This window comes from Polypterus senegalus, chromosome 13 (assembly GCF_016835505.1).
Source record: "Polypterus senegalus isolate Bchr_013 chromosome 13, ASM1683550v1, whole genome shotgun sequence".
Classification (NCBI taxonomy): domain Eukaryota; kingdom Metazoa; phylum Chordata; class Cladistia; order Polypteriformes; family Polypteridae; genus Polypterus; species Polypterus senegalus.
This window is the reverse complement of record NC_053166.1, coordinates 91842590-91914678: the sequence shown is the minus strand read 5'-3', so window position 1 is coordinate 91914678 and position 72089 is coordinate 91842590. Positions and strand designations below refer to the sequence as shown.

Sequence of the window (72089 nt, the reverse complement as noted above, 5' to 3'; positions counted from 1 at the left end):
GGGTAAAACGTCTGCTGAAGTGTCAGATTCTTCTTTAACTCTTCTGCTTTCTGTATCTTGTGCATTGCATTCAGGTCTTTCAGGTTATCTTGATGTTTTCTCTCATAGTACTGTCTTAGATTAAATTCTGTAATTACAGCCACATTAGCTCCACAAATGAAACACACGGGTTTACCGGCAATGTCAGTAAACATATACTCAGCCTCCCATCAGTTTTTAAAGGCTCTATGTTCAGAATGAACTTTTCTCTCCAGCATCGCGTGAGCTAGCTTCGCAATAACTTGCAGCATCATAAGCTAGACTTGATTAACACGGTAAGTGTTCGGCAAGGCAGCTGAAGCGCTGCATTATGGGATCTGTAGCTTATTGTGTTACCAGCGCTTCATATCCCCGGGCCATTAATAACAATAATATATAAAATGATCTCGGGCCGGATATAATTACACGCCAGGCCGGATGTGGCCTGCGGGCCTTGAGTTTGACACATATGGACTAAATAGAACTTGAAAAGATAAATTTTTTCAAATGTGATTGCGCAATTCAGGTCGAGTTGACACGCACTACAGTACATCGAGCCCGTATGCTATTGTGGTTTTGCCTGCGTGCCTCAATAAGTCATCCTCCCCTCGCTCTTACTTTTTTACCGTTCATCTAATGAATACACTGAGTATGGCTTTACCAAAACAATCATTGATCGCAAATAAAGTATCCATTATTCATAAAGCTTCAATTGGTGATCTGTCTTTCTGTGTTGGAGAATTAGTGATGAGTCAGTGAGTCAGTCAGTGAGTCAGTCAGTTAGTCAGTCAGTCAGTGAGGGCTTTGCCTTTTATTAGTATAGATTTTAAATCAACAATCACAAAAAAAACTAGAAAATGAAAATACATTTAAATTCCATAAGATTTTATAAAAGATAAACAGGCCTCAAAAGAAAAATGTATTGAGTGCAATAATAAATTAACAAGACAACCACAGCTGTAGTACCACATAACAGACCAAAGTTTCAGATTTGGTTAGTCTCTTTCTAAAACCCTTAAAAACAAAACATATTGTAGAAAACAAAAACAGCAGCCTGTCAAATTGGATTCCACTCTGCCCAAATTGAACATGACATTCCAAACACATGTTGCTGCTTATGCTCTCCTAAAGAGCTAACTACTTTTTGTTTTGGTTCAGTCCCCCATTCTTCTGCCCCTGAACCGCTGTGTCACTTCTTACCCCTACCTCTGGATTTGTTCTTTTGCCTTCTCACCTATATTTTTATTTTAATGGATACATTTCTCAGCCTTCTGTCCTCCAATCAAGAGATATTTTTGGTTATGTTCAAATGCTGCCAAACCTCTTTTGTTTAAATAGATGAAAATCACCCACACTGACTATGTAAAAGTCAAGCAAGCTCTTATAAACTTTACATAGTTCTTCCATTTAGCTATCTTTTTTGGGCTAGTGGTAGAGCTTTTTCCACCATATTCTTTTTTATATTATTTATCTCACTCTTGCTGTCAAATATTTAGAAACTCAGTGGCATGCTTATTTAAATATATCTTTTCTTTTTATATATCTGCTGGTAATGACACTATTTTTTTCTCATATTTTATATCCTAAGGCATGCTTTTCTCTAATTTAGAAATATAATATTAAGTTGGTTTTGTACTCTTTTGGTGTTAGGATTTTTCTCCAAAGGACATGGCCAGTAAGAGTAAGAATTCTTCCAAGATGCCTTAAGAAAAGTTAGTTAATTTGTTATTATAAAGGAGAATTCGTCTCTGCAATGGTTTACCCTTAGACTAGTCTCTTAAAGCACCCTATTTGCACTATACAGTTAATTTAAAATTGTGTAGCATGAATCATAACTAACGTGAAGTGCGATTTGTGATGTCATCAAACCAAACTTCACTGGGCGAATTTCAGAATAATGTTATGAAACTTTTTTAAAACTTGTCAGGATCTAATCAATAACATTTTAAAATAAGTATTTAAATTGAGGAAGTGGATTCTGTTGCCTTATTTTTTAAATTATTTTTATTTTATATTTTTATATTAGTTATCTTTCCTACTAATAAAGTTTTACTCTGTTGGCCATTCACTCTTTCTCATGGGCGGGGGTTGATTTAATGTGAACTTAGTTTTGTATAATGTGACTTGCTTTTATGGAATATTATTTGCTTTTAATAAATTCAATAAAATGCTTAAAAAAACAAACAAAAAACTATCTAATTTAGTGAATCAGGACTTTGTTTCTCTCAATTCAGATTTTGGTATTGCATATTGTTTTGCAATATCTTTGGCTCACTATGAATTTTTTTATGAATATAGATTTATAATTGCCCCTGTCTGTAGCAAGAATAAATCATTAGTGCCTATGCTTATGAGTAGATTTAGCAAGGGTTTACCGGGACAATAGTCCATGGCTCCCAGAAAAGCGTTTATCACAATGAATTTTCTGGGTTTGTCAGTGATCTTGTCCGCAGAGTTATTTATTCCTCATGCAGCTGGCTTAGACAAACTTCTTTTCTTCCTATCACCCCATGATTGTTTGCGAGGCTACAAAATCACTCCTGATTAGCTCTATTCACACTTTCACATTTTTCCTTCTAGAAAGTGTTGTTGATGGGTAAATGCTCTTCTGGTTAACCTAAATGATGGCAGAATAGCAAAAGGACTGCCTATGTTGTATTCTCCATCCATCTTCTAACCTGCTGAATCCGAATACAGGGTCATGGGGGTCTGCTGGAGCCAATCCCAGCCAACACAGGGCACAAGGCAGGAACCAATCCTGGGCAGGGTGCCAACCCACCGATATTGTATTCTTTTGTGTTTAAATTCTAAATATAACTATCCTTGAATGAGTTTCAACAGCTTTCCCACTGATGAAACATACATGTAGCAAAAATAATGGATCAAAAATTAAAAGAGATAATTAGAAATCCAAATTTTCTGTATACCTTTGCAGCACTTATGTTTGTAGCCAGGCACATTCAGTCTAATTAGAACACAAAGTTTAGATTCTTCCTTACGATTGATGTTGTGCCTTTTTTCCCCAAAACACCTTTAATAATAATAATAATAATAATAATAATAATAATAATAATAATAATAATAATAATAATAATAATAATAATACATTTTATTTATATAGCTCCTTTGCCATGCTCAAGGCACTTATTTAAACAGCAGGGTATATGTAGCATTGTATAAAAATATTTTCTGCATAAAACTTTAAACAGATAAATACAGGATATACAAAGCATTAAGTAAAATTAAAGAAAAAAACAGTAAAATACTATGTTCAATACTAAAAGAAAACCTGAACAAATAACAGAATTTGTGATATTACACACACACACACAATTATGCTGCGTTTCTGGACAGAGAGGTAAACTGAAAGAAAGGACAGAATGTTAGGTTAAGTTAAAAGCCTTCCTGAACAAAAGTACTGTGTGGACAAATTTCTCAGCATTTGAAAAATGAGACGAATGAGTGAACATGGGATATGTTATGGAGGCGGAAGTTTTAAAGTTTTGTAATATGGTTCATGTGTGTGGAGTAACAATGCGAGGAATCAAAAATGACACCAAGAGTGCTTGCAGTAGAAGAAGGTCTGATGAGATCACCGTCAAGAGTGACTGGAAAGGGACTTATTTTCTTACGGTAAGTTGCTCTTTAGTGCCAATTAGCTTAGTTTGATTTTGTTGCAATTTAATTTTAAAGAGTTCTGCCTCATCCAGATATATATATTGCCAAACAGGCAAATATACTGCATTTCTGCATATAATGTCACCATCTAAATATGTAAAGTTATTCCTGAATGTATAAAGTCAAAGTCTGAATATATGAAGTCATTCCTGGATATATAAACTCATATAAAAATATTTGGAGTGAACATTATGCATGAACCCATTGTCTTTTGACCACATTTATTTATTTTTATATGGGCACATTATTGGTCAAACCTAACAAGACCACTCATGTCTATTCAGAAGCCCCGACCTGTTGTAGCTTATAACACAGCTTATAACTACTCAAAAAACTAAAACAACAAAAAAAAAACTATATAACTATGTTTAGTGATTTTGATTGTGTTATTTGTGGCCTTTAAATCTGTGTTTTTGTTTGTTTCATGTTTTTATGCCATTTATTTGTGATGATGTTTGTTTTGTTTATTATATACATTTTTCTTGTGTTCATTTGTTCCTGGTTATGTCCCTTGTGTTTTGTGGATGGCTCGCCAAAGGGCAGGGACACCTGCCAATCACTACCAGCAATGGCCCACCACCCTATTTAAAGGTGAAACTCCCATGGTTCCTGGCAGTTTATTGAACGAGCTGGAGCGGAGTGTGTTTTGGTGAGTTACTGTGTTTTTGCTTTGTATTGGGCCATTGTAACTGATTTTTTGAACCTCTGCTCCATCTTGGCTTCGATTTTTTGGATACTGTTTTGGGACTCTGTTTTTGTTGTTTACCCTTGCCTTTCAGTCAAATCTTTGTGATCTTTGGAGCTTTGTGCCTGCACAGGCTTTTGTGAAAATAAACCTACTATTTTTTATCAAGATTTGTCTTGGTCCTTTGGTATTATAGTTGGGGTATTTTGATAGTGATTCCCCCTCTAGTGGGCAACATTGTAAGTGTTTTTGCAGGTATGCTTTTTGAACTGAGCCACCTCAAGACATCCTGTTACTCAGTATTACAGTTTTTCTCGATTGGTTTGGCTCATTTCTTGAAACCGAGATGACATTCTCAAAATAACATGGACAGATCTCCAAACCACCTTGCAAATGTTCACAACAGAATGGCATTTCTCATTGATTTCATCAAATTGCAAATGCCTTAGTACATGTCTCAAGTGTCTCAGTGCATCTTTGCAAATGGTTAAGTACAAGTAGCCTGCAGTTAGCACAATAAGCCCACATTTAGCACATTTTCCAAATAAATAGATCTTGCTGATCTAAACTGATTAGTTGATTCTCAGTCTAATGGTTGTTCTCTCCAAAACATGTCAGCATGATTTCATCGTGTAAGTCATCATATGCACAATAGTCTGTTCAATTGTCAAAATTAGTCAAGAACATAATACCATGAACACCATATATGAATTTCTTGGAACATTTGATAAATTCATGACAGTAATTGACAATCAGGTGAAATTAGAACTTGACCAACGAAGGAGGAGTTTCCCACATCTCAGATGACCAACCAAACAGTTTGTTTAGTTACCTGACAGGTGCTGTCTATTGTTGTGAATGCTGCCAAACGTGTATATATAGAGCTTGGCTAGGGCCAGTACCATTTGAACATGGAGGTACCTCACCAAGTAAATCAAGAAGGGCAACCTCCTGCTCGAGGAAGAAGAAGAGGAGGAGGAGGAAGAGGAAGAAGAAGAAGAGGCGGAGGAGGAGGAGTGAGGATGCGTGGTGGTGGAATAGGGGGAAGAGGCCGAGGAGCACGAAGACACCATGCTGTCCCGGATGAGATTCGGGCCACAATTGTAGACCATGTGGTTAACCATCGCCTGACAATGGCAGAGGCTGGCGCCGAGTGCAGCCTAATGTGCCTCGCTCTACTGTCTCCTCCATCATCCAAACCTTTCGAGGGAAAACAGGTATGTACTCAGTCAATGATGGAGTCATTACAGTATACAGTACTGTGCATACTGTAAAGCAAGACATGTATAAACTCTTCATTCCGTGTGTGTGTGTGTAGGCCTACAGTACTGTAATATATTACCTCAATGTGATGTTGCAATATGATGTTACAGTACAGTAACTCATTCTGTAACAAATACGGCATACATTACGAATTGTCATACAGTGTTGTCCTTTGACTTCTACGTCTAGGATTGGACGACAACCTCACATGGGTGGCAGAAGAAAACTTCTCAATGAACAACAAGAACAAGAGATCTGTAACATGGTGATTGCAAATAATGCTCTCACTTTGAGACAGATCCGTGATGCAATCCTTCAAGACAATGCCATATTCCAAAATGTCAACTCTATCAGCATCTCCACAATAGACCGGGTATTGAAGAAGCATCAGATGACCATGAAGCAGATTTACAGGGTACCATTTGAGAGGAATTCTGACAGAGTGAAAGAGCTGGTACCAGTATGTGCATGTAAGTCAGTTATTGGTTGTCTATTATAGTAACATTACAGTAAGCAGTGGTTCCCAATTTGTTTGGTTTTCAGTATCCTCTTTACCTTTAGAATCCAGCTTTATCTGACTACAGCATTTTGCCTAAAACTGCAACAGTGTTTCTCCCTCTTTGTGTCAAATACTCCCTGCAGTGCCTCTGCATAGGCCTGTACCCCAGGTTTGGAACCACTGGAGTAGTGGCCAGTAGCAGGCTATATTGAACTTGTGGAGGAGAACATAGAACAATCCCATGTAATTTTCTATTTCTGTTGTGTATGACTCCTCTATATGACTGATTTGATTTTTTACTCTATTGTAGAGAATAATGGCATTGGAAGGGAATGAAACATCTCACATCCTTGTATTTGTCGATGAGGCTGGGTTCAACCTGGCCAAGGGGCAGACGTGGCGTAACATCATTGGTCAGCGGCCACGGTGGATGTCCCAGGCCAGCGAGGGGACAATTTAACAATGGGTGCTGCCATATCTGAGAATGGTGTGGCCACACACATCCCCAGTTTAGGCCCATATAACACTCAAAGCTCCTCATTTTCTTGGACCGTCTTTATACACATCTGGTCCCAGAAAATGAGAGAGGTCTCGAAGGGCCTCACCTACCACACTATGTGATCGTGTGGGACAATGTAAATTTCCACCGTGGGCGCTCATCAGGGCCTGGTTCACCACCCATCCAAGGATGCTCATGGAGCTACTACCACCATACTCTCCTTTCCTTAATCCCATTGAGGAATTTTTTTCCGCTTGGAGGTGGAAAGTCTATGAACATCAGGCTCAAGACCAGAGATCCCTGCTCCATGCAATGGATGCTGCATGTGAGGACATTACAGGGGATCAGTGTAGGGGATGGTTGAGACATTCGCCGTTTCTTCCTCGCTGCATCGCAAGGGAAAATATCCGCTGCGATGTGGATGAGAATCTATGGCCAAACAGAGAGCAGCGTGGATGGCCAGGAGGATGAGGATGGTGGCCAGGAGAGGGACGGTGACGACAACAACCAGTGAAAGTTACCTTAGTTGTGAAACTTTATTTACTGTAAGCCCTACTGTAGGCTAGATATAATTTTTCTTGTTTTTTGTTTGTGTTTATATTTCGTACATGTACAGAATACTGTATACATTTTTATGTACTCTAATGTATGGAAGTTACTTTATGTGTGTCAATAAAAATGATTACAATTTCCTTGGAAGTAGGAGTGCAGTGTGTCTGATGTCAAACTTTGGAGGCTGCTCTTACTGTAAAATCCTTTTTTCAGTTTTATACATAATTGTATTCTGTTGGCTAGACCTCTGCCATAGTGACAAAACATCTAGGCATTTTGACTTGCAGTGCTTACACGATGCCAAAGGGACGATGCATTTTGGGGGCACTAACTATTTAAATGGGAAAGGAATTTAGTTTTGACACATGGGTAAACTATTTTGGGAGAGATACGAGCTTTTGCAGGTGATCCATGGTGTTGTGCTAAACCATCCAGGTTATTTTGGAAAAACGCACTAAGTGAATGCAAATGAGCCAACGCAATTGAGAAAGATCTTTGACATTTTGATGGTACTGACTCTTTATATGGGAAAGGAATCTATTTTGAAGCATGTATGAACAGTTTTGGGAAAGATATGACCTTTTGCTAGTGAGCTGTAATGTTGCGCAGAACTGTAAGACTGTTTGGCCAAATGATCTTATAGTTTTAAGAATGTAATTTCTGTTTCAAGAAATGAGCCAAACCAATCGAGAAAAACTGTAATGTGAGCACTGTGGTAGCTTGTAGGTTTGATTCCTAGTCTGGTCAGGTGGTGCAAAAAATTGGCAATGTCTGAATTGCATGGATTGTTGGGGTGTGAGTGATTGGGATTAACTGTGGATGATAACCGGTGTGTGTGTGCCTGTGTGTGTCTGTGTGCATGTGTGACTTCACTCTGTGATGGTCTGTTGTCCTGCCCAGGGATTGCTTTGCACTTAATGTTTGTTGGGGTAGGAGGTAAGTTCCCTGAAGTCTTGCTTAGGATAAAGTGAGTTTAGAAAACAAGTAGATATAACAATTTCTTGAAAAAAACTTTCAAGATTTGGAAAATTGAAGGACAGATATCATTATCAGCATCAGGAATTAACAAGAACAAATATATATGTGTCAGTTATTGTACATAGCTATAAGAATAGCAGAAATAAAAAATAAAAATAGTAACTGTGGATTGGGGCGGCATGGTGGCACAGTGGGTAGCGCTGCTGCCTCGCAGTTTGGAGACCCAGGTTTGCTTCCTGGGTCCTCCCTGTGTGGAGTTTGCATGTTCTCCCTGTGTCTGCGTGGTTTCCTCCCACAGTCCAAAGAAATGCAGGTTAGGTGCACTGGCGATTCTAAATTGTCCCTAGTGTGTGCTTGGTGTGTGTGTGCACCCTGCGGTGGGTTGGCATCCTGCCCAGGGTTTGTTTCCTGCCTTATGCCCTGTGTTGGCTGGGGTTGGCTCCAGCGGACCCCCGTGACCCTGTAGTTAGGATATAGCGGGTTGGATAATGGATGGATTTAATTGTGGATTGCATTGAGTGGTTAGCACTGCTGCCATACAGTTTCAGAATCCTTGGTTCAAATCCCAGCCTTGTATAGAATTTCCAGGTGACACAGCTTAGGCTATGTATCAAGTCTAAAGTCAACCCAAAACCAGCATGGTTGTCTGCCCCTTTCCCCCTGGAACTGCACTGTGCATGAAATTATTGTTCTGGGCACATCCCGTTCAAACCTTTTACTATGATAATGAGAGAATGGAGGAAAACTAGTATTACACCATTTAATTAAAAACTAGTGGAAATCAGTTGTTAATTCATGAATCCAATATAGTTTCAATGACTATACTATTAGCACAATTTGCAAAGTACGTAATGGTTATCAAAAGATATGAAAGAATCATAAAGATGTGCATGGCAGACAAATTTTGTGCATCCATTTCCCAGTCCTCTCTCCTGTTTCTGGCAGGTAGGGAGCCACACTCGGCAGAAAAGGAAGAAAGGTGATAATTCGCCTTAGTGCACCTGATAATTGCCACCTACAAATGGGCCACTTGTGGGGGTGTTACTGTGCCCTACTATGGAATGATGATCCACCAGCAAGTAACCAACCTCGTGCTCAACCTCATCTACCAGTTGATATTTGATTAATTACCAGCTCTTTGCCTCATAAATGGCATGGGCAGCAGGAGAGTTGACAAGTGTGATTACTCTATGGCACATTTAGGTATGAATGTATGTAGATGATTTAAAGTGAGTAATGACGCATTTACTAGAAATGTTCCTGAGGCTTTCACTTTATACACTCAGACTTTAACTTCCTAACTTCAGAAATTACTTCATACGTATATGCAGACGTTAACTTTATATATTCCGGTGGTGACTTTACATATTCAGGAACAACTTTATATATTCAGACATTGACTTTATATATTCTGCCACTGGCTTTATGTATTCAGGAATGACTTTATATAATTCGATCAGTGGCGGCCTTAGGGGTGTGCGGGGCCTAGGGCTGACCAACCCCACGTGGGGCTGGTTACATCAAATGCTGTTACCAGTATTTGTGGACTGTATAAACTTGCATGTGACTTTAATAAAAATAATATTAACATACATTACTCATTACAGTATTCAGCTACATTTTTGCAAGATAACACGTGGATTTTATCAAAATATAACAATATAATCTATTTAAAAAGTTCAATTCATAATTCATGACAATGCCACGACAGTGTAAATTGTGATGTAATGTAATGCGAAAATTAGCAGGGCCTCTTCTAGAAAAGTGCCCAAGTTGCAAGTATACTCTGAGTCTCAATATGCAGGATGTCATAGTCATAACTCACGTTGATGTTATGTCAGCTAGTTATCATTAGCGATACATGTTTTTGTGCTTTAATATTCGGATATGTTTATGGCCTACAAATAAAATGTGAGTTTCAGTGTTTCGACAGGAACATAGAGGTAATTAACGTACTTTCTTGGTTTCTAATTCATTCCTGTGGGAAAGATATGAAATAATCTGTCCTCTTTAGAACGCCTTTAGAGTTTCCCAGAGTATTCCTACAGAAACCTATGAGGATGTATTTGTCTCGAGGAAGAAACTGATTTGTTTGGATATAAATTCAGTACAGTTCTCGTCTGCTAATAGAAGTGGGTTAAGACGCCATCTGCGAGGTGAGTGGGTGGGGCATAGTGACTTTAGCTCCAAGATCAAAGGTGCATGGTCGGAAATAACAATAGCATCGTACTTGCCTAATCATAGGCAAGAAATTATTATCTATAAAGAAATAATCAATTCTTGAGTAGCAATGATGTACTGGTGAGTAGAAAGGATATGTTCTTGAGTTTGAGTTTAGAAATCTCCAGGGGTCTGATAAGTTGTGGTCAGTTGCAAACTGTGTAATTGTCTTTGCAGTGTTAGATGTCATCTCCCCTGTGACAGGAGTCCTATCTAAGAGTAGATTTAAAACACAATTAAAGTCCCCAGTCATTATAATTTTATGAGTGTTCACATTGGGAATGGATGCAAATACATTTTGCATGAATTCCTTATCATCAACATTAGGTGCATAAACATTTATTAAAATCATTTTATAGTTAAATAAGTTGCCCATGACCATCACATATCTCCTTTCAGGATCAGATACTACATCTGATGCTACAAATGAGACTTTTCTATGTATGAGCATTCCCATATCTCTAGTTTTCTTTGTAAAGCTAGAATGGAACATTTGGCCAGTCCTGTCCTTTTGCAGCCGGAACTGATCTTTGCTTAATAAGTGGGTCTCTAAAAATGCTATTTTAGCGTTTAAACCTGTTAGGTGAGAGAATACTTTCTTTCTCTTTAATTCATGAACATTCCAGCTCACAAAGTTAATTGTCCCATCATGGAGACATTGATTCTGAATTTTTGATGTCATTTTATAGTCTTAACTAGAAGTGAGACAGCTTTAACCTTAATTTCCTATTTTCCCACGAGTTATTGCCTTGTAGCCTATTGTTACGTTGGTAGTTATAATTATAAGGATTAAAAGGATAGATTAGATATAGCCTGCTCTCTTTCTCTCCCCCTTCCCCCATTTTGCCTCCCCACGTGAGGCTGGACCCCACTTCACAAAGTCCCGGTCCTCTGACATACTTAGAGACAGAGCACGTCCAAAGCAAAACAAGCCCCAACACAGCGGCGTTTGAGGATTCAAAATTTGATAGAGATGTCTATTGTCAATATAGACTAAATACTATATGCCTAAAATATAATCATTAACAAACTATAAGCATAAAATATATAATCTTCAGCAATATTAAAGTATTAAGATAAGAAACCCAGGGAATGGTGTTAGAAAGTGGTCCAGGATATGCGCAGTAAATCCTAATGCAATAATAACAATAACAATAAACCAAGGGTATGATGTTAAATAGTCCCCTTTAGGGTAGTAAAAAAAAAAAATTAATTTCTTCCACACACGTATATAACTGTAATTAAGACATAAAAAAAAATTAATTTCTTCCACCCATGTATATAACTGTAATTAAGACATAAACAGAAAGCGTCCGAGTAATGAAAAGAATGTATAATTATAATGCCTGTATCATTACAAGTGGGTCAGACAGCAGACGATATCTCCTTGCCATGCCATGACAGGATGCGACTCACTATTGTGTTTCAGAATAATGTCGGGATCAGCTTTCTTAATTCCTTTTCTACTTCCTCCTTGCTGGAGAAGACGTAGTATTGGCCTTGAACATCCACTTTCAGTTTGACAGGATACAAGAGGCTGTATTTGCCGTAACTGCTGTTTAATGTTGTAGAAGGCTGCACGTTTAGCAGCTGTTGCGGGAGAGAAATCAGAGAAAATACAAATGTGGTTATTTTCAAATATAATCTCTTGCTTGTGTCTGAGGAGTGTCATTACATCTAGCTTACATAATAATCTCTCAAAGCGGGCAATAAAAGACCTAGGTTTAAAGGTATGTGATCCGCGTATGCGATAAACTGCTGCTATCTCGGTATCTGATTTAAAATCCTCTCCAATTATTTTAGAGAATAGTTCAACTGCGAATTTCACTGGGTTTGGACTTTCATGATTCTCAGGTAGACCTTCAATTCTAATATTATTCCTTCTGCTTCCATCTTCCAGAGCAGCAAGTCTGTCTGACTTTTTTGAATTCGAAATTGGCAGCTGTTGCTTTTCCATCAGCGGTGGATGCTAGATTTTCGGCTATTTCAATTTGGGTCATGAATGTCTGCTTAACATCCTCCAGCTGATCGGCAAGTGTGCTCAGCTTAGACACGTTTTCCTGAATATACACCTCAATGTTTTCCAGCATACATTTAAAGGCTGCCTCAAAGCGAGTATATATGCTTTTCTTTGAGTCTTTATTATCCTGCCGCAGCTCTTGCCGCAGCTTTTCACTTGCCTTCTCGCTTTTCTTTATATCATTCTTTATCTCTTGCTTGAGCTCATCACCTTCAGTTCTGACAGGTCATTTCTGCTTTTGTGCACCGTTGGCGAAGCGGCGGGCTCTATTACAGCCGATGTACCCGACTCGCTTGGAGTAGGTGAAAGCGCAGACTGCAAAGCCTTTTCCAGTTTCAAGTGATCTTCTCCAATCAGCGAGCTATCGTGATCTGCGTCACTTGCACATTCGCTCCCCATTTCGCTTTCAATTGGAGACGATGCAGCGGACCGTGGTCCCAAGGAGTCTGGGCTTTTGCCCATCTGTTCCAGGTCAGTCTCTGAAAGGCCTTACCTTGAGCTTGAACTTTGACTTGTAGGTCTAGGCTTGGATGTAGCTTTAGTTTTCTTTTCTATTTCTTTCGGAGTCCCTTTCTTGCAGACCATGTTTATATATGCTTGCATATACTGTAGTAGAACCCTTGGATTGGATAAATACAAGATATCTCAGGATAATAAAGAAATAATATAAAAAATAACACCACTGCTAATGGAGCTCTGCTTCAGAAGTCCATCTCTCACAACAGACGAGACCAACTGTATTTTCTGTTGCTCCCCACAGCAGCACAGTTCAAATAAGCACCAGTACACAGTCCTTCTTCTCTCTTTGTCATCCGCCTCCACTCCTCCTCCTGGCTAGCTTTGTTCCTCTTCCTCCGGAATCTGGCTCATGAATGGAGTGAGGTGGCTCCTTTTAAGCAGACCCTGGGAGTGTTCCAGGTGCCTCTTTAATCAGACCTAGAATCACCCCACAGGTGTGGTGAAAGCCCCATGTAGGTTTCTGCAGCTCCCCCGATGACCCCCACGGAACTCAACAGGGCTGTGCCACACTCCAGCTCTCAGCATGCCCTGCAGAACCCATGGTGCACAGCTACCCAGGAGGGCTGCCATCCAATATCTTGGGGCAGGTAGTGTCTTACAGATGCTGTCTTGCCCAGTCCTTCCATCCAGCAGGTGTACCGGCCGGGTAATGGCCATGGCCACCCATTGCAATAGGTACAATTTTGCACTATAATGCAATTCAGAATGACTGGGTTCACTGGGTCAGTCAGATATTACATTTTATCAAGGATATTTGACTCCTAAAGCCTGCATCATTTATAATTCTTATTTCTCTATTCTTTTCCAAATGCCTTACATTACCTTATCATACCTTACTTCACCTTACCAGCAATGAAACTGAGAATAACTATTAAAACAAAATGTTAATTTACTGTATATTTCAAAGGTTTTTAATTGCATTGTTGCCTAGATACATTTTCCATGTCACTTTAGGTTTCCTGGCATCAGTTCCCATTCAAGGGCCATGATTTTGTTCTGTTTACAAATATTTCTTGCCTCTTGGCTTTCAGTCTGCTCTGCTAGTTTGCAGACATTTCCTAAATTTGATTGTGCACTCATTTATTGAAAATGAAGCCTCTTTTCTGGGTCCATCTTCAATAGTGCTTTGGTACTAGTAGTAGTACAGTAGTAATAGTTTTATTACCCCAGGCCAATTGAAGATACTAAGTTTAAGCAATTCCTGATAATGGAAGACCACACACACATCTGGGAGTTGTGAATAAGTAGTTTATTCAAACAACCACAGTTAATCCGTGTCACCAACTGACACGTGTTAAATTCAGATTTCAAAATCAGTATTAAGGAAATATTTATTGCCTTGAGAAGAGGTGTTTTTTGCTTGGTAGTAACTGGTTGGACTATATTTGACTGAATTACTGGTGTTTGTCTCAACAATTGTAAAACTGGCATTGCAGCTTTACGTCCAGATTTTTCACTTACCATTTATTTTCAAACAATGAATCCTTATTTTGGTGCATATTATGCCAGTAGTAGTTGTATTTATTGAAAAAGGAGTCTCACATATGTTTGCATCTTAAGATTCCTCTTAACTTTAGCCACAGCCTCCAGTTTCACTTAGTATTGGCATCTTAAGGTGCTCTACTCTTCAATAAGCTTAGCTTGCCACTTTATATCTAATAACAATATTTTCTGTCTGTGCTTCCATGCATTGTACAATGTTCTATAGTTGTCTTATGATGACTATATTAGTATATACTGTATTTTATACAAGGGCTTATATATAGGCCACAATTAAAATATGTGAGCTCCGTCTCTCCACTTTTAAAGCCCCCCTCCCCTTTTCCTTGGCAGGAAATGGGCACGTGCCAACTTGTGTCACTTTATCCAGTTCCTACACCATGTTCCTTTTATTTCCGTTCTCACAGCCACCCACTTCCTGCATCCCAAAGATTTTCCTACTGTCTGCTTCTGTTTGAAACTGACACTTACTTCCTGTCCGGCACCAGGGCTCAGGGACTGCAGACTTGACAGGAGGTGGGCCGACAACTTCTCTGACTGCTGCAAGCAATCAAGAAAGCATTTTTTTGTTTTAACAAAAAAAACAAAAAAAACAGAAAAACGCAGAAATTGCTATTTCCACAAGTTTGGCAATGTTTGGAGATTTATCATGTTTTTCTAAATGACAACATACTGCATTTTACTTTCTGAATATTGTTATTTGTTTCAGTGTATTCTTTTCACAATTTTGTTGAATGCAAAAATGTTAACATACTTCTTTTAATGAAAATATTCATACATCCCAAAGAGTAGCAGGTTAGGTGAATTGCCATAGTGTGCATTATGTGTAGATGTGTCTGTGTATAGGAGTGCTCCTTTATAAATTATTTTTTTAGCGTTAATACTTATCATTAGTTATTAGCAGTACTCCAATGTTCCTCACTCATCCCAATTATGTGTATGTTAAATCGCATGGTGAATGTAAACTAGCCTGTATGACGAGTGTGTGTATGTGGCCTGTGATTGACTGGCACTCCATTTAGGATTAGTCCCCTCTTTGTATTTAATATACAGTGGTAAGCATTGGTCCCCATGACCTGTACTAAGTCAAAGAATTAGGATATTATGATACTAGATGAATGAATGGAGCAATTTTATACTTAAGGCTACAGTTTTTCTGTTATTTTATCAGCATAATAAGCTGTTAGCATTTGTACAGGCAGTGCAATGCCATAGTTAAATTGGTTGCCAAAATCAGAGTCTAAGTTAGGGTTCAATCTTTGTGTAAAGTTTACATACCATTTGTGTATGTTTTGAGAAGGGTCTTTCTCCCACAGTTTAAAGCCATTCTGTCAGAAGGATTGGTTTTGTGTGAGTGACTGGACCAGTTCCTGCTTTGTGAGTGTGGCCTGTTATTTACTTTGTCCTGTAAGAAGAGGGTTCTGTATATGGATGGATGGACAGAACATACTATATATATTTAAAACTGTTATATAGAGTGACATGACGTTGGTTTGTGCTGTTGCCTCACAGTAAGCAGAAGTCTGAGTACAAATTATGCTACCCTCATTGTCTTGCTTAGTTTCAACTTTCTTTCATGACTGCATACTTTTTCTCCAGATACTTGAGTTTCCTTCCTTCATTTTAAAAACATTATTTTAACCCTAACCCTAACCCTAAAGACAAATTAATCTAACTGTGTGTTTATGAGTGTGTCATGATGGACTGCCACCCTGCCCTTGCCGGGTTTCTCTTGTGCACAGTGCTGTAATCTGAAATCTTATCGATGCTGAACTGGACCACACATTATTTAAGCAGAGTACGACAGTGGCGTAGGGAAGAGTGGGCCCAGCCAATTAGTTCATTGTATATGAAATTTTCTGCTAAATTTTGTAATTGATTGAGTATTTGTTATTTTATCTTTCCTTCAATTTTGAAGTGGTATGTCAAATCCCATTGGTTTACTGAATTTTCAATAAATAAAATAAATGGGGCAGTGCTACAGTGTAGTCATTTGAAAGTTAACAGAACCTTAAGTTGCTTAATTGAGTATCTTCGGTGAATGCCAAGAGAGAGTTTCTTATTTTGAGGGTTTATTTCTGATAGGGCAAAACAAACAGAAATATCAAGGCTTTTCAAAAGGCCTTGTTTAGCTATATGGAATAAATTTCCAGGATGCAGAATGCATAATGTTGGTCCAACAAATTAACAGAAAAGCGGAAACAAGACAGCAAAAATGGTCATGTCTTTTGGAGGTGCTTTACAACTGCCCTGCAGACATTTTCACTAATCCATGTACAACTTTCAGTGTTAAGTCTTGTCATCCATAAATCAGATCAAGACACGTTTGAGATCATCAATGTCATCAGTTTGTTTCAGCAACTTGACTATCTTATCATTTGAATATGACCTTGCTGAAATTTGAGATTGTGACAAAATCATCAACCAGTTCAATCTAAAGCCCCGACACCTGGGTCCTGACATAAAACTTCACAACAATGTTTGATATCCAAATTAACTTTTGCTCAACTTTTGCATAGTCCTGATAACTCAGTTATGTGAATGTACCACAGTAAGAACAGATGCGTTTTTTGGAGAAGTGTCTTTAGATATTAAACTAACAATACCCATTTTTACACAGGCACACCATAAAATCTATTTCTGGCTATGCCCCTGGAGTCCAATGTGGTCAATTTAAATAAGAAACACCAAAAAAGAGATATAACATTTATTTAAATTGCAAACTTATTTATTAAAGAAAAGAAAAAAACAGGAACAATCAAAAAAGGAAACAACGTTACATACTCGTAGGTATCAAAAACAATGTAGAAAATATAAAATATTAACAACTTGTGCCCAGCAACAAATTGCAAAAATTATTTGAATAAGATTAAAAGGCTTTTGCATTTTTTCATTTAATATCATGATACAAGTAAATACATTCATTTAAATACACATCTTAATAATTCATAACAGTCAACTGTCACATTGAGTTCTTTGTAACCTTTATTATAATCTTTTTCTGTAATCAGTATTATGTAGAGACTGATGCTCTCAGGCTGCAGCTTTGTTTACAAAGCAAGACATTTAAGCCTGGGACATAAACAACTTGACACTTAACCAGGAAGCAAGTTTGTCACCTCTCTGTTTAGACATAATATTTTTGGAATGCTTAGACATCCAGGGTTCATAATTTGTCCACCCTTATGAATGAATGAGACCAAGAAGAAATGTGTTTGGTTGGACTTCCTCCCTAGATTTGCACCAGCTTCGTCACCCCCTCTGAGCTAACAGACTAGTGATTGTGTGTGAGCAACATGAGAGTAGCAGAAAATATACAGTTGATAAAAACATTTTTTGATAAAAAGACTCTTGTCTTTGTGTCTCACTACCATCTAGAGTGGTAGAGGTGTACTTAGTCTTTTCAAGAGTCCTGCTAGAAATAAAATATTCTCTGTAGGAAAAAACACTGTGGCCAAAACAGCAGAATGTACTTATTAAAACATTAGCTGATAAAACTAACACAAGTAAAAGTCAAGTGGATTGTCATTAAAATGATAAACACAGTACTGAATGCTTTTAGGAGAAACAGCACCCCAAATGCAACTTTGTACATTTATAGTTAGATTGCATGGCAGTTATGCAGTGGACTAGTGTTTCAGTCCGACAATGACCTGTGGAATCGGCTGTTGCCAGCCACAAACCTGTGACATTTAGCTTGCAAAGAGTTGTTAAGCTGCCTCTGAGTGTGTCATTGTAACCCAAATGTGATGGCTTTGTAGTTGGTGATCACCGATTTAACAGGTGAATGATGGACTGGATCTGACAGAGTTTTGAAAAGGCAGTCATAATTCTATCAATCCACAAACAAGTTACAGTATGTGTATTTGTGATGTGCACATATTTTTATCCATGCATCACACATTTTTTTAGCTATTTTCAAAAAACAATGTCATTTTATACATACTCAACATGTACACTATAATCCTGACACATGTGACGGGAGGCCTATCACTATAAATGTATTTATTTTCAGGTCCTGTCCATGGTAACATCCCTTTTCTTTGGCAGCATCTCCTAATAATTGGTGATGACATAGTCATTTGTGGCTTGTCAGTTATTTTTCTGGTTATGCTGAATTTCTTAATCATTTGAGACTCATATTTAAAAGACTGTTGCTTGTGTTCCAGTTTCTTTTTTTTTCTGTGTTTTTCTCTGTCTTGTATTTCATCCATTCTTCATATTTTGTTTTTATCGTTCACATCTAGATCTCTCACTCTCTTCAACAATTTGGATTTCCAGCTTTGTCCGTCTGCTCATGTTACTCATTGTTCAAACATTGACCTCTTTAGACCAGGTCTCTTGCTAGTCTCCCAGCTATTCTGAATTCTTTTGAAGTAACCCTGAAAGCAGGTTTTGCTGTTCTGGCAAACAGTTTTATTGTTCAGGCTTTATGGAGAGACTATAATCTCATTTGAAGGCCAAAACAATTAATATTGAAAAAGACCCCAGCATTACACAGCAGGGGTTTAATGATGTCCGATGCTGCTCTTATTAAGAAAAAAATGCTTTTTTCTTAAATATGTGTAAATATGTACCACTGAGAATCTATCATTAAAAATAATTAATAATAATTAATAATATAAGTATTTCAAAATATAATGAAACATTTGTGGTGGTGTCCATATTCATGGCATGCATTTGAAGGCTTTACCTTGTATTATAATTAAAGAAAATTATCAAATGAGGGACATAAGCAAAATCTGGAAGTAAGTAATGTGCACTAAGCCAATCAAAACAAGCTGAAAAAGGAAGCTCTTCAGGATGTGCCGTGTATTGGAAACCCCAAAGGGATAAATGCTATATAGCTGCTAAAAAAAGAGGAAATCATTTAAACACCATGGCCTGCTTTTGAACACTGCATGTTTACTGAGCATTGGCCTTATTCTAACCACTGAGTCTTATGGCTTTTAGGGGCATGCTCTGTTAAGAGGGGACCCTGCGTGTGGGTCGGCCGTGTGTAAAACATACACACTGCAGCTGAGAAATTTGTAGGTTTTAACAGTGGGGTAATAACTTGAACACTTTATCAGATTGACATGGATGGTGATATTTGGATCCAGTGAGGTTCTGTTTGCATTTTTGTAGTATTTTTTGTGATTATTTTATTTGATCTCGCTACACATGTGATTATAAAATACACTAATGTGATTATCATGGGGTTTATGCATTTTGTTACACTGGCATCTGTTTATTTTTGTTGGTTGTTCATGTAAGATATCCAATCGTTTTGGTCAAAGATGACTCGTCACAAGAAGGACCCTGGGCGCAGTCATACTGTAGTGAAGTCTGATTTCACAGTCAGTATCAGTGTGGCCCTTCTGCACTGATAACTACATCCACATAAAGGGATGGGTTTGTGCAGAAGATTTTAATGATTCATAGTCATCTATGGTATAAATCCCAAAACATTACACATTGTTGTTTTCTCTGTGATGCTCATAAATGAGACCAGAAAGCTATTGGGCATCCCTTTGATCTTAGAGGCTTCTGTTGCTGTTATCTCAAAGGAGAGTAAAGCTATTGAATCTACAAGAGACCGGAATGAACAAGAGTTACACTCTCACTTGTGCAAATCACCATCTGTGTAAATCTGCTCCTGATACTGTAGGTTTCTACTAGCACATCCAAGTCCTGTCCTTTGGTGCAGGATGCAAATGTGCAACCTCTTGAACTTCTTTCCTTTTGCAGACTACAAAAACAGTCACTTAGTCTTTTGAGCTTAGACAAGTCTAGCAGCCCAGAAGGCTATTTTGTAGTTCACTGTTAAATTTCTGATGCCATCACAACATTTTCAATATATTCACACTAGGCCTTTAAAAACAGATCCACTGTGTGATCCTAAGCAAGTCACTTAATCTGCCTGAACTGCAACTTAAGGAAATTATGTAACCAGTAGTTTTGGAATGTGTGTTGTCCTTGCTATGCTATGTTGTTTTATACATTTAAAGTCGCATGCAGCCTTAAAGTTTGACTTATTTTTGATTGTACTTTGCAAAGAATATGTCGTGTTTTCTATTATTTTCAAAAGAAAAATAATTTTAAAATGTAACGGTTCAATAGTATGTAGTAATAAGGCTAAACATTTTTACAGAATACATGACCTTCTGCATGGAGTAAATAACAGTCAAGACTTGGACTTGGTAATTTTGTTGTCATGAGTGTCTATGAAGATGAAAATTAAACACTGTGTCTTATACACCTGCAATGTAAAAATAAACTGCTGGCTAGAAAAATAATACAATTAAATTTAATACCAATACAAATTGCATTTGTAGAGTGTTTTAAGTGAGAGCAGCGTGACTAAACTAAGAATTTTTCTTATCAAATACAGTGGAACTGTGAAAAGTACTATAAAAAACCTTTGCGCCTCATAATAATGGACACAAGTCCTGAGCTTGGCGGCAAACAAGGAGATTGAACATTTTAATATTAATGCTCCACCACTCAAAACTGCATGAAGAACCATCCTTCCTTATTCTGACAAGGCGTTGCTTCCCTTAAGCCACATTTCTTTTTAAAGAAAAACATGTTGTACTTTGTTGGTCATCTGTTTAAAAATAAAATCAAATATTTAGGCAACAGATGATGCTTAATGAACACACAATGACATGATGACACAATGATGATATAATGAGCAGGAATATGGAATGTTTCTTGTAAGGTGAAGTTGACTTCAGTTGTGATGGTAAGGGTAAAGATTATTGTGCTGCTAAAAAGTTACATTTTTTTCCAGGGTTTGTTTTTGCTAGGGGAATCTTAAAAACAGGCAAGAATTGTTTAATTGAAAGATTAATCTAAACACAAAATATTGCACATCAATATAATATAACCATGAATCATTCTTTTTTAATAAATATGTTTTGCAAAATGTAATTTTAATTGATAATTGATTCATCATGTTTTCTGCTTTATTGTTCTGTTCCTTTGGCTTGTTGTCTAGCTGTAACTATAGCATGGCACCTAAAGACTTAAAGGCAAGAGAAAGCAAATTGGCACGTGACCAAATTAATAAATATCATGTGAACCAACAAAGGTAAACTGGTTTCTCATGCTTTTAACTATATTGTGTCTTTTAGGCATATAAAACAAAGTATTGGACATCAGTAGTATTCCAGGATTTTTTTCAAGATGTTTGTTTGTACAATTTGAGATTGAGTAGGAACCCCTTTATTGATATTAATAGGAGGGGATATTTTACAGTGAGAGAATGAAGACCTGTGATCTTCAAGAATTCTTACTGCAGCCACTTTTTCAACACATCCAGGTTTGCCTTCACAATCGACTTCCTTCTTCACATAATGGTGGGAAATCAGGGAGTTTCATCAGACACCCAAGCCATATACACTTTCTGAAGTTGGTGCAAGCAGGTAAAATGCTTCTTACTTTTGGGACTGGCCTCAACCACAAAAAGTCACATTTTTAAGGCTGCCCTTTGAAATTTTAGAGAAATAATGTTGCCATGGAATTTTCTAAAGGCAGACACCCACTATTTCCCATATATAATACACTCAGTTCTTGGCAAATTCACTCCTGATGTTAGCATAATTTTCATCTTCGTTATTATTCTCCACTTTAACCAAGTGGATGAAAAAATCAAAATGACTCTATTGTGTAATCATTAAGCAGTCTAGAAGTAAATGATGAAACGTTCAGTGTTTGCAGTAAGAACACTACACAAGAAACTGATTGTGCTTTTAGAACCAAATGGAGCTCCAGTGCTGGGAACAAAAACACATTAAATGTATATTTCATTATGATTCCAAATGATGTTCATTCTTTAGTAATAGCTGTGCAAGTCACCACTGAATCTGAGTGGTTAGCTATATCCTTAGATGGAAGATCATTCACCTTTACTGGGTGGAGGGTGAACCCAGCTCAGGATCTGCAGTACCTGGAAGGAACGCTTCAGGCTCATTCTCCTGCTGGTTGAGATCTTCAGTTTCCCGATCACAAGGGCTGCGTAAGGTCTTCTCAAAGTCTAACAACTGGCCCATAAAGTTAAAATTAGGGGAGATGTTGGATTTGCGGCGTTTAACAAAGTCATAGGCATCGTTTAGAGACAGGTTTAGCCGCTGCATGAGGTAGGCCACTGTCACAGTGACTGATCGGCTCACTCCAGCCAGACAGTGCACCAGCACACCGCAGTTCTGAGACAGTGCCTCATCTAAGGGGAAGACAAAAGAGTTTGATCAGTAAATGTTTATAAGCTGAGAAAAGAGAAACATTATTGTAGAACTTGTCAGAAGGTAAACTAGAAAACTGTATTTCAAATTGGTTAACCAGCAGGAGGCAAGGAGTACAGTCAAGAGTTCAATGCTTCACGTGGAGTGAGGTCATCAGTGAAAACCCTCAGGGTTCTATGAATGGACAATTACTTTTTGTAATTTACATTAATAACATACATTTCAGTACTGTACAGTTAATAAACTTGTGAAATTTGCAGATTATACTAAAATTGAAGGAATGGCAGACACAGAGGAGGCAGCAAAAACAATTCACTAAAAACCAGACAAGCGTCAGAACTGGGCGAACATTTAGAAAGTAAACGTATATTGTAAAGAAGTGTAAAGTGCTACATGTGGGCAAAAAGATCGTCACTTATAAATAAAAGATGGCAGACACTACCCTAAAGGAAGCAACCTCCGTAAAGGGTTTAGGGGTTTATGCTTACACATCATTTTTGTCAACTGAAAAAATGCATAAAAATTATTAAAAAGGGGCAGCACGGTGGCGCAGTGGTAGCGCTGCTGCCTCGCAGTAAAGAGACCTGGGTTCGTTTCCTGGGTCCTCCCTGCGTGGAGTTTGCATGTTCTCCCGTGTCTATGGGAGTTTACTCCCATAGTCCACATGGGTAAGGTGCATTGGTGATCCTAAATTGTCCCAAGTGTGTGTAGAGTGTTTGAGCATACAGTGTTCAAACACTATTAAGGCAAATTCATTTGATCTGTCATCTATAGTTATGCATGTACAGGTACATCCATGTTTTATGATGGACTGTTGTCACATTCAGGGATGATTCTGTGGTTCTCCATGACCTTGTGTTGGGTGAAATATATGTGAAAATAGATGGATACATTTGTATATTGAATTAAAATGCTGTGGTGGGCTGGTGCCCTGCCTGGGGTTTGTTCCTGCCTTATGCCCTATGCTGGCTGGGATTGGCTCCAGCAGACCCCATGACCCTGTGTTAGGATATAGCGGGTTGTAAAATGACTGATGATGACTATTAAAAAGCAAATAAAATGTTAGGTTATATTATAAATATTGTTGCATATAAATCAAGATATGTTATCCTTAGGCTATATAATACACTAATAAGACTCTATCTGGAGTACTGTGTGCAATTCTGGTAACCACACCACAAGAAAGACATAGCAGCCATAGAAACTGTAAAAGGTGCATCCCGGGAGTTAAGGACATGTCCTAGTCTGACAGATTCAGAGAATTAAAACTGTTTAGTCTCAAGCAGAGGAGACCCAATCCAGGTCTTCAGTATTCTCAAAGACATGTATAAAGAAGATCCAACGAACTCTTTCACCAGTGTTAATTAAGAGTAAGTGTATTTAGGTCTGAAAACAGGAAGTACTTTTTTATGCAAAGAGTGGTGGTAATCGGGAACAAACTACCAATACATGTAGCTGAATCAGAAACCCTGTCAACCGTATTGAAGTACTGTATCTGGATGCGTTACTGGGACATCTTAGCTATTAACTAAACAAACAGGCTTGATGGACTGAATGGTTTCCTCTAGTTTGTCAAATTTCTTATGTTCTTATGTATCCAAAGGCAAACCAATATAAAAAGAACAATAAGCAAAGAAAAGGGTAAGATGTAAGTACTGTACTTAAAGTGAAGTCACACTCAAGCTGGTGTAGGGACAGAAGAGGAAATGGCCCTAGTATGTACAATAGCTACCCAGCTCAAAACATTACAGGGGTGCTAAACAGGGGCTTGCTCCAGGTGACTACCGCAATATAAATTCCTGTGGTAGAGATGATCCCTTATGAATATTTTATTTTGATTGTCAAAATGGGAGAAATATTATCTGCATCTTCGATTACATACTTGATTGCTTAGTGCAGAATCCTTAGACTGAAGGTTTCATTGCTAGTGCCATAGACCAGTACTAAGATGGTGTAAAATATCCACTGACTCAATTTATCTAACATTTATAGCATTTTAGTGTTCACCTGCCATAATAATGCGCCCTAAGCCAATAACAATATAACCTATTCCATATTTCCAACCAACACTTGCATAAGACAAATGTGCAGATCACCTACTCACTTACACAAAAGCCATAGAATCCTGTCAACAATTCAGTACCAAAACCTAAATGTGAACAAGGAGCTACACTTTGACATCATGTCACTAATTATACATTTACTGTAAAAGTACACAAGGAAGTGATCAAGTTAAACAGAAGGAAAAAATAAAGTACAAATGAGAATACAAAACATGAAATCTACTGACCCCCTTGGCTGTCCTTAAATTGACCTACATACCTGTCTGTGAGGCAGACAGGCTTGCCCACTTGCTCAACTCAATCCAAGCACTACTCCTGACTTCGGTTTGTTGAGCATCTGGCAAGATGTGTCTGTATATTACATATTAGGATCAGTAATGGTCTACTTAGGCTACAGGAAAAGCATGGTGTTCCTGCAACCCCAACTCCTATGTAATCCTTGAGGGACCAAGTCTCTGAGGAATCCTCCAAGTTACCTGTTCTTTTGAATGGGTAACATATTGCTAATTCCCAGCACTCAGAGACTATGTTCTGCAACACAGCAGCTGGGTGGGAATATACTGGCCCCTTTCGGCCCTCTCCAACCACACTGTTAAGGAAGGAATTTGTTTCCAGCTTCCTTGCTTAGGGACCTGTGCTGTAAATTATTGGCCAATTGGTTTGGTTTTTCATCCTAGCCCTGCATGGTCCCTGTTTTGTCTCTCACCCATGGAGAACTAAAGTACAAAAATAAGAGTGAACCTCTTACAACCACAATATTAAACCAAAATCAGTTTTCAAAAACAGTCAACAAAAAGGAAATCCCACTAGAAAACTTCTCAATAAGTTAAATGGAAGATGCAAAAAGGAAAAACACAAAAACAAAGTCTTATCTGTAAGAAGAAACTGGGAACAGGAATCTGGAGTCAATGTCTCAGTAAAGACCTGAGGCTGCAACATCTTCTTACAAAACACCATACTTAACAGTACATCTCAAAAATTAACGGTAAGTGAAGGCTCTGTGCTCAGGTGCTTACTCTTAAGGACAAATAGGGGAAACATAATTCAATTAGATCAATAAAAGGGCTGACAGTGTCACTAAAAAGGCCATTAATTCTAGAAGTAGGATGTTGGAGCTTGACTGGACTTAAGAAGTGACATACATTATGAGATGAATGTATGAGGGGTAGATGATATTATGGATTATGTGTGCCAATCAGAGAAGCACCTGGGGCCTCATACATAAAGCTGTGCGTAGAATTCACACTATAATATGGCATGCGGACAAAAGCAGAAATGTGCTTACACACAAAAAATCCAGATGCATAAATCTGTGCGAACGGCAACTTCCACGTTCTTCCGCTCCATAAAACGTGAAAAGTAACGCACGTGCACGCGCGTGCTGTCCCGCCCCAACTCCTCCCAGAATTACGCCTCTTTGAATATGCAAATCAATATAAATAGCCCTTCAGCTCAGCGTTCTGTGAAAAGACAATGGCAAAAGCACAAGGGAAAATAGAAGAATTTCAGTGAATACCAAGTGGAGGCAAGGAAAAACTTATTTTAAAAACTATTTGTTAGTTTAAACAGCGGTATAAACAACAAAAGGAAGTTGATCGAGTGACATAGTGTGTTGGAGAAACTCGAAAGCTCAAGTTCACAAACTCGCACTGTGCCCGAAATAAAAAAGAAGTTGTCACAAATCAAAGTCGCCATGAAAAGTTGTAGCCCAATGTTTGAGTTTCATATGAAAGCTTATTAGGGTACAGAGAAAAAAAAAGGCACACAGTGGGAAAAAAGCACGAAATGTCAACTTTAATCTCGAAATTTCCACTTTAATCACATAGTTTATTTTGTCATTAAAGCAGAACATCATAAACTTCAATCTTAAAATTGTTTAATTTACTAGTTTCTCAAATCCCATTGTAACTAAAGTAACACGTTAAATGCTTTGTTTTGTATTTGATCTTCATGTGCTCTACGTGTGTGAATTACTACATGCTTCCGGGCTTTCTCTTCCTCCGAAAGGACACAGAATTACAGCTCTCTGAATAATTAAAATACTGAGATGTATACGTGACATAATTTTCATGATGATAGGAGTTAAAGCATGTTATTAAACATGGGAACACGGTGGCACAGTGATTGTTCATGTCTCACGCAAGATGCTTGCTGCGCCATGTGCGACCTTCAATGAAATACTTTATTGTAGCAGTGCTGTCTCTTTCAAATGTACTAACCCCCAGTTCCTGTCCTTACTTTTCTTTCTCCAAATACCCAATAGCCACACAATCAGCTCTGTAATAGACGTTAAGCCATCTTTAAGCTTACAATGATGGTTCTTCAAAACTTTTAAGGAACATTGAAATATCTTTCAGTGTTGCTCCAGCCTCAGTAAATATACAGCGCAAGGCAGGAACAATACGTGAATTTGCTAGCGCTGCGGTACCGTGTCCTCACATGTTTAATTATTACCGCAAGGTCTGTACAGGAAAGAATTTGAAGTGTTTGCCGTGTGAGAGAAGTTCAATAGACAGCATGGCTGAGGCAACGTGTGCTAGATGCTGTATACCGATAATTCTCAGTGGTGCAGCGAGAGTAATATGGAAAAAGATAATCTGCTGTGGCAACCCCTAACGGGAGCAGCTGAAAGAAGAAGAAGAAGGTCCAGTGAGAGTAACAACGCTAAAACAGCTATGGTATTTAGAATACTTTGGCTATTCCCTTGACCATTATATTGTTACAGGTTAATTACAATCAGATGCATTAAACTAATAAACAATATGCGGTTAATTTCAGTGTATTTATAAAGCCGTGTCAGGGATGTGGATCTAATAAAGAAAGGGTAACCACACTAGAACTGTAGCACTGCTTTGACGCTGGGTGCCGCCAGTCTGGAAAACTCAGCTCAGAACTTGCGTATGCCAGGGTATGAGCTACCGTGGAAATGTGTGTGGCTTAATGCCAAGTTTAGGTTTTATACAGGAGGAAATGTGGTTCACCAGGATACAGTTTAGGCATTCTGGTTTAAATGTTTAAATTTAACTTTGGCTTTTATGGGTAACCATGACAGTGGTGTGTGTGTGTTTTAAGTTTGTATCGGCAGTAGCTCTCTTCACAACAACACAGACACAGGTCAGTTCTTTGAAACGGACGTTTATTGCTTGGGCTTGTCTTACTCACACCATCACACCTCCACGCCGTGAGAATTACATGGTGAGTAATCAGTACAAACACATTAGTGAATACACAGTTACTTGCATGCACACACGATGAAATAAAAAACATTTAGTGCAAACATGAAACAAAAGACGTTTTACACATAAAATACCTTGTTGGCCGCTTGTCATGCAAAGAGGTCCTAAAATCACTTTGATTGTCTGTTTTAGCTTCAGACATTTATAGTTTGAAACCTTTAATGCAACATGGCAGAGCCTCGTGAGAGATATCCGCCCACATGTGGTCCATGGTGCAGGCCTTTCTCATGTTCTCCTGATATTATCTTTAAGTCACTTAACAATAACAAACGAATTGTAACATGTAAATTTACTATATACATCACGTTTTAAATTTAGATATTTAAACAAACTATATATTTATGAAGTTATGTAACCTGTTATAAATCAATTATCTAAAACATGAACTTTACATTAAATATTGTTCAGCAACAGTTACAATGGCCGACCCCTTTACCCAGACAAGTAAACTACACAACCAAGACTAGTGACTTGGTTAAACTGAGGATTCTCAAGATAATAACAAGCCATACCCCTTACAAACAGTCTTTTTCCCCAAGCGATGAAATAATTGGCAATGCAAATCAGTGATATAAAATTAAGTACAGATACAGTATATTGAAAGTGAAACAAATATATATACATATTTCCAAGTTGTCACACACATGCGCATGGGAGGCAGCCAAAGGGCTTGAGTGACATGAGGCATGCTGGGAGCTGGAAGAGTGAACTGACTCTTTTTCTCTCTTTCCTGTAGACCATTCCCGGGAGATTCCATCTGGCTCTCTTGACGTCACTTCCTAAACCGAGCCAATGGAAGGAGAACTTACCGGCTCCGGCCCATGTGACGTCACATCCGGGCTCGAACCAATGGCTAAAGAACATGAGCCTGATCCTTATGACCTCACTTCCTGTCTTCCCCTTTAAAAGCCTGTCCCTTTTCCCTAAATCCTCAGTCTTGTTTTGGACTCATTTGTATGCACATCAGTGCTGTTTATTTTGAGAAAAAACGACTTTGCAGCCAGGATACCAGAATATACGGGTGGCTGCCCCAAACCTTTATCAGAGTATGTCTCGTTATTGTGACAAAGTACAGACAAATACTCAATATTATAGATATATACATAAATACAAAGCCCTCCCTTGCACTTAAACAATAAATGAATACACACAGAACACGAAATACAAAACACAGATCAAAAACAAACGGAGTGGATGTGGTATATGAGTCCAAAGTCCTGAATTATATGAATACTGGCTGAAATGATATTTTGCTCCTTCCCGAAAAAATACAAAACGATCTCACTGTATGAGTCCTCGGCAATGGCTGAATGAAATCCGAACCCCGGGGTTTCTCTGCACTGGCTGTCGTTATGATGTTCCGGATAATGAAAAAAGCAAATGGTAAAGTTGCACACTGAACTTAGGCAATGATTTGGAAAATGAATGTGAAAAAAATGACTCCTTTCTCCTCTCAATCTCCTTTCTCTGTCTCTCTCCTTGCTCTCCTTTTTTGGTTCTTCCCTCCTGTCATTTAAGTAACAAGTATTCCACATGTAATTGGTGGCAACAGGAAATTCCAGTCTCAGGGTCACTGTCTCCGTGCTTCGTCCTTCCCTGTTTGTTTTCCAGGGACAACATTTACATACACACGATAGTAAACGGGACGATGTAAACAAAACGCGACTCAGCACAGAACACAAAAAATATATACTATTATTTAGCCCTGCTACAAGTTACTATAAATTATGGAAAACAATGTTTTTTCTAAAATACTGCATGTATTTTAGTGGAAAAGTAGAGGTCAAATGAGGTACATAATGTGGTGCTGCAATTGAATTTTTAGTTAAAACAGGTTTGGGTGATGGAATCTAAATTTGTCATACCTACCACACACTCCAGTACAATGCATCTTTCAAATGGGATGTGAGCCGCCATATAAACAAAGAAGAACGCAGTGACTAACAATTAAAGGAGACATGCCAAAAAGGAAAAGGAAATCAGGGTAAGAACTGTAGTGGAAATTAATTTCAAACCTGACAGCAGCATGAGCAGAATTTATGTGACATTAAATTTAAAATTCAGGTTCATTGGCAACTTTAAATTGTCCCATTGTGGATGTGTGCCTTAAAACAGATGGCTAATAGCGCGATGGATAAAAAAAAGCAATTTTCCACAAGTCTTAATGATGATCTAAATGAAATTTAGATAAGAATCCTGACATACTCTATCACATTTCCCAAACATATTCTGTTGAAATGACCTCCTGCTCAGCAACTTAAAAACTCAAAAAATTCAGCTGAAGAAATGCTTGCATTGCCCCAGCCACACCATAACTCGCAGTGGATTAGAATATTTGTTAGTTATCTTTGTGCCTTCTGCTATGACCACCAGGAGGAAGCAGGGCTGCCTGACACAATTAATGGTAGTTTCACGTTTTTTTACATCAGCACAAGAAAAAGCATCTAACGAATACAGAATTTTTAAATTGAAGCCGTCTGTCTCATATGTACACAAGCAAAACACAGATCTATCTATCTATCTATCTATCTATCTATCTATCTATCTATCTATCTATCTATCTATCTATCTATCTATCTATCTATCTATCTATCTATCTATCTATCTACATATGTATTACAGTATGGGGTGTTGCTTTATTACTTCTACATTATTCATAACTTCACTTTTGTTTTATGACAGTAAAACAGGAACACAGCATGTTGGCATAGCACACAACAGAATTTGCAGATGAAGAAGCCAAGAGTAAGCCTCTTTTTTAATGCAGCATTTTTATGCAAATGAAAATACTTCATATGAGTAGCATAATAAGAGTAACTCTTATAATTAGGGGGTGGATCAATTAAGTGACTTACTCGGGGTCACTCGGTGAGTCAGCAGGAGAGATTAGAACTGATGCTTACAAGCCCTGCTGCTGTGCTGCTATTTCACATTGCCTGTCAATGAGGGGGTTAATGCGGCTGGTTTCTCTCTGCAGCAGTTTTCAAGATGACTTCTGCTATTTTTGATCGTGACCTAATTTACAGTAAGTCACTGCAGACTGCCAAAGCAGTTTCTTGGTGAGAAAACTGAAGAAAGACTAAAGCTTTCCATTGTTTAAGTGGAGCAAAGAGGAAAATGGACTTAACATACAGATTGAGCCTGATTTTGTGCTACACTAGATACAATGGGCACATTAAACTTTTTCATAGTTTGCACTGAATTCTGGTTTTAATAGATGAAAAAGCCAAGTAACTGAATCTAGAAGGAAATCGTATTAATCATTTGTGCACAACTGGATGCAGTAGTTGAAGCAGGGAGTGTCTGGTGACCTGAATATTTATGAAAATATAAATACAGATTGGAGTTTATAATATATGTAACTACTATTCTATTTTTAACAGAAGCACCTCTGTGGGAAACCAAAAAAAAAAAAGAAAATGAAGGAAGGAATGTCAGCAAAAAGAAGCTGTATCTGTCCCACTGGGCTTACCCAGAAAACTGTTTAGTCCTTACTGATTAAAAGGAACTGTGGCTTGCCTACTTATCCACATTACACTGCAGAACAATACGCAATATAATAATGCGTCTCTCATTTTAATATCAGGTCCATCTCCTAAAACAAATGCACATAGTCATAAAGCATTTTCACATGTTATGATCAATGTGTATAAAAAGTGGTGCAGATCATTATCATATTGACAGAGACATTTTGGACTGTCTTCTCTTTACTTCACAGCATGGAGCTCACTGGCTGCAGCATCTGCAGATCTCTCTAATAAGGAATAATAAGGTGTGCAGCAGTTCAGAAATAGAGGGCAAAGGTTTAATCTTTAAAAAGAGAGATCATCTTACAATTTCAGATGCAAATGGATACACATTAGATGTAGCAGGCTTACATTCTCATACTTTTCCAATACAGTCAGCTTTTTTATTTAAATATATTACTACTATAATGTTCAAAGGAACTGCATCCAAAGCTCTGGATACAGTTCACAAAAAAATGATAACAGAAAAAATTCCAAACTATAGCAACAGGGGACTATTTACTACATTTAGGCTCAAAAACATGTGTGTTACAAATGACAAGGTGAAAAGGCTATCCCTGTCTAGTGAATAATCTCAGGCTATCTCTTCTATCAGTTCACATCCACTCTTTTACTTTCTGGGAGTGCACATTCATTGGAAAGATAGAAGTAGTAGTTACCTAAACTGATGTTGTTAAGTTTGCTAGGCCCAAAGGATAATATTATCAAAATAGTTACAATCAGTTAACATTAAAACAAAATGATGTAACAGCTCATTCTATTCTCCCTGCTAGTCAGCACATTTTACTGTATGTATTTATATCCTTGAATGTTGTCACCATTAAATTATTGTGAATGAAATTGATTAGTTACTCACCAATGAATTCAATTGCATCAGGAAAGAATTGTGAAAGATTCTGGCTCCAGTGATCTGAGATTGGAATCTGTTTGTAGCGAAAATCGCCATTCTTCTCAAAAATATTGGGCACATTTGGTGTAACATTAAGTATATAACGAATCCCAAGATTGGCCAGCATGGGCCGATTGGATGAGTGCTTGGCACATCCCAGGTATAAGTTGGGCAGGATCTGCACAGGAAAAGCAGGTTGAGCACTGGGGCTCCGATCATCTGACTCGATTCCCATGCTGCTCAGACTGTCTCGATCAGGATCCGAATCTGCCTCTGAGCCAACAGATCCCAAGCGGAGTCCTCCCATGCCCAGAACTGGTGCAGGAGGCCTGGACTGACTGTAGCAAGAACTGGATGAGTTGCTCTCGCAGTGGTGAGGATACAGAGTTTGGAATGTACTGAAGCCTTCTGTAAAAAAAAACAAAAAACAGACAAGTATAAGACAGGACTCAGCTGAACCTGCCAATACAACATGCTAGCATAAGATAACATGATGAAGAGTCTGTTCATTAGGCTTGCAACTGACAGGACTGATAGATGAGTACCTAAAAAGTTGTACTACTATCCACACATGCTGTGTATAAGTTCACACAAGTAATTTGTTTGTTTTGTTTGTCCTACTGTTTATTTAATTTCTGCCACTTTAATTATTTTATGCCTTTCCATCGTAGCCCAGTTCTCAGGTCCGTAACCCATTTGTAAACTGATCTATAAATTTCAAATTTTGCCCTTCTTCCCACTTCTTTTTTCCCTATAATGCCATTACCCAACTAATAGTAAACACAACTGGATTTATCCATGCTTGAATAATTCTTAATCTATATTACTATTATTCTTTATAATAATTCCTAAATATTCATGTCATTATCATTATCATCTTCCAAATCGCCCTGTTCTGAACAGGATTGCGGGGGAACTGCAGCCTATCCCAGCTAACATAGGGCCGAAGTCTGGAAAAAACCCTGGAGAGGGTGCCAGTCTATTACAGTAAATATCCATATCTTTCCACCCATTTCAAGCCCACATTTTAACACTTTCCTCTTCATATTTAAAAGCACTACTTTACTTGTGATATTATTCATAATAATTCCATTCTGTTCCAGCTCTGTATTTCAGATATTTATAGATTCTTGGAGTTTTACTAGGGTATCTGCAGTATATCATCAGGAAAAAATACATTTTGTATATATACTGGTTGAATATTTCACTTCTCCAATTTTATTTTTGGTTGTTTTTGTTGCCATTAATAATTTTGTTCATGAAGTTTATAAAAATAATGGGGTTAATGACTCTCCTTGTTTAACTCATTTAATCATTCTGATACTTGTCCTTGTATTCTAGCTTTTCATTTTACAGTTTTACACAAACTTTCTGTGACTTTTTTGCATTTTACTGGGTACCCCAATGTCTTGCTTGGTTCTCCATACATATTTTAAGGTTAAGAATGAGCAATGATAAAATACCTAGAAGAGTGCTGGAATTGAGAACAGAAGGAGGTATAAAATGAGGAAGGCCAAGGAAGATGCGATGAGAGCAAACTGGCAAAATTGTTATGAGAAAGAACACAACAATGAACAACGTGAAGTGTTTTGTGAAACAGAGTAAAGAATACCTCATTAAAGGCTACATTAAATGATGCTTTAAAGACAAAGACAGAAGCATGAAGAAGAGGAAGAGTTAAATATGTTGTGTCAAAAAGTGAACATTACAGCCATTTAGCTGAAATAAATTATTAAAACATCTGAAAACTACTGATATCTTATTTTTATTGCTAATTCTGACATAACAGAGAATCCAGGGCTGATTACAGCTTTGTCTGTTGGTGTTAAGATAGTTACCAGACAGAGGCCATCACAGTTTATTAAATGGATAAAATGGATTGATGGAGACCATCAAAGTTTATTTTAAAATGTCTTAATATAGTTAATCTTTCATTAACTTTTCTTGTCATTCTCATTAGACAGTTATTTACTGAATACCACTTGCCAAATTACTAAAGTAGCTCAATCTATTACACTGCCATGGGGAACCGAAGTCTATTCCAGCAGCACCTGGTCCTGGAAGGGATGTTAGTTCTTTGAAGAGAATACTTACTTACACAGAGTCATGTAAAGATGCTGAAAACTGGGGGGAAACTGTAGAATCCAGAGAACTTATATCATCCTTGTTTGGTGGTTCAGACTAACTACTGCATGTTGTGCATTACGTCTGTATGAGTCTTATCAAAGTATAATGCTTGCTCCCAAATACTTTGTTTCTGGTTGTGAATAATGGGCCACGCTGTACTTTTCACAGCTCTTGAGAAGGATTTTTCTTTGCTGTCTTGCCAGCTGCACAGGAGCAAGTGAGTTTGAAGGTGGGTAAAAATTGAGTTGTGTTCATAGTTTGCAGTGCAAACAGGGAAACAGGGCAAGGGAAAGTATAGAGGCCCATGGGACAGTCAGTAAATAATCAGCATTGTAGTGGCTAATAGTAAAAGGTATGCAAGTGTAAAAGTGATTACTGGATAAAGCAGTACATAGCACTGAAACCAGGAATTGTTAGATCTAGTAGGAGAGAGGGGGCATAAATGTACATTTATAAGGAGGAGGACATTTATTTAAGTACAGTGTAGGCGGAGGCACTGAGCTTAAAAGAAAGAAAGCAAAACAGTGGTTCAGCATTAGCAAGCAGTGAGGCAAGCAGGAGAAAGATAATATTTAGTCACTACAAATAAAGTCACGCAGGCAGGCAGTCAAAGAGAGTGAATATTACAGGCACTTAAAGGGAACCAGGAACTGTTAAAAGAGCTACTGTATTTCTCTTGAATTGATATACATGCATCCATCCATCCATCCATCCTCTTCCGCTTATCCGAGATCGGGTTGCGGGGACAGCAGCTTGAGCAGAGATGCCCAGACTTCCCTCTCCCTGGCCACTTCTTCTAGCCCTTCCGGGGGAATCCCAATGTGTTCCCAAGCCAGCCGGGAGACATAGTCCCTCCAGCATGTCCTGGGTCTTGCCCGGGGCCTCCTCCCGGTTAGACGTGCCCGGAACACCTCACCAGGGAGGCGTCCAGGAGGCATCCTGTTCAGATGCCTGAGCCACCTCATCTGATTTCTCTCAATGCGACTTCAGCCGCTTGCATTCGCGATCTTGTTCTTTCGGTCACTATCCATAGCTCATGAACATAGGTGAGGGTAGGAACGTAGATCGACTGGTAAATTGAGAGCTTTGATTTACAGCTCAGCTCCTTTTTCACCACGACAGACCGATGCAGAGCCCACATCACTGCGGACGCTGCACCGATCCGCCTTTCAATCTCACGCTCCATTCTTCCCTCACTCGTGAACAAGATCTCGAAATAGTTGAACTCCTCCACTTGGGGCATGATCTCGCTCCCAACCCTGAGAAGGCACTCCACCCTTTTCCGGCTGAGGACCATGGTCTCGGATTTGGAGGTGCTGATTCCCATCCCAGCCGCTTCACACTCAGTTGCGAACTGATCCAAAGAGAGCTGATGATCATGGCCCGAAGAAGCAATATATACATGCATATTTAAGTTTTTAAAAAATTTTCATAATATTTTTTCTTAATTTTAAAAACATAATCCAAATTTAAAAAAAAAATGTTGCCAATACAGTGCAAGTCCTGTTTAATACTGGAATTTTTAGAAGCTTGCTTGATTGAGGCCTGCCTCCTGGAGGCTTACTGTACATTGGAGATGCCAGTCAATCCAACAGCTTGAAGAAGAGGTACTAGCCTGCAATGTGGATGATCATGTTTGGGTCTTGCCCGCGTGACTTTTAAGGAGATTGTGTGCACCTCTAAAGTGGCATGGGAGGAGAAGCCATACCACAAAAGTAGAGACAGTAGGGTCACAGTCAGATGTAAGGACAATGTAGAAGAGTGAATTAAAGTTTTCTAACCATCTAGAGTCCTTACAGAGGACCCAGGACTGAATATGGGCTTGGACAGATTTATGACACATTTAATGTAAGAAAATGGAAAGGAATGTACAAGGTGATGGTTTGAAACTTGAAAGTACTCCTTTTGAAAAGTACCAACGAGTCATAGTGGACTCATCACTGTTTAAGTACAGGCAGTATAAAAAATCTAAAGAGGCAAATAGGATGTTAGGTTATAGTGCACAATATGTGAAGCACAAGTCGAGGAGATAACTCCCTAGGGAAGTCTCACCTGGGGCACTGCTCTGGAGAAAGTCCAGAGAAGAGAGACTAGGCTGCTTCAAGGACTGAAAGATATAATCTAAGAGAAATTAATTAAAGAATTAAAGAACTAAACCTTTTCATTTAAAGCAAATAGACATTAGGCAGTGACATGATCAAAGTATTTAATGTATTTGAAAAAATAGAATTTTAAAGCAGTTACTTTAAAATGAGTCATTTAAGAAGATCATAGGGACACAGATGAAAAGTTGCTAAGGGCAAATTTCATGGAAATGTTACAGAATATTGTAGACACATTCAATACGTTACTAAGTAGTGTGGTAGAGAGTGTATTAATTTTGGGATCTTCAGAGCTTAACTCAATTTTATTTTGAGGAAACTAAGTAAATGGGATTTGTAAACTTGTTGGGATGAATTGCCTGATCTCATCAAAGTTGTTCTAATGTTCTCAAAAAAAAAATTAAAGTCATGACAACAACATATTAACCTGGGGTAAGAACTGAACCTGGGGATCTCTAAAGCTGTAGGGCAGCAGCAGTAACCACTGTGCCTCCATCTAGACCTGGCTATGTACTGTACATTACAATGAGTTAAAATGTAAAGTATGAACAAATGTACTTCAGTAGCATTAAACGCTACTTCTGGAAAGACAAAACCCATGATGAACTTAAGTGATCTTTAAATACAGAACAGTTTGATTATGGGTCATGGAAGTGTAAATAAATTTTGAGTGTAAAGTATTTGACATTGACATTTGATGACTTCAGCTCTAAACATGAGTTTGGTAAATTTAAGCTGGTTTATTTAATATATAATATGAAAGCAATCTCATTATTTGTAGGTATTTTTATTTTCCTTTACTGATAGTAGGTGTGCTTTTGTGTGCATGGCACATCACCCCCACCTATATGGGGCCAGTCAAATTTAAGATTTAGTCATTTTGAGAAGATGGGTAGTTATTTTAAGGCTGGATTTGAAACTAGAAGTAAGCAGGTTCAGAACCTGCTGCTGACCTACAGTGTGCCTCTGAGGAATGTGTTCAGTTTGCCTTTGCACCCAAGGCATCTATTTTGTTAACTACTATAGTATACAATATACATTACATTATAAAAATCACTGTGCATAACTGCTGGCTGATTTAGTCTTGTTCCAAGGCTTGTTTAGTCTTGTCTTAACTTCAATTGATGAAACTATTTACATTAGAATGTTACTTTTTAAAGTACATTTACAAATTTCTGTACTGATTAACAAATATGATAACTTTCCATTATGAAATAAACATTGTCACACAAGTTCACAAGGAAGGCAGTCTAAGGGCTTAACTGGGGGTAAGATGCAGAGTCAGGTGTTGATGAACGGTATTAATGCCTTTTCTCCCTTTTCCACAGACCACCAGAAGGAAAGTCCAGCTAAGACTCCGCCAACTTCCGCTGCTACATCATGCCCTCCTGCACATCTTATTTCTGTCTGAGATCCCTCCGCTTCCTATCCTGCACTTATAAAACCCAAGTACTCCACTCTCCAAATCATAGTTTATGGCTCTCTGCCCTTTGTGACTACTCATTTTTTCAATTTTTTTGATTGTTGATGAGAATATACGGGGTGGATCCCCCAAACCTTTATTGTTCTCTATTGGATAGATAGATAGATAGATAGATAGATAGATAGATAGATAGATAGATAGATAGCATTAACTCATTCATTTTAGCCCCAGCTTATTCTAATACAATGACATTATAGGGACATGATCTCCTGTACTAGAAATGCTCAGTTCAAGCCAAGATTACGATTTTAGAGTCAACAATCAGTATGAAATGTGATTGGAAATGGAGGACCTTGACAAACCTCACACAGACTTAAGGAGAATGTGCAGACTTCACATAGGCTATTATTTGAACACATGATTATTTTCCTGTCTTCAGAGCGATAACCACTATTGCTGCACCATTATAATTCCATCCATCCATCCATCCATTATCCAACCCGCTATATCCTAATTACAGGGTCACGGGGGTCTGCTGGAGCCAATCCCAGCCAACACAGGGCGCAAGGCAGGAAACAAACCCTGGGCAGGGCGCCAGTCCACCACAGCATTCTAATTCAATATACAAATGTATCCATCTATTTTCACATATATTTCACCCAACACAAGGTCATGGAGAACCACAGAATCATCCCTGAATGTGACAACAGTCCATCATAAAACATGGATGTACCTGTACATGCATAACTATAGATGACAGATAAAATGAAATTGCCTTAAGAGTGTTTGAACACTGTATGCTTTAATTCCTTGAGAGTCTGGATTTGTAGAGGATCAATACAATATCATTATTTCAATAAATGCTCCATCATTTGTTGTTCTGAATATTGTGATGGAAAAATTGTCTTAGGTAATACAGAGTCTAAAATATGTGGAATTCTTTTGAATGGATCAGACATGTTCTTCAAACTTATCAATGGCCTTTTGTGCTCTGAAGACAGGTAAATTGTCATTTTGGGAGATACCACCACTGTCAGGAAAGAAATGGATACATGTCAACAGTTGGGACTACTTTGTATGGGTTATCATCGATGTTGGGGATAACACATTAAAAATAATATGTGTTACATGGTCAGATTAATTTATAGAGTAATGAGTAACATAATGCAATACCTATTTTATTAAAGTAAAAACAGATAAAAAAACAGATTTTCATTACATTGTTGCTTTTATTATCTTTAATGTTAAAAGAACTTTCCATGCCTTCAGCATTTGCTTGAAATATGTTGCATGTGAAGGGTGCTTGACACACAGGTGCCGAAGATAGAAATTGAAAAAGGTGCATTAATTTTTTTATTTCTCTGACATGTTAACTAATACTACATTTTCTGCATATATGTTTTTGGTTGTGCATTATATCAAAGTGTCAGTTTAATAATTGTAAAATGTGGTGTGCAGCTATGGGTACAGTTTATAGGGGGGCCTGGGTGCCTCACTCCAATTACGATTGGGCTACTCAGGGGTTTTCATACAACTGCCCACAAAGTTGTAAGAAATGGATGGAGTTACTGTTTTATTATGTTCTTTCAGTCATCAAATACCTAAAAAAGATTACAATATACAAGCTGTTGAGGCGACACAGGCCCCTTCTTCAGGCAAACACTTGCATATTGTAATCTTTCTAGTTAGCCAATAAAAGGTGTTATTTTTCTTAACTTCTCATCACATCCATAATGGTTAACACGGTACAATACCCTAATACTACAGCCATCAAATGACAGTTTTAAATTATATGCTGCTCACCTGTATGTTAAATTGTTCTCAAACTGTAGTACAGCATGCTGCTTTAAAGCATCATCATGAAGACTCAATCATTAAGATTGGCTTATTTCATATTGTAGTGCCAGTCTGCTTTGGTGCTCACTGACGCCAAGTGCAGATGGATTATTGATCATTGACATCTTTCTTTTACAGTAGGCAGCTTGCTCAACATTGCCAAACTTTTTAGAATTTTTATCCAACTTTGACAGGCTCACTTCTACAGCTGGCACTGAAGCTGCTTATTTCTTTGATGGAATACCAGCTCATACTATGAGTGACATGTTACTCATAAATGTAAAAAAACGAAACTTTTTTTGCTTCTTTCTGCAATGATGAAGGCATCATTTTTTTGCTCACATACAGTAAAATATTGGCACAAGCCGGCTCTGGGCTTACGATTTAATAACAAATGCTGGCCAACTACATGTAGTTTTTAACACAAAAGAAGAAAAAGTAACAGAGAAGTAATACACAATTTGTAACTTGTTACATTTTATAATAAGTAACTATATAGCATAGTTACTTTTTTGTTAGTAACAACTAATGTAACAAGGTTTCTTTTAAAAGTAATGTTCCCCAGCACTGGTTGGCATTCAAGCAAATCATTGGCCTAAAATCAAGAAAATGAATTACATTACAAAACAAAGCTACTAGAACCGTTCACAGTGAGAAGCAATCATTCAGGCATATAGGCCTTCTTTTGGGTACTCATCCATTACTTTAGAATATGTTGGAAGTTGACTATTCTTATTTTCCTCGAATGCTCAGCAGATTCCTGATTAGGTCATTTAAAATACTTTATCCACAAAAGTGAATTTTTATGGGTAGTATGGATTAATGAGTCACAACTTGAATGACAATTAAAAACCTCAGCCTTATCATTATATTTGTAATCAAATAGTCTAAAGTCATTGTATCTCAAATGAATCTTCTTCTTCTTTCGGCTACTCCCGTTAGGAGTTGCCACAGCGGATCATCTTTTTCATATCTCCCTGTCCTCTACATCTTGCTCTATGACACCCAGCACCTGCACGTACTTTCTCACCACATTCATAAACCTCCTCTTAGGCTTTCCTCTTTTTCTCTCACCTGGCAGCTCTATCCTTAGTATCCTTCTCCCAATATACCCAGCATCTCTCCTCTGCACATGTCCAAACCAATGCAATCTCTCCTCTGTTACTTTGTCTCCCAACTGTCCAACTTGAGCTGACCCTCTAATGTACTCGTTCCTAATCCTATCCATCTCCGTCACACCCAATCCAATCTTAGCATCTTTAAGATTTGCATTGGGTGTGACGAGGGTGGATAGGATTAGGAACAAGTACATTAGAGGGGCATATAATGGTTATAAAGGTATTATGTTGTCAAAGATGATGAATGCTTTTCTCCCAACGCCCATACTAACATCACTTTAGAAACAGACTCTCAAGAAACATCTGCAAGATGAGCTGTCTTTATCACTGAACTTCATACTAAATGTGCCCCAACACTCATCCCTCTCTTAATGTCACCCTTTAAGGCAATCAACCTTATAAGCAACTGGACCTGGCTGATATACTGTATTTATCCTTTGTCTTAAGCATGATCAGTTGCTCATGCTTCCTCACAATGACCAGTTTGAAGAGTCAACTCCAAAGATAAGTGAGGTACATTATTTTTGTGAGGACATTTGTATTTTTATTCTCCACTTTTTGCGTGATGTATCTCAGTGCTACAAACAATGTAGTAATCAGTGGGTTAATCCCTTCATGAACAGCATGTTCAGTCTGATTTTGATACAAAGCTTCTGAAAAAGATTTGACAGTTTTGATTATGGTCAAATGTTACTGTCAGCCAATCAGATTACAGTGAGAACATGGTGTTATCTTGACACTTATTATGGAACAGAGGGTAACAGATCCAGTCCACTGAATTCGAGTTCCACATCCAGTCATTTTCTGTATGGATTTTGAATGTTCTCCCCACGCCTGGGCTTTTCCACCATATACTCTGTTTATTCTCTTACATTCGCAAAGATGTGCTAATTATGTTAATAGGTGATTCCAAATTGTCCCTCTGTGAGTGTGGGTGTGCATGAATGTAACCTGCCAGGAACTAGTGCCCTGCTAAAGGATGCTGAAAATGTTGTAATTTTGAGAAGCTGACAGAAATGGACTACTTTTGTTTTTTTTTTTTTGTAAGCCTAAAAATCACCCTGTAAAAGAAGGAAAAAGTGCTTAATGTTAATATTAACCTGGATGGAATGGTAAGTGTAAAGCTGATTGGCTGGCTTTACTGTTCATGATGAAAGTCAGTCACTCAGACTGGGCCTCTAACTGTCAGATTGCATTGACATAACTCAGACTTGGCTGCAATGCCTAAGATGCCAGCCTTGATGGCTTCTTGAAACTTGAATATGTTTTGGCTGACTCTTGTCATTGAGCTCTCCTGCTAAAAGAGATGCCTGGCTCTGTATTTCTGACAGTTTTTGTCCTTCCTTCATCAGGCATCAGAATTATGTAAGGACAGAAGTTCTGGTGATCTGGCAGCTTTTTGCTTTAGCTTTTTGAGGCCAATGTTTCTTAGTCATCTTTGAGTCAACATGCAGCATCTGTTAACAATAATAACACTGAAAGCTCCTACCTACTGACAAGAAAAAAAAAATGCTTGCTTACAGATTTCTCTCTTTCATTCCCTAGAGGCTGCGTAATAGTCTTCAGCATAAATCATAATGAAATACAGCTAAGGCAACCTTACAACAAGCCTTCATGCTGTTTTGTGATGCTATTTTTATTTTTTGCACTTCGGCTAAAAAATATGCCACTTGCCTTTCAAGTAGTAAGCATTGCACCCATCTTGCTTGAGAGTCTTTAACAGGATGGGTAGCACGTGTTCCTCTGGTGAGCTGGGGAGTCTGCTCAGATCCTCTTCTTCTCCCACCCAGGATTGGCCACCATCATCATACAATAAGATGGTGTGAGAAGTGCAGCGCTGAGTGAAACATTCTCTGTCCTTGGTGCTGCAGATCAGTGCAGGCACTGAGAGCTGACCCCGATGCAAACGCCGCAGTAGCAGGGTAGGGATTGCCACACTGATAGCCCTCTGCACCCTGCATGCCTCATAGGAGTTCCGTGGTCGACAATCGAGGATCAGGAGTCTGGGATCTGCAGAAGAATCCAGCTCAGCACAAAGCCAAGCAGCTGATCTAGCCAACCCTTCCATAATGTTGGTGTAGTATGAGTGTCAAAGCATTTACATGACCTCTAGAATGTGAACAACTGGAAACATTTGGCCACTATTTATGATCCAGATTTGGAACTGGGTATGTTACTTTTTACACTTTGCAGCACAGTTCTCTGCTCTTATGATATTATTTGTTTTTAGAAGGCAACAGATAAAAAAAAATGTATATTTTGAAGATAAGGCACAACACTGAATATTCTAAGTTAATGAAAAGGATGTCCTGTTCAATGTAACTTTACAACAGCAGGTTAAGTTTGTGGGTAGAAGAAAGAGTAAATGATTGTCACAGAGGAAAAGGCACTAAGCTGCACAACTTCATGTAACCACAAGTAAGAACGGCACAACAGAGTTGGCACCCACTCTATAGGGATCAGGTTATATAAGACATCTGGTAAAAAAGCTTGACTAGACTGACTCTGTTAGATACAGGCAACCCAGAAGGTTGCATTTGAGATGATCCTTGGATTACTTAACAGTCTCAAAGAAGCAACTTCTTGGCCTGGCTGTGCGAAACTGAAGTTGCCCCATCTTTTTTTCTTTTTCAGAATAAACACTTAACGTCTTCAGTTGTTGCATTTAGACATTATTATTAAGAGTGCTCCTGACAGGCTAACAAACATGTTGTAGATGATTGTCTGGAACCTTCAAGCTTGGTTACAATACAACAATGCCCACATTTAAATTTCTACAGCTTTTTTAATCCTCTGCTAATAACAAGGACTTTCAAGGGACCTTGCTGGCACATGAGATGTCTTCTAGACCTTTATTTCAATTTTTTTTTTCTTCACCATTCAAAAAGCTTCTCCAAAGTTGGTTCTTCATAAGATCTGTAGAGACATAATTGACAGGGCTACTCAGTATTCAAGAAAAGAGCTTCTTATGTTCCCTGTATGCTAACATATTTCAACAATTCAATTGATGACCACTGCCCTGTCATGAAAAAAAAAAATGCCACGTATGACTTTTGATACCCTATTAAGTAGTAATTAGAAACTGCTTTCTATGGGTTTCTGTATCTTTTTCTTTTCATTGCTAAATATCACTTTGAAAAATAATTTAAACATTTTTCCCTCTAGTTTCTTTTTTTTTTCATGTCGGTATATACCATACTATTTTCTAAGCCCACTTAATCCTGAGCATAGGGTGCAAGGCAGGAACTTCTCAAGGGTGAATACACACAAACATGCATGTGCACACAGCTGGGCCCATTTAGCGTCACCAATCCACCTAACCAACATGTCTTTGGACTGTGGGAAGAAACCTGGATATCATGCAGAAAACATTTTGTGGCGCAGTTTCTACCATGTTACTGGATAAATGACCTGGAAGTGAGTGGCTGTGTCATCACAGGGTCATAGACATAAACATCACAGCGTACAATCCAACACACATATCCAATCAAAAGACAATACATAATGGAACCAGTGCACTCTTTATACCACCAGGTCCAGTGATGTCACAGATGTGACAATAGCAGTCAAGTGACATGGGCAAAAAAATAGGACGAAATGAAAATGAAAGTGAACTTTGTCAAAATAAATCAAAACAACCAACAAACTGTCACTGGTAATTCTCTGTAAGAAAACATAAAATAACTCAGGATATACATATAAAAATGTGTTATTGTTAATTGTTACACATTGACTTGTGTTTTACTTCATTTTTAGTATTTCTGCTCTTTTCCTATTGTGATGGATGGCTGGGATGGAAGGAAATGATGGGGGAAGGCAGCAACCTTTGGAAACTGCCTCCCCCAAGATACTAGATGGCAGCTCCCCTTTAGTATACTGTAGCGGTGCTCCGGATTCCCACATGACATCCTGGAACTTGGAGTTTGGTTTCACAGCCCTGTTGGGTGCTGTGGGTGCCGCCAGGGGGAGCTGTAGAAGGACTGTGGAAGTTCTACTTTCCCTATAGCCCGGAAGTTCTAATGTATCACATGAACTGGAGCACCGAAGTACTTTGGGGCGGAGTAAATAATTTGAGTTCTTCATCTGATCCAGAAGTGCTGGCAAGTCATGTGGAAGGAGAACAGAAGCACTTCTGGGTCAGGCACTATATAAGAGGGACTGTTGAAGATCCAGCAAGGGAAGGCTGAGTTGGGAGGAGGTGGACAACGCTTGCTGGGAGGTGTGGAGGAGAAGAATATTATGCTTTATTGCTGAACTTATTGTAGCTGTGGTGCTTTGGAGGCACTGTGTGGGAAGAAGAAATAATAAAATACTTCTTGGTGCTTTTAACCTGTGTCCAGAACATTTGTCTGTTGGGTTTAAAAGGGGCAATAGTGCCACCTAGCGTCCATCCATTTACACTATGTTATTTTAATTGATCTGTATTTCAATTTATTACCTTTTTGAAAAGTTACCATTTATTTTTTCTTGTATTTATTTATTTGTGATTAACTCTCTTTTGTCGTTTAATTGTGGAGCCCAAGAGGACAGAGCCTCTTAACTGTAAAGATATGCTGCCATTAGGGCAACCACCTGAACAACTGTCTAAGTCCTGTCTAAGACTGATTGCAGGGACATTGAGCTCTTCTCATTAAATGAGTTGTCACGAATGTGTGTCTCAGAACCTCCTCACAGGTTCAGTCGAGGTATGAAGTAAGCCATCGAAATGATAGGGGGCACTGTTGCTGACTTGGTCTTCTCCTTTTTTCTCTACAGCACTGAGAAGCTGCCCAGGGAAAGGCATTTGACCCCACCCCTTCTGGTCCAGCCAACATAAAAACCCGGGCATCCTGAAGGAGGCGTCATTTACTGGCTAAAGCAGCCCACTGGATGGATTACTAGAAGCAACTGCAATTGACTACTCTTGTTCACTGAATTCCAACATATAGGACTCATGACAAATATCCTAATTTCTTTTGTTCTGCTTTTTTGTTGTCTGGAGACATGTCATTCCAACGCCTGACCACAGGTGGTGCAGTTGGCAGGATCAAGGGCAGAGAAATGGCAGACTTTCCAACCTGGCAGAGTCACATCTAGCAGCTTGCCAATCAGGTGACACAAGGCCAGCTCCAGCACACTCAGCTGCTCAACATCTAAGACAGGCAAGAGGCTGCTGAGGCAAGGACCAGCATAGCTGCTTGTCCCAATGAGACCATGTGATGATCTCCTTGTGCCATTCCTGACATGTGAAGTTCAGCAAGCTTACAATGATCTGGAGGAGCAAACAAGTGCAGACTGCCCTACCCTTAAGAGAGAGATCCTGGCCTGGTTAGGGCTCACAGGGTCCTGTTTGGGCCCTGGGAGACAGGTACTGTTTTAAGGTCACTTCTAATCCTCTCGTGGCTTGTTTTTTCATGCACGGCCAGACTGAATGGTCACACCATCTTAGCCCTCAATGACTCCATCAGCCAACCTTCCATTGTTGCAAACTGTTACAGCTGGAACTGTATGATGGCAAATGGGCCAGTTTAACCTGTACAGTATTCACAGTGAGCTACCTCACTGCAATCTGCTGGCTTGTGGCTCCAGGGCAGCTCAGATGGCTGTGAGTGGTGCTGTTCCCGGGACTGGCCCTATAAAACAATTGACAGGGAGTCACTGTGGCAAACTGAAGAGATGTGCCTCACAGTGGGCAAGGGCCAAGCTCCTGGGGGAGAGTCCCAGCCATGCAAGAGGACAGATAAACGGGCGTCCACCCAATACGAACTTGTAGATCTCAGCCAAAGTAAGAAAGAAACCATTTCAGCAAGCCCATCCTTCTCAGGCAAGACCTCATGGAGTTCTTGGGTGCTGGCCCTGACCTGCTCACCTCACAGCAGCTGTGATTTTGCACCCTGCCTGCATCCTTTATGTGCAAGCAGTGGAACAATTCCCTGAACCATGCAAGAAATGGGCAGCCCACCAATGGGACCAAACAATCCGCTTCTCACTTTGTCCTCAACCATGAACCATTGTACCTGGTGGTAGACTTTCTGGGCTAGGTCCTGAGCCAACTCCTGGTCCCTGGTCTTACCAGTGTGAGATCTGTAACCTGGCTCATACTCATCTACTGGGTGCGAACTTGGGCACTGAAAAAACCCTTGAGTGCATCATGGCATACTTCTGCCATGCATGAAGAAGTGTACACTAGAAGACTATGCTATTCTCATTCTCCAGCCGATAACTGACATCCCTTTCAACTGACTGCTCAAACCATTGGCCAGGGGAAACACATACATTATCATCCTGCTGGACTATGCCACATGGTACCCAGAAACCATATGTCCCCGGGTGGCTAATTCTAAAAACACAGCCCAGGATATTGTAGAGAATCTCCAAAGAAATCCTCACTGGCAAGGGCCTTACGAGATCCAGGAGTGAAATGGGCTGGTAGATGACCTCATCTACCAGTCAGCATCCGAGGGGACGCGTTCATCACGTCAACCTCCTGATGCACTGGGGTGATAGTGAACCCAGCAATGATGTCCTTTATTTGCTTATCATGCGCGGCCTGCCTATGCGATTCACTGTGTGCCCAGCTTCCAGTGTGTGCGCATCACACCGAGCCCTTCACCAGAAGACACACACACACGGACACCTGGACGCACACAGGGGTTTTATTAAAGAGGATTATTATTATTAGTAGTAGCAGTAATAGTAGTAGAGTAGTAGTTGTTGTTGTATCTCTCTATTATATTAAAAATAAACATTGTGTCCACGTTATTCAGCCTTGACCACTCCCCTCCACAATGCTCGCCTAAACATTACTCCTACTATGCACATCCTTTCTCTACCATCCTGTGACACTCTCAGTGCTAACTTGACCTTCAATGTAGTCGGTTATAATGGCAAGGCAGAAAATCAAATTAACAATTCAAGAATGTTGAATTTTAGATCGCAATAGAAAGAGTGGCAAGAGCTGATAATGACCATTGAATATAAGAAAATGAACAAAAAACAGCTGCATATAATTAAAATCAAGAACAAATAGAATCATCCAATAAACAAAAAATATCCTGAATAATCTGTGCAAAAAAGAAATGCAAAAAAGCAAGTTTATAGAATTTAAGTTAGATGATAAAGTAATTCATGATATTGTTTTTTTATTGAGGCATTAATGCAATTCAATTTTTTATTTACTTTTTATCAAGTCTTATTAAATTTTACTTTTTTACTTCTGCTTTTTTTACTTTTATGTTTTATTACTCATTGGCATTTAAAATAGACAGCAATGGTGAAATACTCAAGTAACTGATTTTCTATCTATAATAACTAAGGACCATACTGTTTTCTTTTCCTCCTGCGATCCGCATACTCTTCTATATACCATCTGTTTAAATAGAATCGCATTCTTTAATGGAGGAGAACCCTGATGCCCTTAGAGCAGCTCAGCCACAAGATAGCGGCCACCTAGCACCTACCCTTGGAGGTTGGTGAGCGAAGTGAGCAGGGGGTGGAGCTCTCCAGTTTTATATTATTATTATTAGTAGTAGTAGTAGTAAAAAAATTATTGTTTTTGTTATTGTATCACATTTCAAAGGTGATACTTATATTAAATAACAAAGAGTAACAGCACATTGATACCATAGACCATTAATATTATTAATCCTAATCAGGCCTTAATTTGTAAATAAAATAAGTGAAAAAGTTATAGTTAATTTTGTGTTTCTTTGTTTATTTATTGTTTATGTATACATTTATTGTTCAAATCAATGCTGATATAAAAAAAATACTAATGTAGTAGATTCAGGGAGCAGCGACTTGGGGAGTTTTGTGGGCCCAAACAAATAGATTCCATGTAGCGCACCAGTTTGGCTAGGCACAGCACGTCACACACTCTGTTCTGCTTGACTGTGGGACTGAGCTCTGCAAAGGAACAGCATTCTGGTATGTGTGTTTCTTGCCTTATACCCAGTGCTTCTGGAATAATAACGCACGTATTTTTATTTCAATAAAATATGTTTTGAGTTAGGTTACTCATTACTTTTACTTAAAAGTAAATTGGACTACTTAAAACATGCCATTTTTAAAATGTTACCCAAATGCTCTGCACTGTACGTTCAGCTCATTAGTATAAATTTAGTGATTTCTGAAATACTGAGACAGACTACTTAAACCAGGAGAAGGAATAATGCAATCGTCTGAGCAATTGCCTTAGGAAATGTATCTTGTGAACACTTCCACTGGCTTCTGCCTGTGGCTGCTGGAAGGTGTGCAAAGCAAACACATGCTCAGGCTAAGTGAGTGCAACAGACATGCACAGAATACAAAGTGCCTAGCTGTAAAACTGGTTAAGGGTTTACATGGCCAAATAAGTTGATTACTTGGTTACTAACAGAGAAACTATTTCAACCCAATAATCTGGTTTCTTTAACTGAATAGGAGTTTACATGGCATTTAAGAAACCAGGCATCTGTGAATGACCAGGTTATTAAAGCACATGGAAACATATTGATTACTGTCATCTTACCTTCCCTTAGTATTTTAGATTAGACTCTCAACTTGTCTTTCTCAACTGGAAGAATCCATACACAACAGGAAAATTTTACTTAAAATATACAAAAATGAAATTCACTTTATGAGGAACAGTTAAACAACTTTTTGCAATCTATGTTGTTCTTAACTGAGTATGCTGAACCACTGCTAATCTTTTGACTATTTTAGTACCCTTGAGTTATTACTTCATACTGAAACTTTCTGTCAAAGTTTCTGTTCTGAAGACATTTTTAGCTTTTAGTTTGAAGTTCTTTGGTTTTGCATGCCCCTACACTCCTCTGGAGTAAAGCCTTTCGAATATTTCAAATACATTTTGAAGCATATACAGTATTGGTAGTTTTTTGCTAACTTAGTTTTTGAGATTTTTGGAAGATTTTATGATTTTGTTTCTTGATTCTTCACTTCTATTAAATGTTTGGTTTTGTTCTTTTATTTGATCTTTTATTAATTTGGCACATCTGTGCTTAATTGATATTGAATTAAATAAGTTAACTTTAAAATAAACATTAAAATTTTGTTTATGTTTAGAGGGGCTCAGGGTATTCTTTTAACATTTTACAGCACCTATTTCTTGTGAGTAGCTCTGTATTTTAGCTTGAACTGGATTATTTATTAGTCTAGTGGATTGTGTAAAAAAAAACTGTTTCAGCTTTACATGTATTCTTGTAAGAATTAATATTGTTAAATCGAATATCTAGATAGATAGATAGATAGATAGATAGATAGATAGATAGATAGATAGATAGATAGATAGATAGATAGATAGATAGATAGATAGATACTTTATTAATCCCAAGGGGAAATTCACAAACTCCAGCAGCAGCATACTGATTTAAAAAAAACAATAAAAACAATATTAAATTATAGAGTGATAAAAATGCAGGTAAAACAGACAATAACTTTGTATAATGTTAACGTTTACCCCCCTGGGTGGAATTTAAGAGTCGCATAGTGTGGGGGAGGAACGATCTCCTCAGTCTGTCAAAAATTTCTAGTGTTTCTTTGCAATCTAATTCATATTAAAAATTCTTCTTTAAAAAAATTCAATGTGCTGGATGCTGTGATTCATTCAGAATACAAATAGGTAAATGATAAAAATATAATTCTTTAGGAATTTGAAGCAGATGGATCCATGGAAATAACTAATTTTCACTTCTACTGCTGGATTACAAATATTTGAAATATGAGACTATAAAAGTAATCAGACAGAAGTTGTATCCATTGTGGACGCGGCCCGGACACAGACAGGCGGACATGTTGTTACTCACCACCACACGTATTTTATTTACAACTATTTACACAAATAATGGTCACTCAGACCCAGTCCAATGTGCAAAAAACCCCAACACACAGTCTTGGCCACTCTAATGCCTTTCTTCGGGCCGCCTATGCTCTCCTCTCTTGCCTCATCCTCTTCCACCCGACTCTAGCCCTGAATGAAGGGAGAAGGCCCCTTTTATATGTTCCCGGATGAGCCCCAGGTGGCTCCTGGCATTCCCTCGTTGGCCACGCCCCAGTGTGGTGGAAGTGCCGGCTGTTCTCCCGGCAGCTCTCCGGGTGCCCTTCTAAATCTTCCCCCTAGCACTTCCTGGTGTGGCGGAAGTGCTGAGGTCACAAGTCCCCAAGGCATTGGGGCGCCTCCTGGCGGTGACCACGGGCCCCTACAGGGTGGGGCTTCCGTGCCCTGAACCCGTGGCCCCCAAAGCAACCAGGAAGGCGGCCCCCACGTGATCCCAGATGGGCACAAACCCACTTCCGGTCCTCCAAGGCGTCCCAACCGGGTCGTCACCCCTGGCATCCGCGACACCATATATACAGTATTTATACAAGGAAAATCCTGTTCCAAATCCTAATTGTATGCTTTGCTTTGTGCACCATTTATCACTCATTAATAGCAGCTAAGTACAAGGATTTGGTACTCACTTTGAACAAGATCTCTTTGCAGATGACACATGAAGGCTGACATATTACGGTCAACTGCACCCTTACAAAAAATCATATACTTCTACCCCATCTAAACACACAATATTCAATATATGAAATATGTTGTATATCACAATTTTAACCAATATATTTATTTGCATCCTTTATAAACACATGCTTTCAAAACTTGTGCCTCAATTCTAAACTCTTCCCACAACATATTATTTACTACATGGAAGCTAAAGCTTTCCTACATTTACCTTACCACCTGCTATAAAAAAAACCTTTCTAGAGATTTAGATTCTATTTCAAAATTATACCAGTGTACAAAAAGAGTACACCACTAAATAATCTGAGATTAGTAGTCTTAGTAACAGGACCCTTCAATCAGAAAATGAATAAAAATCAGAACTACATAAAATTCACTCTTCCTCGCTCTGTGTAAAATGTAGTCTAATTTAACATTGAATGGCACATCTCTCTCTTCTCTGAGAACATATAAAATATATCCAGGTTAAGCCATCCTTGCAAGCAGTGCCATCAGGCTTCTGCATCACTGGTCTTCTACTCACACCTTATTTAGGACAATGTTTTCTTTATTTATCAGGCAATGATGGATTTGCAATAATATCTAATCTTTTAAAAGCTCTCTTTTGAATAGTACCCATTGGAATACTAATGCATTATGAAAAGTCTACTGTGATAACTTATACAACGCTGCTAGACTGCCATCTTGCTTTGCTCAAATGGAAAAATCCTAGCACAAAAGGATAAAGATTTTACTTGAAAACATACAAAAATAAAATTCACTTTATGAGAAACAATTCTGTTTTTTTTTCAATCTATTGTATATTGTTCTAAGAAACTATGCTGAACCACTGCTAAACTTTTAAATATTTCAATATCCTTGAGTAAACCTTTTTTCTTCATCTGCTCTCTAGATTTTAACAAGATGTGTTTATGACTGGGTCATGATATGTCCATCGTAATGAAATCCATAAACTTGATAGAGATCAAAAGGAGTTAGAATTATCCCTAAATACATACATTTTAGTTTGTGACAGGACACAGTACTACATAGATACATATTCACTCACACTAGAAATAAATTAAACTCAAATCTCATACAAACCTAGCAGCACACACATTCATTCACAACTAATCAGGGCATAAATACATATATACCACTGTAATTTGTGCCACACACTTTCAATGTAATTATATATACTACATCATTGGATCCCCTTCTTGTGTTGCACTATACAGTGAAAGTTTATTCAGATTAACCACTTTACGTTTCAGTTGCACTTTTAGTGAATTTAGTTATCCATGGTTAGAAGGGGACAAATAATTTTATATTTTCAGAGGAATATTACAAAAATATGAAGAAATTGTTTTTATCACAGAATGATGCACAAAATGAGTGCAAAGAGTTTTACAGTTTGCACAATGATTAAGTTGTGATTATTGATTATTGACCTCATAACCCTTCCCATGGAAAAAAACTGTAGTCAAGGCAGGAATCTGACATTTCAACATAACATTAACACAATAATCTCAAACCCTATCTAATTCAGAGTCACAGGGAGCTGGAGCCTGATACCAGCCAGCCAGCAACCAGCTCTGGGGAGGGCACCAGTCCACTACAGAGGGCACTCACACACGCACTCACAGGGCCAGTTAGGGACAACCATTTAGCCTAACACACTCATGTTTGGGGATGTGGGAGAAAAACTGGAGTACCCAGAGGAACATTTGTGAGACACTGAGTAAGTCAATAATTAGCAGGGACGAGATTCAAACCTTGGGTCTTTAAAGAAGGAGCGCTACCCACTGTGCCACCTAATAAATACAGTTTATCATATGAGTTTGTTTATATTTTATGTTGTCTTTGACCATTTCATTTGTATAGGTTGCAAATTAGGTGCCATACTATTAAGAAAATAGTGGAAAAACACTGATTGAGTATTGATGTTTGCCTTTTTTTCTAAGCGGCTTCTGTAAGGAGAAGCATCTCACTGATAGAAGGAGTCTTGAGTGGCTGGACTGGTTCTGAGAAGCCTGTGGTGATGGAAAGAGTTAGGAGAGTCTTCTGATTTGTTTAGATTTCCTGACTCAAAATTTGTATTAAAACATCTGCAGTACAATCCCATATTCTTTAAATAATGGAAAAAAATGAATGCTCTGTACCTGTTTATGCACATGTGTATGTAGCCGTACAATTCTGGAATAACAGAGTAAAAAGTTCAAGAAACCAGTATAACGGAATAATAGTGGTGGAGTCTTGCAGCTCATTTTGTAACTTTATTGTTTTTCTAAGAAGGCATTTAACAGCTGTAGAGTGAGGCTAGAATTGTTTACAGAACCAAGGGGACAGGTTTCAGACTAAAACATCTGCAACATCTGTTTAGTGATTTAGAGGGGACATTGATGCAACAAATTGTTCTTGCATCTTTTGCTTGGATTTTTAACAACACGTATTTTTGTTTTGGGGATTTTAAAATATCTTATTATCTCACTTTGCAACTACTCTGTGTCAGGATTACATTAAAAAATATTTTGTTGAATGTCTACTTTTTCCATGGGCATAGTTACGAGTGGGGAGGTGTAATCAGTGCTCACTCAGAATGATTGTCTGCTTACCAAATGAAAAACAAGCAAAAGTAAAGTTTTAGCTTGGAATTTAACTGTCTTCCTACATATCCAAATGTTCACCTCGGGATGACACCAAGCCCCCACGCCACTCCTGCTCACACAGTAATGGCATGCTTCTTGAAAACAACAAATCTATCCCAATGACTTGATTCTTTTTTTGTCATATGCACACAAGGCTTGATAAAGCAAAATCCATCCTTATTGGCCTTCAGCAATTTAACGAGTAAGGTGGACAAATTTATATGCTAAGGTGAGAGCTGTAATTGACAATGTTGCCCCAGAAAAAAATGTTAAAAAATCCAACAGCACCTGAATACCTTGGAAGACTGTGTCTACTCTTAAGAGGATATGCCACAAGGCTGAGTGTTAATGGAGGAAAACTAAATTAACAGTTCACTATGAAATATTGAAGGCACATGTTACTGAATATAACAAAGCAGTCCAACTAGAAGAGACAGTCCCATTTATCTAAAATTATAAATGAAAATGCAGGAAATCCAAGAGTTTTATTTTCTACTATTGATCATCTTCTAAACCCAGCTCAATTTAAAGGATTGCCTTCTGAAAACTTCAAGTGAAACATGCAAAGCTTTCACAGCTTTCTTTAATCACAAAATAAACAATATTAGATGTACTATAATACATCCCTCAAAAGCCTTAACTATTGGTCCTTATTGAGCTCACTATAGTGAATTGAATTCTTTCACTGAAATAGGTTTACCTGAACTTCGCAGTATAATTACTCAATTAAAACCTTCCACTTGTACCGTTGACCCAGTCCCAACATGCCTTTTTAAAGTTGTTTCTGATGTGCTCGTTGATAGTCTACCTGATATAGTTAACTCCTCATTAGATTCTGGGGTCTTCCCAGATTCTCTAAAGTCAGTAGTAGTTACACCCCTGCTCAAGAAAAATAATCTTGATGCCTTTGTCTTTAACAACTTTAGACCCATTTCTAACCTGCCTTTTTTAAGCAAAATTCTAGAAAAAGCAATTTTTAATCAGTTAAATAATTACTTGAATAAACACACCTTCTTGATAAGCTTCAGTCAGGTTTTAGACCAAATCACAGTACAGAAACTGCATTGGTGAAAGTAGTTAATGACCTATGGGTAAATGCAGATGCAGGCAATATATCCGTTCTCTTTCTATTAGACTTAAGAGCAGCATTTGACACTATAGACCATGGCATTCTTATTAATCATCTTAGCCAATTGGTGTGTCTCTCTGGTAATGTCTTATTTAACATACAGGACATTTTTTGTTAGTTATGGTGATTGTCCAATGAATGAAATAGAGAAAAAAATTCCTGAAGGATCAATGATATTTTATATGGGGTACTATAAGAACATATTCCCTGCTAGACCAGATTATCTCAAAACACAAGGTGACCTACCACAGCTATTCAGATGACACACAGATTTACTTATCTATAGCACCCAATGACCCTGAAGCTCTGTGCCCTTTGATCTAATGTCTGTCTTATTTTGTAATATCACTAATCATTTTAAAAAAACTATCAAAAACCAAATTTTTCAGTTTGGCCTTTACTTAATTCGCTTCTGTTCTACTTCTAATAGATCTAATATCCATCCATCCATTTTCCAACCCGCTGAATCCTAACTACAGGGTCACGGGGGTCTGTTGGAGCCAATCCCAGCCAACACAGGGCACAAGGCAGGAACCAATCCTGGGCAGGGTGCCAACCCACCGCAGGACACACACAAACACACCAAACACACACTAGGGTCAATTTAGAATTGCCAATTCACCTCACCTGCATGTCTTTGGACTGTGGGAGGAAACCGGAGAGCCCGGAGGAAACCCACGCAGACACGGGGAAAACATGCAAACTCCACACAGGGAGGAACCGGGGTCTCCTAACTGCAAGGCAGCAGCGCTACCCACCGCGCCACCCTAGATCTAATATGCATTGTAATATCATATACTTCATGAATGTGCTATCCTCAAAAATCCTTACTTTTCTCTGTTTCCAATTCCAGTTTCTCTGTGGTGGTGTGTTATGCCACCACCACCTGATCACAGTATTACACAGCCACTTGTTTTGATGGAATGAAAGAAGATGCTCTGTCTTTGAGACCTACTGCATCAAATTGACTAATAAGAAGATTAAAAATAATAAGATTGACTTTAGCACCTTTATGTTAGGTAGAATGGCCATTGGGGCTGGACGGTATTTTGGCCTGGAGCCCCTGCAGATTTTGTTTGCTTTTTTTTTTTGTTCTACAGCATCTCGCCCCTTGAGTTTTTTGGTTTGGTTGTTTTTTTCTGTTCTCCCTTGCCATCTGACCTTAGGATCAGACTTATCTTAATGAACTTTAAAAACTTACGTTCAAATTAGGATTCTACTACTTTATCTGTGTTGCATTAGTACATATTGATTCTTTATAAATTATTTTTTACATATTATTTATTTAGTTATATATAACTATCTATTTATAACTTGCTGTTTTTCTCTTGCACCTTTTGTTTTATATTGTGTAAAGTACTTTGAGCTACCTTTTCTGTATAAAAATTTGCCATAGAAATAAAAACATTGTTGTTGTTCTTCAGCACAGAAAATAAGAATCAGGTAGTATTGCACAATCTAGTTATTTAATCATTTCTAGATAACATGATGCATTATCAGTGGTGCTTAAAATTCTTTACCTTCTGCATTTAATATAGTACAATTTAATTGTGAACTAGTTAAACTATTTTTCATAGAAAAGTTAACTTCATTGCAAAACAAATCTGAGAAAACCATAATGATGTTTTACATTTAATGTGCTAGTCTATGGTAGATGGTATCATATCTGTTTACATGTCAGGAGCATTGTGGTTTGAGACCTTCCTGTATTCTTTTTGTTTATCTTATTCATGATTAATTAAAAAAAATGTTTTCCTTCCTGCTCACTTGTTTTCTCTCTCTCTCTCTAAGAGATTCTCTAATCACTACTTGATACCAAAACTCAAAAATTGATTACTATTATAAATGATCTCTTACACAGGAAAAATACTGTCTCACAATTAAAAAACAATATAAAATATTCCCATTGTTATTATACTCCTATCGATTTCCTATGAATTAAGTTGTGAATTCAATTTAAGTTTCTTGATTGTTTGAAAGTACAATAACATCTTTTGACTTCTTTCAAATTTTCCATTTCCATCTTCTGTATTCTTTGTCTGGTGATACCACCTCCACATGGCATCAAATTTCAATCCAGTGTAACCCCTGGTGGAATGAGCAACCACACTGATTTAAAATGACAGACTCTGCGTGTTTAAGATGCATTTGAAGCCTTTCCTGTTTTCTGAATACCTTAGTTACTGCTGATGGTTTAGATGCCAGGCTCTTTTTGTAGTTATTTTAAGGTTAATTAATAAGTCATGTGGTTTAATGGTTGTTTGCTTGAGATATCTAGATCACTTTCTTTTGGTCAATCTTTTCACCTAAAAAAACCCTTCGCTAAATGAATAAATGTTATTTAAACTGATTAGATTAGGGGTGGACAAAGTCGGTCCTGGAGGTCTGCAGTGGCTGCAGGTTTTTGTTCTAACCCAGTTGCTTAATTAGAAAACAATCCTTGCCAATTTAATTTCATGGCGTGTTAGTGTTTTAACTCTGCCATCTCAGGCCATTCTCATATCCTACAGTTTTTGTTCTTTTCTAAGAATATCGTCCAAATGTTTAAAACAGATGAGTAATTCTCAGCCCTTCACTTTTTCTCTTCACTTTCCTTCCAAGTATTTAATTAAAACAAATACAGGGGGGTCCTCAGGTTATGACACAGTTCCGTTCCTACAACAGTGATGTAACCCGAATTTTGGTGTAAGTCGAAACACACTCTAGCCTAAATCACTTACCTATCTTAAGACATTTGCAAAATCATAATCGAGAACATAAAAACACAAAATCTAAGCCTGAGAAAAAACAAAAGTACATAAATATACTGTACTGTAGTAACAGAAAAAATGAGTGTAAAAAATGCTTACCTTTATTCCTTCTCATGTCTACATTTTTTTTAAGTTTTTATGGGAGTGAGTGTTGTAAACTCAAAACGTTGTACGTCGAAACGTTGTAACCCGAGGACCCCCTGTAGTGCATGATAAATACACACAGGTGTAAACAGAAACAGGCTAAATGTAGAAATTCTGCATTTGCATCGTATTGCTAATAAGGAGCAATTAAAAACCAATGGTACGGCTGTTTAAGACTAAAATAAGCAATAAGGGTTCAAAATCTTAACGACAGGCACAACTAAAATGAAGAAGTGTTACTTGTGCAATAAGTGCTTCTTATTAAGCAATTGGGTTGGAACAAAAACCTGCAGCGACTGCGGCCCTCAAGGAACAACTTGGCCCACTCCTTGATTAGATTACCACATCTCTAACAATCCTGCGATATTTTTTATTAGTTCACATGTCTGTAGACCTGCACAGTTATTTAGCTATGATATTAACTGTCTCATACTTAATCCAAAAAAAGAGTTTATCTTCAACCCACAGGCACACATGTTACAACTGGCAAATGTCCTGCTCTAGCTCCCTTCTTCAGTTTAAAAGTACACAAAGTCATCCTCGTCAAGCAGGACCAGCAGCTCGGAAGCAGCGGCTGGGGAAAACGTAGTCTGGAGGAGGGAGGACAGAAAAATTAGCTATTTATCTGGTCAGGGCTTGGTCTTTTAAATGTTCTAAACATCATGTGAGAAGCATGTTACACAGTAAACCTGCCAAACAGCAGCTGATCCCGCAGAAGGCAGGAGTTTGTTTCCCATTGACATACTGTTCAGGAGGAAGATTTCAGAGGGCAGCTGTGTTTCTTTGCCATTTGGTTTACTGTTTAACAAAGAGCCAGGATACAGCTAACAGTGTGTCAGCATGTCAGCTCCCTGCATTATGCTGTAGGAATTTGTAGCAGAAGAGCTACTGAGAGTCTTTGAACAACTGCTGCTGCTGTCAACGAATTGGCAGTGACACCGGTCATTATACTGTATATACATGGTGATGCAGTGGTAATGCTGCTGCCTCACACAGTGAGGAGACCAGAGTTTGTCTCGGGTCCACAATGCATGGAGTTTGCATGGTCTCCTCATGTCGGTATGGGTTTCTTCCAAGTGTTCTGCTTTTCTTCTGCAATCCAAAGACATGCAGGTTAGGTGGATTGGAGATGCTAAATTGTCCCTTGTATATGTGTGTGAGTGCATTCCCCTACGATCGACAGGTATCTATCTATCTATCTATCTATCTATCTATCTATCTATCTATCTATCTATCTATCTATCTATCTATCTATCTATCTATCTACAGTATATGTGTGTATGTATGTGTGATGAATTTTTAATCTAATCTAATCTAATCTAATATAATATAATAAATATAATATACAATATAATATAATATAATATAATATAATATAATATAATATAATATAATATAATATAATATAATATAATAAGGGTGGTACAGTAGCACAGTGATAGCAGTGCCTCACAGTAAGGAGACCAGGGTTTGTTTGCTGGGCCCTCCCTGCATGGAGTTTGCATGTTCTCTCCATGTCTGCCTTGGTCTCCTTCAGGTGCTCCGGTTTCCTCTCACAGTTCAATGATGTGCAGGTTAGGTGAACAAAATTGGCCCTAATGTGAACATGGTGTATGTATCTGTATGCATTTGCCCTGTGATAGACTGTCTAGAGATTTTTCCTTCCTTGCACCCTGTGCTAGGTGGGATAGGCACCCCCACAACATTGTTCTGGATTAATTGGGTTAGAAAATGACATGACATAATATAACAAGGTCTGACTGTCAAGTGATCACTTGAAAACTAATGGCTCTAGAACCTTTAACTTTGTCTTAACTGAATACTTATTTCCTGATATGTTCTGAAAATTCAAAAACATTAAAGGCGGCATCAAGCAACCTGGTGGCCATAAAAGACAGCAAAGTGGCCTGCGGTCGTGTGTTTACAGCAAAGTGATTGAAAAACCATGCAATAACCACCAAAATGGCAGAAATGTAAAGAAAAGCAGTGACATCTACTGAGTGTTAAGCAAATTGCAAAAGACGATTTAGTGACAAAGAACAAGAAAAAATAAAAAGACAAGATGCTGAAGCACACAGACAGGCAAGAAGTAATTCTGAATATAGTCTTATATGATCTGGAAATTTAACAACTTTTAGGTTGCGGCAACCTGCTGGCCACTTTAATGGTGACCAGAAGAGTTTATTATAATAAGACTGTGGTCACTGCAAGCTCATCTACTGATAAATCCCCAGAACACAGCACATATGTCTTCAGAGTTCATAATAAAGTGTACATATTGTGTTTACTGATCATTGAACATAAAACTTTATTAAAGGTAAATAAAGTATAGCAAAATCACCTGTGGTTATTGTGTTTATGACAAAGTGACGAAAATATCCAAGTGATAACCACCATAATTGCTGAAGGAAAAAGAAGAGAAGTACTATCTGTTGAACGTAATAAAAATAAAAAGACATGGTGTTGAAGCGCAAAAGACAAATAAGAAGTAATTCTGAATATGGAGCAATTGAGCAGCACACAAACACCATGGTTCATAGGCATGCATGACAATATTCAGGATATATATTGTAAGAATGCCCCAGAGCATGGTGACAATCAAGAAGATCATTAAATAGCTAATGTCTGCCTGGCAAACAAGACACCTCAGAATAATAGAGTTTAAAAAGCAGGCTTTATGGGAATGGGCTTGACAGAAGAAGCATTGTGCAAGAGAGGTTCAGACACAGGGGAGATGATGAAGGTATACAGAGAACAAGAGATATCAAACATTTTAAAAAATATTGTTCTGCCCATCCTCAACAAGTAATGTGGATAATATAATATAATATAATATAATATAATATAATATAATATAATATAATATAATATAATAAATGAATTTCCTGAAACTCAGTTATAGCTCCAGTCACAGTCTGCGTGGATTTAGCATGTTTTCACCCTAAATATGTAGATTTTCCTCCCACACCTTAAAGATGTGTATACTGGGGGGATTTGAAACTGGTCTAATGAAAATTTGAATGCATAAATATTCTCTGGAATTAATTGGAGCTCCATCCAGGTTGTCTCTTCTTTTTCACCTGATGCTGCTGAATTGTCTCTCCACAACTCTAAAACTGTCTTAAGCAGGCTAAGGAAAACCATAGTCAAGACAAGACAAGAAAAGATAAACAGGATAGCACAGTGGTTAGCACATAGATTTTAATCTTGTACCCAGTTTCCTGCCTTATAGTGTTTAAATATTCTCCCCATTTATGCAAGTTTTTCCTGTGAGTCCTCCATTTTCCCACCAATGGTGGACTGGGGGCTTCAACATAGCTCCAAAGGATGTGTATGTAAGTGGGCCCTACAAGGTACAGGCTCCACATTCAGAGCTGCTTTCCACATTGCAGCGGATACTGTTTGGGAAAGGCTCTGACATGACACAAACCCAAACTGGATTAAGTGGGTTTGAAAATGTCCTATAATGTTTAAATATAATACAAAGTCTAAAGAAATACATACAAATTTATTTTGTAATAGTACATTGGTTTGACATATGTTTGTCTCTGTGCCTTCTTGTTCCACCTACGACTGATCCCTGCCTTGTGCTCAACACTGCTGGGATTGAAAATGAATAGAAGGATGCATATGTTGACTTTTGTTTTGTTTGCACCTAAACTTAAGTCATATTTAAGTGAATAAATTTTGAGTTTTAAAATTTAATTTTACATGCTTACTGAATCGAAATCGTCTTCTTGAAATAGAGCTGACAGGTTGTAATGTGCAACACTCAGAGTCAAACATAAAGTGGTCTTTAAAAGGTATCGACTCAAATGTACTGTTTCAAAACGATAGATAGATAGATAGATAGATAGATAGATAGATAGATAGATAGATAGATAGATAGATAGATAGATAGATAGATAGATAACTGTTCTTTGGCATAACTTATGCATTACACATCTGTATCTCGCCTATTTGGCAGTCGATGATGAGACAGAGCACGAATCCTCCTACGCATTCCGCGGAAGTGTTAATGGATCCCCTGAGCTACCCTCGCAGCTCCACGCAAGACTGTCCACACGTGAGCGGCAAAGAGTGGGTGTTCATTAAAACAAGTGGGACGAGATCAGGGTCAATAACGCAAATATTTTATGCCCCAACTCAGACAGTCCCCGATCTCCAAAGTACACTTCAACCTCACCCCCTTTTCCCACCTATAAGAAGGTGACAAGTTAGTAGTGACATGAGGTCCGCAAGTTTGACTAGCTGGAGTGTCACCGCCGCCTCCCAGATGTGTAAAAGAGTTAGTCGGCGCCTCTAAAGCCCTCTGGGTAGCTCACCTCTTTTGAAGACCTGCAGTGTCGCCGCAGTTACCGAAAGCCACCGGTCCGTATTTGCTGGGTCGGCAGAAGCCCGAAGAACCTTAAGCTGTAGCCCGTCTTAACCGTAGTCGCTGTCCGTACAGGAAAGGAGTCATTCAGAACGCTTCACTTGGCTTTTCGTGACCATCGAACCCTTTCTCATAAAACAAAATAACAATAAAATAACATCAAATTGATGAGATTTATCCTTTCGGAAAGAAAACGGTCAGAAAGGTAGGTGCAGTCGAAAGACAAGCGTTAGAGCAACCGTTTTCTTTTTTGTTCGGTAGCACTCTCCCTCTTTCGCCTGCTCTCTCTCTCTCTCTCTCTCTCTCTCTCTCTTTCTCTCTCTCTCTCACTCTCTCTATATCTCTGCTTCTGCTCTGCTTACTTTCTTAGCTGCAGCCTTGCAGTTCATTTCGAGCCCCAGGGTGGCAGTCAGAACGATTCTCTAATGCGCGAAATCATTGTCTCATTTGACATTCTCTTCCAATTCCAGTTTAAAGAAAAGAGATTATGCTGTCTATTAAGGTGAATTAAGCAATCAAAAGAAAAGTTAAAAAATTCTGTTGTTGTCTTGGAAGCGTCTGAGAAGTTTGTCACTGCACGTTCGCGTATCAAAGTTACTCGGCTGTCCCTCCCCTCCCGCGTGAACATTACAAGGAAGTTACAATTTCTACAGAAATAACCTCCGATTGAGGATACGCATGAGCTCATCCAGGATGAGGCAAGAATTAGGCATGGGTTTAGGAATAGAGGTGCTACTGTACATTTACAAAAAGTACGGTTTCGTTTTCCTTCAGTTCAATTTCTGCCCCGTTCAGCAATGCTAACGCCCACAGAATCTCAAACCAAACACTTTTGACACATATATTCACTTGTATAATTTCAAATGTATTAAGATATGGAGGTTGATATTCCGTATATGCGATGTTTATTCGCATATAAGGGCTTTCAGTTTCAAGAAAAGCTGGACAGCTCAAGGGAGACTTCTGTTGTTATAAAATGTACTTTTTGTTAATGTATATGCTCATGGAATTGTAAAATGCATCATTTCATAATTAAGCCAATCAAGCATTAAAAAATATAACTTCAAATTTAACCCATCCATCTACATGGCTGTGCTGAATTCACTTCATTCCTGTTTATTCAAACATAACACGCTTCATAATAGACATACTGGAGAGTTTTTTGTTAGTAAATCCTCAGATTGTGCCTATCTTCTACCAGACGTTGGTTTCTGATACAGGAGCCTTGAAATATTTAGAATTGTGGGAGCTGAGACTGCGTTAAAAAAAAAATGCTATCATCTGGCCTTTCTCTTCTCAAAAGCACAAGGTCCAGGTGTCTGCAGCCCTCAAGTACAGAACAATTGTTCTTGGTAAGTGCAGTTACCTATAAAAATGTTCATAAAAAAAAAAATCAAACTTCTGTGTTTATGCTGTTTACCAGGGGCTTAGTTAATGAAACATATATTTTTAAATAACAGATATTTTCATACATTTTGAAAGACTAAAATAAAATATTTTACAGTTTGGTATTGTTCATCACACTGTCACCATAACTCTGTCACTTATAGCTGAAAAACACATTTCTGCCAACTTAATAAATAACTAATATTATTACGTAACAGTAAAGGCGTACTGCACGATAACGTGCACTGAATACACTTGACTTGAGCATTCCTAGTTTTCATCCTCTTTCTCTGCACATTTAGCATTTATTTGCTCAGAGATTGATGCGCCTTTTCCTTCCTGAGCAACTCTTCTTTTCTCCACCCTAGCGGCCCGCTTCTTCTCTTCTTTCGTTGGCATCTTTATGCATTAAAACTGATTAAGTCAGTTTTTGTGTTGCAATTACTTAAAACATTTTCTTTCATTTTTCACTTAAGCTGGCACTTAAGTCTTCAATCTCCCTCAAGAATGATTTAAGATATGAAGAGGTAGGGGAAGTGACAGCTGAGATGGAAGGGAATGAGAACGGTGCCTGTACACATGTGCCGCACGCCCGCTCAGCTGCAGAGAGTTGATTCTACAATAAAGTATAAAGAGGAATAACCTTGGAGGTCAATCATCACCGCAAAAGCGGATAGTAGATGTCACGTAGTGTATGTGTACCAAATTTCAGGTCAACCCGGTCAAATGGTTTGTGAGCTACAGGTGATTTAAAATCCTGGACAGACAAATGAAGAGCCACGGTACCGTATTATATAAGAAGATTTGGTTAACACCATTTTCCTGTCCAACTTGTACAGTCTGAATAGCATACAATTTTTTTTCGGGTAGGGTATGGTTTAAAGTTCAGTGCCTTAGCCACAACACCACACTGCTGAGATATTCACAATCTTGTTTTTTTTTTCTCCCAAAATTAATTTGTGGTTGTATTTACTCTTTAAACTCAAACACCAAACATTAAAGCAAAATGTAAAAAAAAACTGCATAAAATAATTCCCATTTCTCACAGCTATTATTGAACCCAGTGTTCTGCCATTAAGATACTGCGTTGCATACCCCAATACCACATTGCATTGTTTCTCTTTCTTCCCTCAGAGCTGGTCAAATTGCTGTATCACTGCACCAGCCCTCCTTTTAGTTACTTAAGTCCCTCATTGTAGTAATGTAAGTACTGTACAGTGAGTGGGCAATACGGTAATGACATGTTTTCTCTCATTTATTCTAAGGGTAGCCAGAGTTTGTTAGGACATGATCTGTTGGCCCATATCAACTCCAGCATGTCCCATTCAAGAGTTGTAGTATATTTAAAGATGCTAGATCTATGCTCTGAATTGTTCATTCAATCTTAATCCTTCAGCGTTCCATATGATTTGGGCATCTGCATTACATTAAATGTATTGTCATGTTATTGACACAGTTTCAAGATATTCATATCCTTACTTTAGAAGCATTAGACTGATAAAAAAAATTATTTTCAAAAGAGATGTACTTGATGGCCACTGACAGATATTTCATGACATTCAAATTTGTATCAAGGGATGACTATGGCATTCCATGGAATCACACATTCACACTGCCATCACCAGCCTGCACTGTTTACACTGATCCATAGTGTAGGTTGCTTTTGCCATATTACGATCATCATATCAGTACTTAGAATGTCCCTCAGTGTCCAGTGTTTCTTTTTCTTTGTCCACTGCAACTAGTCCCCTTTGTTTTTCTCTCACATAAATTTAATTTGTTGTGGATGTTAGCTGCCATAAATCTTCCATGGAAAGGTACAGAGTGTGGTGCATTCTGATTAGGTTTTTTGGCACCACTGTTGCTTTTACCTGTCAGTTGTTTGTAGCACATCTCATACTTAGCTCAAGTTGTGCCACTCCTTTACAGTCTCAATATTTTTATGACTGTAAGATATTGTATGGAAGGTGGCCTATTCTTGATAATACATCCATCCACCCATCCATTGTCCAACCTGCTATATCCTAACTACAGGGTCACAGGGGTCTGCTGGAGCCAATCCCAGCCTACACAGGGCACAAGGCAGGAAATAAACCCCGGGCAGGGTGCCAACCCACCACAGGACACACACAAACACACCCACACACCAAGCACACATTAGGGGCAATTTAGAATCACCAATGCACCTAAACTGCATGTCTTTGAACTGTGGGAGGAAACCGGAGTGCCCGGAGGAAACCCATGCAGACACAGAGAGAACATGCAAACCACGCAGGGAGGACCCGGAAGCGAACCCGGGTCTCCTAACTGCGAGGCAGCAGTGCTACCACTGCGCCACCATGCTGCCCATTGATAATACATGTGACTGTATAATTTATTAAAAGCATAGCACATTTGATTTTTCTTATTAATTTGTGTCAACATGTCTGGCAGGATCTACCACAACCTGCACAAATCCTCCAAATATTTATTAAAGCTTTTCATGTATATATGTTTAATCTACTCAGCGCTGCTTCCCTGGTTTAAATAACAAAAGGTGCCAGCATGGGGTTACCAATAATTAAAATTATTAGACAAGAAGAGCAAGGGCATCTAGCAAAGTGGCCATGCCATATAAATGGTAATGTAAAATGAAGTAAATTAAGGTACAGTAAATAAAGCTAAGGCAGTCTGGCAACAGGAGAGGGAGAAAAACAAAACTACCTTACACTAATTCTGGAGGTAAAAAACAGTACATTATGTAACCAGTTTCCAAAATGGCTTATTCCGATTACAGGGTCATGGAGAGTTAGAAAAGATCACAGTAGCACTGATAGGTAACAAGCATGTGTGTGGGGCATCAGCCTATTACAAGAGTCATCATCTGTCACACAGAGACAGTTTAGAGATGGCAGCCAGTATAATGGGCACATCCCTGGGATAAGGGATTTGACCTACATAACCAGAGAAGCTCAACATGGGACTGGGGAGAGTTTGCAAGCTCCACACAGACAGTACATTGACCATTAGTTTAGAAATGTAAGATGACAACCCTAATCATTCTGCAATGATGTGTATTCAATGCCATTTATTTTTATAAAGCACAATCCAGTTTACTAATCCAGAGCACAACAACAACAACTACTGTAGATGAAAGTGCTTTACAAGATGAAGAAAGAAAAAAAAAAATAAAATAAAATTAGGCAATACTAATTAACAAAGAATAAAGTAAGCTCTGATGGCCAGGGAGGATGGAATTAAAAAAAAAAACTTCAGAGAGCTGGAGAAAAAAAAATCTGCAGGGGTTCCAGGCCAAGAGACCACCCAGCCCCCTCAGCTATTCTACCTAACATAAAAGATCTCAATCAGTCCTCATGGTTTTCAGGCTTCACATGGAAAAATTTGATGATGATGGTCATGTGGACCTCTGGCCTTCAATCCATCAATGTACGGACTGCATGGTGCTTTGATCAGGCAGTTGTGGCGCAGATTGCCTCCACACAAAACCAGAAAAAGAACAGCAGAGAAAGTAGGGGCTACTACAGATTTCAGAGTCATGAAAAAAAAAGATAATTAAATGCATATACAGAATATCAGGGTTACACTAAAATGAAGCTATGAGAAAACCATGTTAAAATAATGTGTTATTAGTAGTTTTTTTAAAGTGCTCCACTGTATTAGCCTGGCAAATGTCTATCGGTAACACTGAATACATTTACAAATATAGTTATACTAGGGGGTTCGCTCCCTGCACGCTTCCCTCGTCAACCCCCCTGGCCTGCGCTACACGCTAGTCACTTCATGTCTCTGCCACTCGCGTTGTGAAGAGGAAGGCTGAATGCACCCTAAGGAGATGCAGTCGCTCATCTGTAACCTCCTCTTAAACAGTGATACAATGAGAAACAAATAGTTATTTTTTACCTCCCCTTTGTTCAATCGGCTGCTGGCTTGCTGCTGCTGTCATGCCACGTGATCTGCATGTTGCGTGGCGCTTCAAGCATTTAAAAGTTTGTACAGCAGCTGTCTTTGTCATCTACTCTTTGTCTTTTATTTCCTGCCCCGGGCGTGGTTAAATCTCTTGGCACCAGGTCTCGTCTCGCGGGATGTGAGTTCATTATATTTTAGTTTATAACGTTAATAGTATATAATTAACGGAATAAGAATCTGAAAATCTAACAACATCATATTAAAGTTCGATAAATTCTGAAAAGAATGATACCAAACATATATATGTAGGTTTAAAATAAGCCCAATTTAAAGCGTGACAAAAAAGTGCAATAAAAACATCACATAAAATTGTTGCCTTTTTAGGCTTAGGATTTTATGTATATAGAGTAGATTGGCCAAGGGACTGGTACTTAAACATGTAAAATAACTGATTCATTTCCTATATATGTCTTCAAATGTAGATATTTCAGTTATATCATGAATAAAGTACTTTGGTGAGGTATCAATGAGTAAAAACTACTTTTTCTTTTAATAATTGAACAAAATATAAAGAAAATACTGTCAATTCTTGTGCAAAAGGACTGAAGCTTAGTTTGGATAGTTCACATGAAAATTTAGGTTCTACCTTTAACACTGATATATCTCAGATCATGTATCTTAACTTGTCCGAGCTCTAGTTGTTGAGATATAGTGTCATAGTGCTTAAAATACACTTAAGGCTATTGTTTCCTATAGAGAAGCACAATACAAAATGAAGGGGGTTTGTAATTATATATTATTAGAAAACTGTTGCACCGTATTGTCTGAAAATTTTAGTTCTGGTAGCCTTAGAAAACTACATAAAAGAGCATGATTGTCAAAATAAAATAGAAGTAATAACATGTCTTTGCCATTTATATTCATGTTTGGCCTTTTGGACACATAATACACAGAGCTGTTTAACTTCCCATTCTGCAGCACCCCACATTTACCGGGGTCCCTTGAGTCTAGTCCTACCTCTCCACCCTTTACGTCAAGTTTAATTTGATTGAGAACTGCAGCCTTTTAAACTTGAATAGGAAGTCTATTGATGTGACAGGTATATATATCTACAGCTTTTCCAGTTATTACAATTTCCATATTAACAAAATTATATTCCATTTTAATTATTAATCATGTGCAATTAATAATTAATTGGAGATTTAAATTTCTGAGGCTCATAATAAGTGCTTCAGTTTTTAAGTTGAGGATATGCTACAGCAATTCATTTATTTCTAAAGATTTAAAAAATGTACTAAGATAGGGAAGGTTTCTTTATAATCTACTACTGTATCAGTGTATTGATGTTTCCTAGGTATTTTCTTGAAGCTCTGCATATTTTCTCTTGATCAGTTTAGACAGGTTTAATACAATACACTACACTGAGATCATACGAAAACCATACAGAAGATCATTTAATAAAATAAAATTCAATGATAAAGCAATATGAGATGAAAACAAATTTTATAGATTATGAAGTCATTGTTGTCATTTGTGCAGAGTACATATTTGTATTTGGTAATAAGTTAGTCATTGAAAAAAATATTATCAGGTTTATATTGATGAATGAACCTAAATGAGGATTTCAAGAAATAAACAATTCAAAATTGTAAGGCCTCATCTATTCATCTATCCACTCATTTCTAAAATGCAATTCCAGTTCAGCAATACACTATTAGGATTTATATTTTCACTATTTTTCTTTTTGAATTTGAAGATTTTGTAACATTTTGTCTGTAATAATTCATTTTGAGAAAATATTTGATATGTGAGTCTGTTGAAAGATAGTCTTATTTTGCTCTATATTTGAATTGCTTTCCTTGTCATGTTTCTGAATATAGTCAAAATGTTTTAAATTGGTAATTCCTGTTGCTTCTAAGTTATAGCTGCAAGAAGCATACTCAAAGATACAGAAAGGACAGTCTATTTGATTTTTATTTTTTAAATAAGGTTCTTAAATCTTTTAACAGTAATAATGTATTCAGTTTGACTTCTCTTGTATTGGCAGTTAGATCCTTCCAGAATTTTGAGGTTCTATGGTTAAAAACCTGCACTTTAAGACTGTGATTTACATCCAGGAAAGTATGCATTAATGAGTCTTGTGAAGTAAAGGGGCTAAACCATTTAAAAGTTTATATGTCGAATGAAGGATATTACAATCTTCTGTAAAATTAACTTAAAGTCAATGTGATGGTATAAAAAGTGTAGCTATCTGGTCATTGTTGTGAACTAGAGACTTCCTCTATCTTTCTATCCAAGCACAAACAGTCCCAAAAAATACTCAAAACCCCCACTGAGGGTAATCCATCAAACCCTTGTAACAAAAAGGGACACATAGAATCTTTATAAATAAAAATATCTATTTTCAGAAAAATGCTCTGGTGCAAAATAAAGCTTTAAGAAGCACTAGAGGCAAAAAGAAGGCAATTCAAAGGTCCTAATGTACAAATCCAGAAGGTGAAATCAAAAACAGAGCATTAGGCCAAAAATCCAGTTGTGACAATGCAGGTTCTTTCCTGGCTCCCAGCCATCTGCTGGGAGCTCTAAAAACCGACACCGTCAGTAATGTCACCGAGATAGCTGACAAATGAAGACAATTCTCTAATGAAGCCAGGGTATAGTGCAAAAGTGCTTTTATTTTAAAACGAACAAAACAGTGTCCAAAGTGCAGTGCTCCACAGTTTCAATAAATAATCCATAAAGGCAAGAGTTCAGTGATGATAAACACAATAAATAAATACTTTAAAATTCAAGGTTAAAAATGTAGTCTCACTCTTCACGATCCTAGTACACCTCCTTGTCTAGTTCTCCCTGGCTCACCCATAACAGCAAGGGGGTCATGAAAGATGGATCAGAAACATAGTACATGGCAGGAATTTCTATAAAGGTAACACCTCATTTTATTTTAATGGCTCCTATCTCTTCACCATTTTTTGCATATATTAGGAGTGTCAAGCTCAGATTCGAAAGTACCGCATTGGTTTTAGATTTTCATTCCAGCCACTTTTTAATTTAGCAACTAGTTTCTGCCACTAATGGAATATACATCTTTTGTCTTCATTATAATTGATTTTTTTCTTAATATTCAGAATTTGTTTTGAAACACCACAGTAATGAGATGTAAGGCCATGTCAGGTAATGTAGGGGTCTCATACTCAGTCTATAGAGTACCACTTTTTGTACTTAAACCAGTTTCTTAAATTGAACCAATTATTTCTGTTAATTTAATTTGTTATTTAATTCTATGGCTTATTTAGTGCTTTCATTATTTCCATCATAAATTTCCCACACTGTTCATTTTGATTTTTTTTTTAAAGTGACATTAGAATGTTTTATGGATAAGGGCAAATTGATATTTTTCAGACCTCCATTTTACTTTTCAAGTATTTTATTGAAAACATATTATATGGTGGATACACGAGTGCAATAAGAATCAAGTTAACTGATCATCTTTTGGATCATTTTGCATTTCATTATTGTTTGGCTGCTGGGTAAGGAAAAAATTAATAGGGTTTCTAAGAATTTAAAATTATTGCAAAAGCAGCAGTAAAGAGTGACTAGTTATGGATGAAGTTGGAATAAAAATCTGAAGCCAGAGAAAGACTAAATGATCAGAGTTTGACACCCTGGCGTGCAGGTATGTATTTTGCAGAATATATGTACACATCCACTTGTAGCTATGACGCTTATCATCGCTGAACACATAGGGAGAGGCATCATGTATCACTCAAATCTGCAAAAAACTGACTCAGTGTTTATATTGCATTGTATTGTACTACCTAAAGTTATAAAATAAATATTGTACACCATTTTAATTCTTCCTATTAATTATTGTTTTTATATTCGGTATTGATAAGACACAGTACACTTTCTGCATCCCATTCTGGAGTGCCAGAAACGTAAATTAATGTCTACATTCTTTTGATTGTACAATCTGAAGTTAAACAACCAAGGATGTTCATGTGGTCTAAGAAAAGCCACAAACAGTACACTACAATACTGTATTCTAGAGCTGCACTGTTATATCTAAACAGACATGACTTTTACATGTGTGATTATTTTTCCATTTTTAATGTCAACTGGTGTAACACGCAGACACATGGTCTTTATATAAAAGGCTAATTAAAAGCAAGTTAAACGCAAGAAGCTGTTGATACTTCTTATGCTTTCTAAATAGTTAAATAGACAACCTTCTTAGTTGTCATCATGCATTTATCTTTTGTTGTTGCATTTTGTGTCCTAGACTTTGACTTTCATGCCTGTGAACTAT

General features: G+C 38.0%; 1 protein-coding gene across 3 annotated transcripts; it reads right to left on the bottom strand.

Annotated features, from left to right (window-relative positions):
- Positions 1–17173: 17173 nt before the first annotated feature.
- On the bottom strand, positions 17174–63103 carry LOC120542067 (dual specificity protein phosphatase 7-like). 3 transcript variants are annotated; one of them, XM_039774199.1, is made up of 5 exons: positions 62851–63103; positions 62439–62617; positions 42652–43893; positions 32339–32779; positions 17174–22637 (listed from the first exon to the last, which is right to left on the bottom strand). In XM_039774199.1, the coding sequence occupies exons 3-5, from the start codon at positions 43043–43045 to the stop codon at positions 22324–22326; spliced, it is 1149 nt and encodes a 382-aa protein (XP_039630133.1). In that variant the 5' UTR covers positions 43046–43893; positions 62439–62617; positions 62851–63103; the 3' UTR covers positions 17174–22323. The 3 variants fall into 3 exon arrangements, with proteins under 3 accessions (XP_039630133.1, XP_039630130.1, XP_039630131.1); XM_039774196.1 differs by having other exon boundaries at positions 62439–62613; XM_039774197.1 differs by lacking the exon at positions 62851–63103 and having other exon boundaries at positions 62439–62791.
- Positions 63104–72089: the final 8986 nt, after the last annotated feature.

Bases quoted from the DNA above. Each gene is read 5' to 3' on its own strand.
- LOC120542067 (XM_039774199.1), bottom strand. From the start codon at position 43,045: ATGGAAGGGTTGGCTAGATCAGCTGCTTGGCTTTGTGCTGAGCTGGAT. The intron at 32,780-42,651 runs GCAAGTGGCATA...TTTTTTTTACAG, and splicing joins CAATGCTTACTACTTGAAAG to AAGGCTTCAGTACATTCCAA. The intron at 22,638-32,338 runs GTGAGTAACTAA...TCTTCCCCTTAG, and splicing joins TGATGCAATTGAATTCATTG to ATGAGGCACTGTCTCAGAAC.